Consider the following 72089-nt stretch of genomic DNA (forward strand, 5'->3'; position numbering starts at 1 on the left):
GTAAATGCACATGCACACACATACACACACACTGTAGGGGCCAAGGGAAAACTTCCTCTTCATCCTAAATTCTTTCCCACGTTCAATGATTTGATATGTAAAGATAGCAAATATTTTGAGCCTCTTTGATACAGTGATGTTCTAATGTGAACAAGAATCACATGAAAGTGATAATAAAAAATACGTATTCTTGGGCCCCACCCCTAGAGATTCTGATTCAGTAGGTTTGGGGTGGGGCCTAAGAACACACATTTTAATAGGTATCCCAGGAGATAGGGGTGATATGTGGGCCACATGATGAAAAATGCTACTCTAAGAACCATGGTAAGAAAGTGAGATGTGCTATGCTGGTCAGTTTACTGCCAGTGGCCATTCTGGGCTTGGCATATGCTATTCCACTCCTTTGACCCCTCTTCACTAACACTGGGTTTACTTAATTGTCTAATTCATCACACTGTAAGCACCTTGGCAGCAAGGAAGTTTCGTTAATAAAAATCACTGATGAATTTAGATCAATATGAAGAAAAGGCATAACAAATTTTATTATTTAATGTGCTGGAAAAGGGCAAAGCATGGAGGAATCAAGAGAGAGTAATGTTCCAATTTCCCAGTGGGGTACAGATGTTTATAAATCCCTCTTCATAGGGAAGGGGAGATGGAGAGTATAGGAGTAAATGATTTTTAGAGGAACTCAGTGGCCTGGAGAACATACGATGGACTGGGACAAAGTCTATTTGGCCCACAGAGCAGACAATGACTAGTAAATGATTTTCTTCAAAATATTGAATGGGACAAAAATAAAGACAATGGTCTATGACAAAAGTTTGCCCAAGGTTGTTGACACACTCCAATTTTTCTTCCTGTGGTTTGAATTAAGTTAGTGGAAACTCAAGGAAAGGACCAAGGGTAATTGTCTTCTTCCTTGGTGGGTGTCTCGCTACTGCTTGGGCCTGGAATCCTCACAGTGCCAATTGTCTAGCTCTTGCTAATGTCTGGAACCCTGTCAACATTGCCAATTGTAGAGCTAGGGCTGGGTCTGGAGCTCCCAGACCCCTCAAGCCCATTCACAGACAGGGTCACAAACCCCTTCATATGCCAGGCTGGGTCACCAGACCCCTTCACACAGGTCTGTGAGCTAGGTAACCAGCCAAAAGGTCCTTAGAGCCGTAGGTTGGAAAGCATGGCTGCATCGGGTGGATGCCCGAGGCAGATGCTCACCCGCCTGCTTCACTAAAACTCTCTTTTCTCTCCCTCCCTCCCTCTCTCCCTCCCTCCAAAGAACACAAGACGGGCAACAAAAGCAAAAATATACACTGGCACACATGCGCACTAATTCCACACACATATACACAATTTGCTTACAAGGGATGTGCTAAACCACACCCAACAGGACCCGAGGTGAGGGCCCTGACCAAACTATTCTATTTTCTCAACAGTGGGTTTGGACTGTAGGCAGATAAGTGAACAGCTTTATTCTGTGCTTTGGAGAGTAACAGAGAATTAAGAGACAGGAAGAGGTGGAAAGTCAGAAAGACCTTGAGGCTGTTTCTTTATTCCAGCATGTCAAAGCACCATATTTTGGGGTAACAGCTTTCTATTCCCCAACAACACCCACACATACCAGGCTGGGCATGTTCCAATAGCAACCTGAGCTTACCTCTGTCCCCATGAGGCACTATATTGAGATTATCTATTTCTCTGACTCCAAGGACCGCAGATTATTTATTTTGGTTCCCAGTACTGAGTTCAATGTTTTGTGTATAGTTAGTACTAATTACTACTTGTTAAATAAACTAAACTAGAAGAGATTTGTCTTTACAACAATAATTTTAAAAGGTGGATATTTATTTAAGGCAAAACCTTCAGTATCAGTGTAACTTAACCTCTCTGACCCTCAAGTTTTCTCATCTGCAATATGGAAAAATAAATACTTATCAATGTAGACTGTTGGGAAAATTCAATCGTTTTATGCTTGTAAAGTGCCTGGCATATGGTGAGTGCCCAGTACCGTTCATTTATATTTTTTGTAGCACATTTGAACATCACTGTATCAAAGAGTCTCAAAATATGTGCTATCTTTACATATCAAATCACTAAACGTGGGAAAGAATTTAGGAGAAGGCTTTACTAACCACACTTAAACTATAATTTTTTTTTCAGGACAGTCCACATCCACTGGCAGAAATATAGTTCCTAATAAATGTAATAGACAAAGCCAAAAATCCCCACAAAACTTGACATCAGATCGAGGCGGCATCTGAATGAAAGGGATCTTCAAAAATTGTATGGAAATCATCAAGTCGAAGGTACACCTGTGCCCCAATGTTCATCGCAGCACTCTTTACAATAGCCAAGAGTTGAAACCAGCCCAAATGTCCATCATCGGACGAGTGGATATGGAAAATGTGGTACATCTACACAATGGAATACTACTCAGCTATAAAAACGAATGAAATACTGCCATTTGCAACAACATGGATGGACCTTGAGAGAATTATATTAAGTGAAATGAGTCAGGCACAGAAAGAGAAATACCACATGTTCTCACTTATTGGTGGGAGCTAAAAATTAATATATAAATTCACACACACACACACACACACACACACACACACAAAACTGGGGGGGGGAAGAAGATATAACAACCACAATTACTTGAAGTTGATACGACAAGCAAACAGAAAGGACATTATTGGGGGGGAGCGGGGGAGGGAGAAGGGAGGGCGGTTTTGGTGATGGGGAGCAATAATCAGCCACAATGTATATCGACAAAATAAAACTTAAAAAAAAAAAATAATGTTCCTACAGGTCCATAAGAATGCATCCTAGATTACAGGACTTATGAACATAAATTTAGCATCAGGAGAAAAGAAGGGCTGGGCATAATATATGTGTCTGAGAGTTAGGCTCTTTCTTTTATACTGAACCATCCAAGGAAATTAAACAACTAAAAGCTGCAATAGACTCCTCCAGAAGATTGCCTGGTTCAGTCTTCCCTGGCTTTAGTCAGACGAATATCTAAACCACTCAGAAGAGATATTTTTTTTAAAAAATTCCAGAAACAAATTCCACCAGCTCTATGATGATGTCATTTTTCTCTTTTCCAACCAAAATATTTTCTCTTTTCAATTAATTACATCCATCTTTCCATCTTCCACATTTGTGAGGATGTTTTGATAAACCAGCCTATGAACACAGCCAAGCACCTAAGACTCTGCCCATTTTACAGATAAGGAAGCTGAGGCTTGTAAAGTGTAGTCATTTGCTGGAAGTTAGACCACTGCTAAATGGTGGAAAAAGAATTTGAATTCTTCTTTGTCTTCCCCATCCTCCTCCTGCCCTTTCCCCCTCAATCTTTGCCATCCCATCTCCGACTCTTATGATTGGTGGATATTTTTAATATTATTTCTGATAATGAGTTCCCTAGGGAATGCATATTCTGTTTTCATAACTTCAAACATTTCCTAACATTCAACAGCCCCTAAACTAGTTCCTAACAAAACACAACTCATGCAACTATTAAAATGAGTGCTCACCATCACAAAAGTCCTCACATACTTTTTGGATTCAACCACAAAAATCTCAAAATTTACTATAACTGTATTTAAAATTTATTTGTTCCCACTGTGATTATGCTCTTGCAGAATGTGTGGAAGTTGAATAATATGACTACAAATATCGTGTGATAAAAACCAGGGACACACCTCTTGTTCAACAACCTTAGGTCTCTTAATGTGCTACCATGTGGCATCCTATCAAAAAAAGAAAGAGAAATGTTTTTATAGGATTTTGAGGACTGATGGAGTTCTGGTAAAATTACATGAATTGGTGTTTTGATAGGCTCAAAGCAAAACAGAACTATTTGCAAAATAATTAAAATCAGGAATGGGCAATGAAAGAGACTTGATGGTTCTCTCTCATTGGAAACTACATAGTTAAAATAAATGAGGAATGCTGTGTCTGAAAGTCTCTTGCCTGAAAGTCTGCACCTGGGTTGGGTACTGAGGTTGCTTCTTTTTATCAAAATGACTTAGATCCTGTCCAGGCAAGAGACGTTCCCTTCTTACTCATGTGACTATAAACAGCAAGGTTTCTGACAGTCTATGATTTTAGAACACAGGATTTCTTAATACAGTACTATGTCCTTTTGTTAATTAACAAAAGCAGTGGGTCTACAGACATATTCCTATTTCTAATATTTGTATCTCTGTATATGTTCTAAACCAAAAACAGTATGCTAAACCATAGTTCTATTTCACTAAATAGAATATAATTTTTATTAACTACTGCTACATGTTGTCTTTCTTGAGTGACTAAAACTTTGAAAACACCAAGAGTCACTCACCAGTGTCTATATAGCAACAGAACACCTGTGGTATTGTTAAAGCTTTGCCTCTCCTTTATCTGTATGGCTTTGAGGAAATTATTTCACAAATCTCATCCTCCAAAAACTGTGATGGGCTATGTTGTATCATAAATTCAAAGCCATTCAAGAATCAGGGCTACGGTGGAACAAAGAGTGTATTAAAAATTGCACAAAACAAAGCCTACCTTGGAGACAAATGCCGTCTGAAGGCATCAGCAACTCTTGAATAATACTGTCTTTAACCTTCCAACTTGAAATTTATTTTCTACATACCCATTCTTCTTAGCTGTGGCTGAAAAAGACAAAGCTATTTGGTCAGTAACCAGCTCACTTAATTCCCCTTGTCCTTGTTATAATCCCATCTTTATACCTCATAAGTAATCACAAGCCTCAGCCAACAAACCAAAGCATCTACTCCAGAAAAATCATTGATTTTTTTATAAATATTTTCAATATATTTTAAAGAATTTAATACAAAGTGCGCTTATACAATACCTAGAAAGCAAACAATACACCAATTTCAATTGTATTTCCAAGATCATAATCAGGGAAGGGTATTTTAAAAGGCACTGTATGAATAAAATTCTCATTTAGTTTGACCTTTTTGTCCCATGAAAACTTCTTTAATTGCTTTATCTTCCTTTATTTTGCCTTCCTAAAATTTTTTGTTCCTGCGTGACAAATTCAGAATTTACTTTTTTTTTTCCTTTCCCTCTCCACCCCCAAATAGTAGAGCACCATTTACATTGTAAGTGTATCATAAGTGATTAGGATTTATAGGCCGGCTCAGATTACAAAAAAAAAATAAAATGAAAATGACTCTAGTGGCTTTGGTGATTATTTCCTTATAAACAAAGTGAAGCAATATGTTGTTTTATAGAAGCACTGAGCCATTCTTTCCATAGCAGAATCAATACACATCTCCTTTTATGAGTCATTTTGTTTTTTTAGAAATCCTTGCTTCATCCCAATGCCAACCAGGAACCAGCTCTGTGACTTGTGAACACTAGAGTCTCACACCTGGTTGCAGATGGTGAGCAAGAGGAAAGTGTGATGTAGTAACACTGGATTCTTCAGACTTTCAACTTGTCATATGACATGGTCTGGAAGGATTGGCTGGGCGATGAGCAATTTTTCTGATAATATGAATCATCAAGTATTCATTTCAACAGAAAAAGCAGATAGAAGGGAAAGCATCCCTCAGTGATGTTGGAATTGCTTGCTTCCTCAGCAACTGGACAAAGTTCTCATTTCAATGGGCAACCACAACTCCAGGAAATGATCATGTGTCCCCTGGGGACCAGCACCTGGCCAAGGTATATAAAGGGCCCAGAGGGAGAGGAAGACATCACACCTGAGAACACCCAACTCCTCTCAACAGCCCACTCCAAACCAGCCCCAGACAACACCATGACCGGCTCCTGCTGCGGCTCCACCTGTGGGGACTGCTGCCAGCCCTGCTGCTGCCGTGACCCCTGCTGCTGCCGCCCTGTGTGCTGCCAGACCACCGTGTGCCGCCCCGTGACCTGTGTGCCCCGCTGCACGCGCCCCATCTGTGAGCCCTGCCGCCGCCCCATCTGCTGTGACCCCTGTGGCCTGCAGGAGGGCTGCTGCCGCCCCATCTATTGCTGCCCCACATCCTGCACTGCCGTGGTCTGCCGCCCCTGTTGCTGGGCCACCACCTGCTGCCAGCCTGTCACCGTGCAGTCCCCCTGCTGCCGCCCCCCCTGCTGCCAGCCTGCCCCCTGCCGCACCACCTGCAGGACCTGCTGCTGCTAAGCACCCCAACACAAAACATTCCCAGGTGTTGGGAAAAGTGCGAATTCTTCCTACCCCTGCTGGATCAGATGAGAGACTCCAGCTTTGCAACCCAGCTGTTCTTCAGCAACTAACTCAGCAGTAACTTCTCTTTGCCACATAATTATGCAGCTAATCCTGCTCCTCTGTGGCAATCTTTAGAAAAATTCCAGCTTTCATCATTTGAATTCCTGGCTTGAAGAAAATGAGTAAGCAGAGATCAAAGTTCCTCTTGGATGGAGCTTATCCCACTGACTCATCATTATTTTTCTACTATTTCAAGGTTTTCAGAGGGGATTTTTTTTTCCAGGATAACATTATTTTCAGCACCGCACTCTCCCGAGTGAGCCACGGGCCGGCCCAAGATAACATTATTTTTAAGCTGTGTTTTTACATGGTAAAAAAATAAAATTTTGTATGTGGGGAAGCAAATACGTTTCTTTTTATTGTTTATTAATCTTCAAAAGATCGTTTTTATCTTAAATAACAGTGTGTAGAATCAGAAGAACCAAAGGAAGGAGTTTTGTAAGGACCATTTTTTGAGCTTTAAAATAGGAACAATTCAGATACAAGATCTGTAATTTTAATACCAATTCAAGTAATTCAGATCATCTCATGAGATGCACCTTCATATTTCAAGCCATGGGTTTTGTCGTGGTGCTGAGGAAATAGACTTCAGCAGGTCTCTCTGAATATGAACTTGACTGGTAAATAATCCACATTTATGATAAGCGGGGAGGAAGTCTAAGTTACATCCCCATTTGCTCCTCAGTGCAGAAAGTTATGTAGTGACTGATGTCAAGTAGTACGTGGGAAACCCTAACCACTGAATTCCCTGTACTGGAAGAACCACTGTCCCATCTTCTCCATGGTTCCCATGAGCACCACCACGGCCAAATCAAACTCCAGTACAGTTGCTGCTGCTGAGAAGACAGAGAAATATAGCCTCGGTTGGAAACATCCTAATTTGGAACTCCACACAGTTACCATGAAACAATGCCAATGTGTTCAAAATAGGAATAACATTAATCCCTATTGGATATGTTTTTGGTGTTGTTAAACACTTTTAGGCTGGTCAGGAAGACTAACCACCATTGTTTCCCTGAGAAACACGTTTTGAGTACCCAACATCTGGTCTAAAAGCATTTTTTGGAGTGTGCTGCTTGTATGCTTAGGCATCTTTCCTGCCTGTAGAGAGGAGTCAGGCAAGTAAGCTTCATGAGGGTAGGGACCTTGAATGATTTTGTCCACTAGGGGATTCCCATTGACCCGCACAATATTCAGCATACAGAATATAATCAGAAATTATATGTTAAATAATTGAATGGATAAGTTATAAGAGAATTGGAAGAGAGAAAGACATCACCACCCACCGAGCTCTTAAGTGATGCTAGACATGTACATTCTTACAATAAAACAATAAGCCACCTCATGAAGAAAAAGATTTTTATTGAAAATATGGTACAAGTTTCTCAACAAGAAGCCTATCATATTCAAAACTTCTACATTTCCAGTATGTGCACATTGGAGTTTTCTCTACATTAAGGGTTTGATAGTTTACCAATAAATAGGTTCACAGCTCCAATTTCTTTCTGCATATTCTTGATCACTATTTTTAAAATTTTCTAACTTTCTCTGTATTCCTCCTCTCAGAATTTTCCTTGTTAGCCTTCTAGGGACTTTCTTCTCTTACAGTGATTTTTTGAGATAGAAAATACATTGTTTTCTCCTGAATTCATCATTATTATTGGATCTTGGTTTCCACAGTAACCCCATGCCCTAGTCAGTCACAGTGGCTGGCGCAGGTCTGGGTGAGCCTATCAGGGTCTGTGCAAGCAGTGCGATCAATAAGATGGCTTAAACTTGAGCCTTCAACCACGGATCTAGACAAGACTTATTTGTAACAAAAACAAACAAACAAACAAACATAATGAGACCCAAGCAAATCAAGAGGCAAGGGCTACAAAACGGCTGAGTGACAGAATTTTCCTAGAAGTCCTGACAGTTTGAAACAATTGAAAACCACAATTGTTTCGGAAGCAGGAATGAACTCAAGCATAGTACTTGGGGAGATGTTGGAGACATTCAGGTATGGGCATGATGGGGCCTGAGACCACGTTCAGTTGGGATCACTACCTAGAGCTTTTGTTACGCTAGAAAATTGCAACCTTTTTCTAGATAAGTTCAGGTTTTTTGACTTCCTCACCACATTGGTAGCTTTGTTCTCAGGGTCCCGTGACCACTCAATTATGACCAACTGTGATACTATCTCCTTAGGGTATGTTTTGGAATTTTCAGAAGGCTGAGTGGGATGTAAGTCTTCCAATTCCTGAGGATATTGGTAAGACATAGAGCCCTTTAAGATAACTAAAAATTATCCACGTCACAAATAACCATTGTTTTCAAAGTAAATAGACAAAGTTCCTAAATAAGACAAACATTCCTTAATGGTTGGGAATGTGGTACCCACAATTCGTTCTTCAGCTCTCTGAGCTTACAAACAATATCTCCACAGATGTTTTTGGAATAAGTATTGGCTCCAACGCTTGTTAAATGTTTAACTTATCACTTATCTGGTTCCTTATGCGTATAATGAGGAATATAACAATACCTACTTCAACAATATGAAAGCTATGAAGAATAAATTAATAAATGTATTTCATTTAGTATGGTGCTTGGAATATAGTTAGAACCCAATAAAACTGGCTAATATGAAGATAATAAATAATGAAATTCACCTTTAAGATTATAAATAATAAAATTCCAACAATGGAAATCAATGAATATGTATCTGAGACAAAAATCACCGATGGCGAAGTCCTGATGACTAAGGCTGCTAAGATTACTCCTGTAGCTCCAAAAAATGAACTGGAAAATTCTTTCTTTACCGACAAACTCTGACTTTTAAACTATTCTTGTACTATTACTCTCAACTTGTTTTCTCAGGAAGCTTAGCAGTGGGGAAAGATGCTGACAACTTGAGGAACTTGCTTCCACTGTTAACCCTAAGAAACAAAACAATCATTGAATTATAACTATAAATAGAGACTTTGAACTTTCGGTCATTAAGTCCATATTTGAATCATAAATAGAAAAATATAATGGGTCTCCACTAAATAAGGAAAACAAACAGTCTTTTTCTATTCTTGAGCATCTAAAAAAATGTATAGAAAACTTACTAGCCTGCAGGTGTCATTTCAGAAGACATAAACAAAAACAAGGAAATTATCATGTGCCCTGGGGGTCATCAGCACCTGGCCAGTGTACATAAAAGGCCCAGAAGTGGAGGAACACATTCACACCTGAGAACACCCAACTCCTCTCAACAGCCCACTCCAGACCAGCCCCTGACAACACCATGACCGGCTCCTGCTGCGGCTCCACCTGTGGGGACTGCTGCCAGCCCTGCTGCTGCCGCGACCCCTGCTGCTGCCGCCCCGTGTGCTGCCAGACCACCGTGTGCCGCCCCGTGACCTGTGTGCCCCGCTGCACGCGCCCCATCTGTGAGCCCTGCCGCCGCCCCATCTGCTGCGACCCCTGTGGCCTTCAGGAGGGCTGCTGCCGCCCCATCTATTGCTGCCCCACATCCTGCACTGAAGTGTTCTGCCGCCAACCCATCTGCTGTGACCCCTGCGGCCTGCAGGAGGGCTGCTGCTGCCCCATCGTCTGCTGCCCCACGTCCTGCACTGCCGTGGTCTGCCGCCCCTGCTGCTGGACCACCACCTGCTGCCAGCCCGTCATTGTGCAGTCCCCCTGCTGCAGGCCCCCCTGCTGCCAGCCTGCCCCTTGCCGCACCACCTGCAGGACCTGCTGCAACACCTGCTGCAACTGAGCAGCACATGATCACTAAGGGTCCCCCAGTAGGTGGCCAGGTTCATCCTGCTGCCCCTCAAGGCATCATGGCAGAACAACATTCATTTTCTTGAGAAGCCCATTTCCCATCTCTTCAAACTAGCTCACACTATGCATTGGACACCTTTTCAAACCAACTTCTGAAGAAGATTACTCTGACCTCTTGGGACCCCAGTCTAACTCCTATATCATGTTGTCTGTTTTCTAATAAACTTAATACTCCCAACATAGAAATCATGATCTTTGTGATATTTCCTTTTGGTAGATTTTCTCTTTCTTTAGTCCAGAGATATTCAAAGACAGATGCAAAGTAATAGTCTTAAATTGTTTTCTGAAATAACCTAAGTCTGAGTAGTTTTCTTATTATCATTTTGAATGACATTTATAGAGCACAGTCTGAGTGAGATAGGTATGACTGTATCTTCATCACGTGTACAATTACTCGTGCCCAGAATTCCACACACATGTCAGGCACCCGAGAAATGTCTTGCAACAACGAACACATTTAGGGGCCGCATCTGGGTTGACACTTATACTCCTAGTTTGATGGTTTGTTTAGTGATCTGACGCCTGTTGGCACATCATAAAAAGCCCAGAATGTTACAGCTGGAAGGAAACTCAGGTAAGATCTGGTCTCTGTTTTTGAAGTTGAAGACAAAGGAGTAATGAAAGATTACATAAGTTACTTAGTAATATAGTTTAAATGTAATTATAATCACAGATGTTAAGAAAACACCCTGAAAAATGCAAGTTTCCTGCCATTAGACCAGTAAGTCAAACACTTCCTATATTATAGTATAGTATAGTAAGAAGCATTTTTAAATTAATTTGTTTTTTAATTGACACGTATTAATTGTACATATTTATGGGGTACAGAGTTACATTTCTTTTTTTTTGACCAGCAAGGGGATAGCAATCCTCAGCACAGTGTCAGCCAGCGAGCGCACCGGCCATCCCTATATAGGATCCGAACCCACGGCCTCGGTGCTCCTAGCGCCACACTCTCCCGAGTGAGCCATGGGGCCAGCCCCAGAGTTACATTTCAATACATGTGTACAGTGTGTAATGATCAAATCAGGGTAATTAGCCTATCCACCATTGAAAAAATTTATCATTTCTTTGTGATGAGAGCACTTGAGCTCCTCTCTTCTAGATATAAACATACAATAAGTTATTAATTATAGATGCCTAGCACTACTGTAGACTACTAGAACTTATTTGTTCTATCTAGTTTTAATCTCGTATCCATTAACCAACCTCTCCCTATCCCCCGAACCCTTCTCCTTCCCAGCCTCTAGTGACTACAATTCTACTCTTTATTTTTATACGCTCAGCATTTTTTTTTTTTTGCTCCCACATATGAGTGATATCATGTGGTATTTTATCTTTCTGTGCCTGACTTATTTTCACTTAACATAATGTCTTTCAGGATCACCCATGTTGCCACAAATGACAGAATTTCATTCTCCTTTATGACTGAGTAGTATTTCATCGAGTTTATTCATATATACCATATTTTCTTTATCTATTCATCTGTCGATGGACACCTAGGTTGGTTACATATATTGGCTATTGTGAATAGTGCTGCAATAAACATGGGGGTGCAGCTATCTCTTCAGTATGTTTATTTCCTTTCCTTTACAAATACCCAGTAGTGGGATTGCTGGATCATATGTTAGTTTTATTTTTAATTTTTTGAGGAACCTCCATACTGTTTTCCATAATGGCTGTATTAATTTACATTCCCACCAACAGTGTATAAGACTTCCTTTTTCTCTCTGTCTTTGTCAGTATTTATTATTTTCTGTCTTTTTGATAATAGCCATTCTAAGTGGAATGAGATGATATCTCATTGGGGTTTTGATTTGTGTTTCCCTGATGATTAGTGATGTTGAGCATTTTCTCGTATACCTGTTGACCATTTGTATGTCTTCTTTCGAAAAAATGTCTTTTCAGGTCATTTTCCCATTTCTTAATTGAGTTATCTGGGTTTTTGCTATTGAGTTGTTTAAGTTCCTTGTATATTCTGGATATAAATTCCTTGTCAGATGAACAGTTTGCAAATATTTTTTCCCACTCTGCCAGTTGCCACCTTCACTTTGTTGATTGTTTCCTTGTGCAGAAACTTTTCAGTCTGATATAATTCCATTTGTCTATTTTTCTTTTGTTGCCTGTGCTTTGGAAGACTTGTCCATAAAATTTTTGCCTAGCCCAATGTGTTGGAGTATTTCTTCTATGTTTTCTTCTAGTAGTTTTATAGTTTTGGGTCTCACATTTAAGTCTTAGATACATTTTGAACTGATTTTTCTCTACAGTGAGAGATAGGGGTCTAGTTTTTTCATTCTACATATGGAGACCCAATTTTCCTAACACCATTTATTGAAGAGGCTGTCCTGTTCCCAATGTATGTTCTTTCCATCTTTACCAAAAATCATTTGGCTATAAATATGTAGATTTATTTCTAGGTTTTCTATTTTGTTCCATTGGTCAATGCATCTGTTCTTATGCCAGTACAATGCTGTTCTGGTTACTATAGTTTTGTAGCATATTTTGAAGTCAGGTAGTATAATGCTTCCAGCTGCATTCTTTATGCTCTGGGTTGCTATGGCTATTCAGGGTCTTTTGTGGTTCCACACGAAGTTTAGGAATTTTTTTCTAATTCTGTGAAGACTGCCATTGGTATTTTGATAGGGATTGCATCGACTTGATAGATTACTTTGGGAAATATGGCCATTTTGACAATATTAATTCTTCCAATCCATGAAAATGGTATTACTTTCCATTTTTTGTGTGTGTTTCTTTCATTTGTTTCATCAGTTTTTTGTAGTTTTCATTGTAGAGATATTTCACCTCCTTGGTTAAATTTATTCCTAAGTAATTTTTTTTTTGTAGATATTGTAAATGGCATTGCTTTCTTGACTTCTTTTTCAGCTAGTTCATTGTTGGTGCATAGAGACACTATTGACATTTGTATATTGATTTTGGTTCATTTGTCAGTTCTAAGAGTTTTTTGGTGAAGTCTTTAAGTTTTTCTCTATATAATATCATGTCATCTGCAAACAGGCACAATTTGACATCATCTTTTCCAATTTGGATGCCCTTTATTTCTTTCTCTTGCCTAACTGTTCTAAGTAGGATTTCCAGTACTAGAGTGAATCAAAGTGGTAAAAGAGGACATCCTTGTCTTATTTCTGTTCTTAGAGGTAAAGCTTTCCACGTTTCCCCATTTAGTATGACGTTAGCTGTGAGTTTGTCATATATGACCTTTATTGCATTGAGATACATTCCTTACACCTAATTTTTTGAAATTTTTTATCATCATTTGATTTTATTAAATGCTTTTTCTGCATCTACTGAGATGATCATATAGATTTTGTCCTTCATTTTATTGATGTAATGTATCACATTTACTGATTTCTGTATGTTGAATCATCCTTGCATCCTGGGATAAATCTCACTTGATCATGGTGTACTTTTGTAATCTTTTTGATATGTTGCTGAATTCAGTTTGCTAGTATTTTGTTGACAATTTTTTGCATCTATGTTCATCAGGGATATTAATCTATAGCTTTCATTTTGTTGTGTCCTTGTCTGATTTTGGTAACAGGATGATGCTGGCCCATAGAATGAGTTTGCAAACTGTTGTCTTTTTCTATTTTTTGGAATAGTTTGAGAAGAATTGGTATTAGTTTCTCTTTAAAAGTTTGGTAGAATTCAGCAGTGAAACCATCTGGTCCTGGGATTTTGGTCCAGACTGCTGACTACTGATTCAATCTTATTACTCCTTACTGGTTTTCTCAGGTTTTCTATTTCTTCTTGGTTCAGTCTTAGCAGAAACTATCTATAGAGAAATTTATCCACTCCCTCAAGGTTTCCAATTTGTTGGTGTACAGTCCTTCATAGTAGTCTCTAATGATTCTTTGTATTTCTGTGGTATCATTTGAGATGTCTCTTCTTTCAGTTATGATTTAATTTATTTGAGTCTTCTCTCTTTTTTTCTTCGTCTAGCTAATGGTTTGTCAATATGGCTTATCTTTTCAAAAAAACAACTTTCATTTTGTCAATATCTTGCATCATATTTTTGTTCTCTATTTTATTTAGTTCTATTGTAATCTTTCTTACTTATTTCCATCTGGAAATTTTGGGATTGGATTGTTCTTGCTTTTCTAGTTCCTTGAGGTACAATATTAGGTTATTTACAATTTTTCTACTTTTTTGATGTAAGCACTTAATGTTATAAACTTCCCTCTTAGTACTGCTATTGTAGTATTCCATAGGTTTTGAGATGTTGTATTTCTTTCTTCATTAGTTTCAAGAAATTTTTTTTAATTTCCTTCTTAAATTCTTTGACCTATTGGTTGTTCAGGAGCATGTTATTTAATTTCCATGTATTTGTACTGTTTCTAAAGTTTGTCCTGTGATTGATTTCCAGTTTTTTTTCTGTTGTTGTCTGAAAAAAATACTTCAATTTTTTAAACTTTTTGACACTTATTTTGTGGCCTAACATATGGTCAGTTCTGGAGAATGTTCTAAGCGCTGATGAAAAGAATGTGTATTCTGAAGCTGTCAGATGCAAATGTCTGTAAGACCCATCTGATCTATAGTGAAGTTTAAATCCTATGTTTCTTTGCTAAATTTTCTGTCTAGATCATCAGTCCAATGCTGAGAATAGGATGCTGAAGTCCCAAACTATTATTGTATTGAGGTTATCTCTCCCTTTAATTCTAATAAGACTTGATTTATATTTCTGGGTGCTCCAATGTTGGATGCACATGTTTTATAACTGTTATATCCTCTTGCTGAATTGACCCCTTTAACATTATATAATGACGTTCTTTGTCTCTTTTCACAGTTATTGACTGAAAGTCTGTTTTATCTGATATAAGTATAGCTACTCCTGATTGCTTTTGGTTTCCATATGTATGGAATATCATTTTTCATCCCTTCAGTTCCAATGTATGTGTGTCTTCACAGGTGAAATGACTTTCTGGAGGCAGCATATAGTTTGGTCTTGTCTTTTAAATCCTTTCAGCAAGTATCTTTTAAATGAGGAATTTAATCCATTTACATTCGAGGTTGTTACTGAAAGGTGTGGCCTTACTCCTGACATTTTTTTCATTGTTTTATGGTTGTTTTGTACATCCTTTATTCTTTTATTCCTCTTTTTTTATTTGTCTTTGCAGTTTGGAGATTTTCTGTAGTAATAAGAAACAATTTCTTTCTCTTTCTCGATTTTGCATCTGCTCCACCAGTTAGTTTTATTCTTTTATATGTTTTCATGGTGTTAATTATTGTCCTTTTGCTTCCAGATGTAGGAATCTCTTAAGGATTGCTTGTAGGGCCTGTGTAGTTGTGATGAATCCCATCAGTTTTTGTTTACCTTAGAAAGACACTATTTTTCCTTCATTTATGAAAGACAGCTCTACTGGGTATAGTATTCTTGGGTAGTAGGTTTTGTTGTGGGTTTTTTTTTTTAGCACTTTGTATGTATAATCCTATTCTCTACTGGTCTATAATGTTCCTACTGAGAAAGCTGCTGTTAGTCTTACAGAGAATCCCATATATGTGACTTGACAATTTTCTCTTGCTGATTTTAGAATTCATTTTCTGTCTTTGACTTTTGACAGTTTGACCACAATGTGCCTTGGAGAGGACTTTTTGGGGTTAAATCTATTTGGGGATCTTTGAGCCTCTTGGATCTGGAAGTTCATATGTCTCCCAAAATTTTGCAAATTTTCAGCTATTATTTTGTTAAATAGGTTATCAATGTCTTTTTCTTCTCTTCCCGTACTGAAACACCCATGATATGGATGTTTGTACATTTAAAGTTGTCTCATAAACATCACAGGGTTTCTGTATTCTTTGTTATTGTTTTATTTATTTTTAAAATTTTTGTCTGACTGGGTTATTTCAAAAGACCTTTCTTCAAGTTCAGAAACTCTTTCTTCTGCTTGATCTAGCCTTTTGCTTATGCTATTGCTTGTACTTTCTATTTTTTGTTTAATTAATCCTTCAGTTCCATGATATCTGCTTGGCTCCTTTTTATGATATTTATCTCTTTGTTGAATTTCTCATTCAGATCATGAATTGTTTTTCTGATTTTGTTGAATTGTCTATCTCTATTCTCTTGATTCTCACTGAGTTTCCTTAAGACCATTACTTTAAATTCCTTTTCAGGCATTTCATAGATTTTCTTTTATTTGGGATCTAGTACTGGAGAATTTTTGTATTACTTTGGGAGTGTCACGTGCCCTTGTTTTTTCATATATCTTGTATCCATACATTGACATCTGGGCAACTGGTGGAATAGTTGTTTCTTCTAATTTTCTGGAATATCTTTTGTAAGGAAAAACTTTTTCCTATAGATGTGTTCTATACTGTCAATTAGGTAGGGTATTTCAGGTTTGGTTCTGTGTGAATACATTACTGTAGTCTCCATATGATTTCTTCAACTGTATCCAATGTTAGAGTAGTCTTTGTGTGCCTCAGTGGCCTAAGCTTTGAGTCTTTCTGCAGGCTGTGATGCAGCCTTGCTGGGGGAAAGTACTGCTGCATGGTCCAGTTCTTGAGGCCTGAAGGGGCATGTGCTGGCATGCAGCAATTCATCTGCCCAGAGATGTAAGGTCAATGGAGGATGGGGGGAACAGGCCCTAGGTGGGACAGGCCTCAGTCCCTTGGGACTGGTGCTTGGGATATTGTTCGTTTTCCTCTGGAGTGGATGGGGTTCCTGAAGCCAAATGTGGGTCCTTGGCACTCAATTCCTCAATTCCTCAACTGGAGTGGGCAGAGTCCAGGGCTGCAGGTGGGTTCTTCTGCTCCCAGAAAGAGTGCAGGGGTGCTCAGCAGCTCCTATGCTACATTGTGCAGGGTCACAGAGATTGCAAATTGAACCTCAGCCTCCCAGGAGGGGCACTGCGGTACTCAGCAGTGTTTCTGCCGAAGTGGGCAAGGTTGCTGGGGCCACAGGAGGGAACTCAGGTCCATGGGAGAGGTGCTGGAGCAGTCAGGTGCTGAAGTGGGTAAGGTTGCCTAGAGGGCAGATGAGTTTCCAGGCTCCTAGTTAAGGCACTGGGGCCCTCAACATCTCCTTGCTAGAGTGGGTGACCCTCAGCAAGGTTGCTGGGGCTGTAGGTAGAACCTTGAGCCCCTGGGAGATGCACTGGGGCACTCAGTGACTCCTCTACTGAAGTGGGTGACCCTGGATGTGGTCACTGGGGTCACAGTCAGGACTTCAGCAGAGGTGCTGGGGCAATCAGCTCTTTCTTTGCTGGAGTGGGTGGGGTTGCTGTGGAAATGGGCAGGACTGCAGACCCCTGGGAGAGGTACAGGGGTACTCTGTATCTCCACAGCTAAAGTGGCCCACCCTGGGAGTGGGGTAGGTCACTGGGACTGCAGCCAGGACCTCAAAATCCCATGAAAGGCACTGGGGCATTGTGTAGCTCTTTAACTGAAGTAGGTGACACTGAGTAGGGTCACAGTGGTCATGGGCAAGATCCTGGACCCCCAGGAGAAGAATTGGAGTGCTCTATAGCTCCTCATCTGGAGTCACTGGGGCTGCAGCAGGGACCCCGTACCCTTGGGAGAGGTGCCGGGGAATTCTGCAGCTCCTCAGTTTGAGTGGGAAACCCTGGACAGAGTCACTGGGGCTACGTCCAGGATCTTGCACTCCCAAGAGGTTCTCTGAAGCTCCTAAACTGGAGTGGGTGACTTTGTGTAGGGGCACTAGGGCTATGCGTGGGACCCTGTGCCTCCAAGTGAGTCTCTAGAGTGCTCTGAACCTCCTCAGCTGGAGTGGATGACTCTAGGTGGGGTCCCTGGGACCTTGGGCAAGAACCTCCACCCCCAAGAGAGATCCTGGGGCACTGTGCAGCTCCTCAGATAGAGTGGTTGGCCCTGGGTGAGTTTGCTGGAACCAAGGGTAAGGCTTTGTGACCCTGGCTACATGGGTGCTCCACTGAAGACAGCAGCGCCACTGGTGATGGCAATGGCCCCAATAGGTCAGCTCTCAGACTGCAGGAAGTATGAACACTGGCTCTCTCTGACCTGATGGTGGTCTCCTCACTTTGCTGAACTGCCTGTTGCCTGGGGAGCAGGGTGCTGCATGGGTTCCAGTGCCAGAATCACAGTGTGATGGGATATTGATAGGGCCTTAGGGATATGGAGATAGTGGGGCTATTGGGCCCCAGGGCAGAATTTTCTCTGGTGTTGACTTCGATCTCAAAATGGCTACATGCTGCAGCAGCCTGGGTCCCAGGGGATGGGGAACACAGCATGAATTCCCTCTCTGGAATAATGCAGTTGCATGGGCTCTGAGCAGCACATTTCTCTAAGAACCCACACTGCATTGCACAAGCTGTGTGTTTCTCAATAGGGCTCATGCATGACCCGTGGTCCTGATATATATACCTCCTATTGGATCAAAAACATCCCAATCCCCTGAACAGAGATTGATGCTCAATGACGGGGAGCTTCTCTATCTTTCTTCCAGGTATTTTTATTTTATTTCATGCTATTAATGAAACTCGCCACTGAATAATCGTATTTAATGTGTATTCCGCGGTGGCTGAGCAGAGAACTAGCCATTTGCCATATCAAATATGTTGGTCTTTGTTCTAAGTTCAAAATTTAGAGTTTATAAGGCACCAACATAACATAATTTTAAATAAAATATATTTATTTATTTAACAAATACAAGACACTGTCAGGTACTGTTCTTAGTGCTTGACAAATATTAGCTCACTTAATCCTTACAACAACCCTAATACATGCTATTATTATGGCCTAAAGCCACAGAGCCAGTAAGTGGCAGAGCTTTAAAGGAGTGTTGTCTGGTTTCAGGATAAACAGCATCAGAAAATAGCATATGACTTGCCACTAGTGTCTAACCACAGAGCTGTGCTCTCACAACTCAGCAGTGTGAATAACTGAAGCATGACCCATCTTTTCTCTGCCTGGGAATGAAGTTGGCAATGGGGTGGAGATAAGCATGTAAGAGTGAATAAACACTAAAAGAGTTTACTGATTTGCAGGCTCTCTATCCTTGTGGATCTTTATAAAGGAGACAGAAAAATTTCTTCAGGTCAGAAGTGTTTGCAGTAGAGAAATTAGTCTTGTTAACTTGATGTTTTATGTGCTTTCCAGTAAGACTCTCATTGCACAAAATGTGATCATCATGAAGACTCCACAGAAATGTGAAAATTGATTATGAAATAATGTGCCCTGAAAAGAGTAGAACACACTTTTTATCTAGGCACTGGTTACGGCTTTGAAAAAACTCCTTGTCCATGAACAAAGGAAAGAATGTGAACCGTGAGAGAGTTGAAGAAGAGACTGTGCTTCCTTTTTCTCTGCTCTGTTTCCCTTGTGACTATGTGTCCAGTCAATTTACATTCCTTTTAAAGTTTTGAAATTATGTTTGAAATTCCATTTGGGGAGCTTTAGATCCCAGCGCCCAAGGCACATTTTTTTGGATGATGGAAATAATCTTAAAGTGATTCAAAACCCTGTCTGAGGAGGAATAGGAGGGGTAAAGCTGGAAAGTAATGAGACTGTTTCTTTCATGAAGTTTCTAAAATGACCCTGGCAATACTTCCTGAAGAAAGATGTCCAGCACACCTTTAGCAACGCCACAGCAGAACAGCTGTGTGGTGTCCCAATGTGCCTTCCCCTAAACAATGTATTTTATATCTTTTCAATGGCGGTTGAAAAAAAACGCCACCTTGTCATTTGACAGACACAGTACCCATGTCAATGTATATTAAGAAAAAACTTCCCATTATACAACTTTCTATTACATACACAAGAATGTCAAATAAAAAAAAAAAGTCATGTTTCAGAGACAAAAATTAGTATTCTGTGACCAGAAGGACCAGAGTTGCACACAGCCTGAACTGGAGAAAAGGAAAAAGCTCTTGATAGTCTCAGATGTTTTATTCTAACACTTATTCAGTTTACAAAAATAAACCTTTGCCTTTCCCATACAAGTATACGAGCTTCTGTCCTATTCAAGGCATATACTGTAATTCTACCACATCAAATGATAAACAAATGTATTCCCAAGGTATGCAATGCAATGATGTGTCTAACACCTGCCGGATTCACATGTAGGCTCTTCCAGGGGACCAGTTGGGGATCACAGATAGGCTCGCATCCATGCTCTACACACTCTTTCATGTTTAATTTCTTTTAAAAATTGAAGTTCCTTTAGAACTATTTTGTCCAAGATTAACCAGGTGCTATGTACTCAAAATACACATCAAGAGTTGCTATCAACTCAAAAGGCTATGAGTCTTCATATTTTCAGAATGAGCAGTGTAAATACATTCAGACTTACAGATGCAACAAGAGTTATTTAATGAGATCATGAGTACGTCACTAGCAATCATTAGTCAAAACAAAATTCTACTTAATTGGCCAAAAGATAAACAAAAAGGATCACCAGCACACATCCAGGGTATATAAAGGGCCCAGAGGGAGAGGAAGACATCACACCTGAGAACACCCAACTCCTCTCAACAGCCCACTCCAAACCAGCCCCAGACAACACCATGACCGGCTCCTGCTGCGGCTCCACGTGTGGGGACTGCTGCCAGCCCTGCTGCTGCCGCGACCCCTGCTGCTGCCGCCCCGTGTGCTGCCAGACCACCGTGTGCCGCCCCGTGACCTGTGTGCCCCGCTGCACGCGCCCCATCTGCGAGCCCTGCCGCCGCCCCATCTGCTGCGACCCCTGTGGCCTGCAGGAGGGCTGCTGCCGCCCCATCTTCTGCTGCCCCACATCCTGCACTGCCGTGGTCTGCCGCCCCTGTTGCTGGGCCACCACCTGCTGCCAGCCAGTCACTGTGCAGTCCCCCTGCTGCCGCCCCCCCTGCTGCCAGCCTGCCCCCTGCCGCACCACCTGCAGGACCTGCTGCTATTGAGTCGTCAACTGACTACTTGGAGCAAGCAATTAACCTTCTGAAAAAGCCATACTCTGTACCTAATAAACATCAGGCCCTGAACCATCACAACCCCAAATCAATCAGCCTGTGAATGCAGATCCTGGCTCATCAATTAAGGCTTGGGCTGTTCTCAAGTCTTTGTAACAGAAGTAGCTTACTTCTTCCCATGTTAGATCTTAGGTCTTGTGGCATGTTTATTTTCTAATAAACTTCTCTTCTTTGGCCTTGTAAACACAGCTTTGGTTTTATTTACTCATTCTAATTTTTTGCATTAAATTTAAACACAACCAAAAAAATGTGCTGATTGCCTGCCATCTGCAAGTCACAGACTGTATGCTATCCAACAGAAATTAAAATTGAGTTAACAATGTTGCCCTCTTCCAAAAACCTCTAGGGAAATGAGTCAATTTCACCATAACTCAACTAAAAAATTAAATATGAAAAAATAAAAGTGCAACGCACTGTTTGGTGCCAACAGAGTAGTCCCTATTGATGGGAAGAACAAGAGAAATTGAAAGGAGAAAATAGGATTTTATATAAGTTAAGGTTTCAGTGTCCAGATCAGAGACAAGGTGCCATTCTCAGCATGGAAACGGCATGAGCAAAACAATGGAGGAGGGGACCATAAGGGTTGTTCAGGGGACAATTTGGCTGGAGACACTGGACATATGCAGAGTGATGTGGAAGAAAACTTTGTAAAATTTGTGTGCTTTGAATATATCCAAAGGAGTACGTGCTTTATTCAATAAGAAGCAAGGAGCTGTTGGAAGCTTTGGGCCAGGGGAATGTCATGACAGGAGCTGGACATGAGAATGATTCCTATGGTAGCTCCTTACAAAGACAGAAGGACAAAAGCTAGAGAAATAATAACTCTTTAAAACCAGGAGGGGCCGAGCCCGTGGCGCACTTGGTAGAGTGCTGCGCTGGCAGCGTGGCGACGCTCCCCCCGTGGGTTCGGATCCTATATAGGACTGACCGGTGCACTCACTGGCTGAGTGCCGGTCACGAAAAAAACGACAAAAAAAAAAAAAAAAAAAAAAACCAGGAGGACTTTACCCTGATCCAAGCAAAATACAATAAGAGCTGAACCAAGAGGATGACCGTGGTATAAAGGAGACACAATGAGCACAGCAGGCATAGAAACCCAGAAGGTATATTAACTAAGTTGAACGTGGGAAACAAGAAAAAAGAAGCAAATGTGACTTACTGAAGGTCTGCAGGAAAACGCTTCTGGTTCAGAGACAATTAAAAGAATTTTAACATATTTATCCTTATTTATTGTGTGTTTAAAATCACTCCTCCATAGTGTATTCTGCCTATTCTTGAGCTATTATGAACTATTTTTTTTTTAAAGGAGATAAAGAGTTTTACTCACATTAGTTGATCCTGGAAAGCAGCATGGTATAAAAGAAAAAGAATGGTCTAAGAAAAGAATGAGGGGTAAGAGTTTTATATGCAGCATTCCTGGCTATCTGCTGTGTGAATGGAGCAAGTCACTTAACCTCTCCAAAATGTAGCCATTCCCAGACTCAGTAATATCCTAACATCAATTGACGCTGAGGAAAGATTTTAAACAGTCCGTGTCACATCAGCAATGTTCCAATTCAGAACTTTGAAGCCGGATGTCTCTATATTCAACTCCTTTCCTTGATTAATCCCTCCTCGTGGTATTATACTGATCTGTGCACTAGAGCAAGATATGAGACAGACAGATGGGGTCTTGCTTTCTGTGTAACAATTTAGTGCTCTGTGCATAATAAGATTTGATAAACATGTGCTATTTATAGTGTGAATGATTTCAGTTTCTATGCCTCTAAAATTAAGCAGTGGAACAAGATGATTTACTAAGTTTTTAATCTCAAAAACATGATTAGTACATATAACCATTTTTTAACTTTATACTTACAGTCATGGTTACCACATGACATGAACACCTTTACCGAAATTAGCATGAATCACATTCTAATGGAGTTCTATCACTGTACAAACCAATAACACCTCATAAAAAACTAACTAACCATGTGTGTCTATTCATGATTGCAAGGGAGAAATAAACCTACCACAAGTAGCAACAGTATGGTTTTTTGCCACCACTTTTTAAAAATCTCCCCTCATGTAACCCTAAACTCCCAGTGGAAAATCACATCCTTTCTTTTGGCAATGCCAAGAAATGTTTCAAATTTATTTTGCTGAAATATATCTTAACATCTTTGTATTTATACTGTTAAACCATGTTTAATCATCCACTTCCTAAGCTGCCTTGTAAGTACTGTGATCAGAGCAAAGTAGTTCCCAACTCCTGCTTTTTCTTTTATTGATTCAACTTCCTAAATTCAATCATTATGATCTTTGGCCTAATATCCTTTCATAGGACACATGGCATTGTAACATAAAACGACATAAGCTGAAAGTAAATTCTATGAGAAATACTCTCTAGATAATCCAGTGATGTCATCTTTCATAAAGTGTAAATTTCATTCAAAAATTTTTGTCATTTGTTTCTAATTACTGGATATGAGTTTTAACCCTTCTTTGAAATTAAATTAGAATGGAACTGGTTTTGTTCCATATATCCTCCTGAGTAATAAATGTTTCCTCAAGTATCAACGTCTGAAGTTCAGGAGAGATTCAATTTCTGGAGACATCTATGAATTTCTATGAATATTTAATCATAGTTTCTATCTGGCTGATTATAGAGACTGTCGTCTTGTTAATCTAAAAATTATATAAAGATAGTTTTACATGGAGGACAGTTCGCGGTTAATAATTCTTTTCTGGCGACAAGGATTGGTGAATAGGACCCCCAAATCATATCATTTTATGGGTAAAAGTCACCTTCTCAGAGGATACAATTGCAAACAGAAAACTGAAGCTGAGGCTCCAGTGGAAATTAGAGCATTGTTTGGAAACAAAACAAGGACCAACGTTATTTGGTGAGTACTAGCTGAGCAACAAGGAAAAAACAATTTGGAAACGTATATATTGTGTGTGTGTATATATATATATATAATTTTTAATGCAGCATTTGAACAATCATAGGGCCCTAAAAAAAAAAAAAGCTGGTTTAAAGAGTAACAAGATAAAAATGCTGACCCCCACAAACAGAGCAACTGGCCACAGCTTATAAAAGCCCCAATGTGGAATAAGCAGCCATAACTCAGAAGCTCCTCCAAGTAACCCAGCCCTCAGACCAACTCCTGACACCATGGCCTGCTGCTCCACTGGCTTCTGTGGATTTCCCAGCTGCTCCACTTGTGGGAACTGTGATTCCAGCTGCTGCCAACCGAGCTGCTGCCAACCGAGCTGCTGCCAGCCGAGCTGCTGCCAACCGAGCTGCTGCCAGCCGAGCTGCTGCCAGACCAGCTGCTGCCAACCGAGCTGCTGCCAGCCGAGCTGCTGCCAACCGAGCTGCTGCCAGCCAAGCTGCTGTGGAACCAGCTGTGGCACTGGCGGTGGCATTGGCTGTGGCCAGGAGGGTGGCTGTGGAGCTGTGAGCTGCCGTGTCAGGTGGTGCCGCCCAGACTGCCGTGTGGAGGACACCTGCCTGCCCCCTTGCTGCGTGGTGAGCTGCACACCCCCAACCTGCTGCCAGCTGCACCATGCCCAGGCCTCCTGCTGCCGCCCATCCTACTGTGGACAGTCCTGCTGCCGCCCACTCTGCTGCTGCTACTGCTGCCCACCCACGGGCTGCGAGTCCACCTGTTGCCAGCCCACCTGTTAAAAACCTCCTTCTGATGGAATGGAATCCTGAGAAGATGATACTTTGAACATAAACAATGAAGAATCCCAACGAACTTCTGAACTCCAATACCCATTACCCAGCTTGCAACCTGTCACACAGCTACGTAATCCTTTCCCAGGATATAAGTTCATTTACAAAGAAAGAACAAAAAAATATTCATAGCCCTGGATATCAACAGAAGTCCTACAGTGTGAAAAGGGATGTCTAATATTTTACTACAAATATCATCTACAATATTCAACAGCTCATCGGGATTTGGATTTAATAAAAAGATTTTTATCTCTTCAGTTATGAAATCATTGTTAGAACTTTCTTTTCTTTGAAATTTGTTAATAAAATTTACATACTGGGATTTTTCAAAATCTCAATATGATGTGACATTATGGTTTCTCTCTCTCTCTCTGTCTCTCTCTCTCTCTGTCTCTCTGTCTCTGCCTCTCTCTCTCTCTCTCTCTCTCTCTCTCTCTCTCTCTCTCTCTCTCCCCCTAATGGTCTTTAAAGTGGTTTTTCTTTGTCAAAATATATGATTTTAAAAGCACAACAATACTTAGGAACAATTTCCTAAAGTCCTCACCCATGCAAGGTGGTGGCCTAGGTGCTCCAAAGGATCAATTTTACAAAAAGGAAAAAGGAATTTCATGTCATTCAGCTTCTTGTGGCGTTGCCAAATTCTTTCATTCCTTCATTCATATGAGTTTGTGTACAGTTTCTTTAATTATCAAAGGTATAAAAAACCATAACACAAAACAAGAAAGACAATAAATACAGATTGTAAAATAACAGTTATAGTCCCAGTTTTGTAACTAACAATTTATGGATTCCTGAGTAAGTCCCTTTACTTGCCTGGGCACTCATTTCTAATCTGGAAAGTGAGAGAATTGAGTTTTATTGCTTACAATGTCCCTTCCAGGCATAGGAGAGTAGATCCCTAAACAAGTGGCACACTGACAATTAATCCTTTCTGATGCTTAAAAGGGAAAATGTATTCAATAAAGTTGTATGCATTATCACCATCTTGAAGGTTTATAAAGCACATTATAACATTAAAGAGACTGAGATGCCCTGCAATAAAGAAACTTCTATAACCACCACTCCCAAACTGATTTAGCCAGGAAATTTTCTTTTCTTGTATTAGCTGTTAGCATTCTGTAACACTAATGCTCCTCAAAATATACTCTGGAAAACGACGAAAGGAAATATCAACTGATGTTTTTATAATACCTATACAATCCTCTCCTGCATTTTGAAGCTTAAAATAAACATTCATTACAGGGGTGGATTTAAATAAACATGATATTGATCATACACGATCACCATTCTTATTCTAATCTCGAGAGAGAGGATTCTGGAATAAAACAAGAACAAAATAAAAGATACATAATGGGGCTTCCATTCCAAGAGATAAAATCTTTGGTCATAAAATCAAAGTGGTGAACTAGGGACTGAGAGAAGAGGGGTATGGAAAGTGATTACTTAAAGGTTATGGGATATTCTTCTGGGATAATGAAAAAGTTTTGAAAGTAGAGAGAAGTCATGGTTGTACAGCATTATGAATGTACTAAATCACTCAGTTATGCACTTTAAAATGGTTAATTGTATGCGATGTGAATTTCACCTCAATTTTAAAATGAGCAGGGCCTTTGCTAGCACAACTTCACTAAAAATTTTAAAAGACACCATCTTTGGGTAGACACAGACCCAGGGGTACACAGTTTGTTGCGCCTACAGCATCTTGGTGTGAAGAACAATATGCTCCTTCCTCTGAGTGGAGAGAGCCTCACATCATGGCACGACCTATACGTCTATACTCAAGGGCCCTCCCACGGGGCCAACAGTTTATTCCCCTAGCGTGAAGCTCTCTTGTCTCCCAGCAGGATGAGGAAGTTTAGGCTGGAAGCACATTTTACTTAAAAAGGTTTCAACTCAGAAACTCTAAAAAGAGCCACATTGACATTCAGGAGACAAGAGAGAGATCTTGCTATTTGGTTTAGGGTAAAAGTTGGAGGTGAGAGGAGGTCCCCGATGTTTATGTGTTGTTCAGTCTAGGTCACTAGGATGGAAGCCCAGAAGAGAAGCACAGAAGTCCTGGGCAGGAATGGTGTGTTCATTTGACTGTTGTATCAACCATGGTTTATATCTCAGGAATCTAAATAAGGCAGTTGGAACCAGATGAGAGAACTAGTAAAATGAAAGTGAAAGAACTGGGAGATCCCCAAAAACTTGTAACTGGAAAATCAAAACCCTGACATCTTAAAGGAAAATAATTCAAAACATTAGTGTCTGTGTTAAACAGAAGTCAAATATTCAAGAACAACAGACAGACATTCTTTCTTCTTATGGTACTGGAATTGTCTGGGCCCCAAAACTTAAATGAAGTAATGAAAACCAAAGAGAATAAAGTGGTGGTTACCAGGGGCTGGGGAAGGGGAGTTAGGAGATATGGGTCAAAGGATAAAAATTTCAATTAGGAGGAATATGTTCAAGGGATCTCTTACAGAACATAATGACCGTAGTTAGTAACGTATAGTATCCTTGAAAATTGCTAGGAGAGTAGATTTTAAGAGTTCTCACCTCAAAAAAAAAAGTATGTGAAATAAGGTATATATTAATAAGCTCAATTTAGCATTCTACAATGGATACATATTCAAAACAACATGTGGTACACAATAAATACGTACACTTTTATTTGTCAATTAAAAATAAATAAATAAAATTTAAATATAAAGATACTGTGTTTCTTCCTCAAAGAAGACCACAGAAAGTGGTGCCCAGCATTTAAACATCATATCTCCACAGAGAAATATCACAGATGATTTTGGCTTGTTACTCATATTCCATGGAAACCAATCAAGAAGACATGGGTTTATGTGATAGGAGAAAAGATTCTGGTTAAATTTTATTTTCTTGATTTACTTAGGAGAGGTAAGGGAATGTTCAGATTAGTCTTTATTCTGTGGCAGAGGATTAGTATTCTCAAATTTCAAGTATCAGATCCTATTCTTAATAATTCTCTAAGGGCAACTAAAGAGCAGAAACATGAATACTGAATTAAATTCTGCACTGAGGGAAATGTTAAAAACAGTGCCACGGTAGAAAAGCACATAAATGAACACCCAATATGTAATAGTACTCTCTCCAGTGCCCTTGTTAATAATTTACTTCAACTCTTCAAATAGCTAAATATTTTGCATAGGGAGATAAATCTTTTAATACCAAAGATTCTGCTGAATTTAGATATAAATTAAATAGATCCTGAGATTGTAATCATAACAAATCCACATATTTCAAGCATCCCAAGTAAAAAATTAGCTAATCCAAGAATCTGTGATGTACCTTTGCTTTAGAAGAAGCACAAGCTTCACAAAGAATCACACCTTTTAATTCAAATTCGATATGGGATTTGAAAAATATATCTTAGTTCTGACTTGGGAAAAGTTATGACCTAAACTTATGAACTAACACTTGATGTTCTGGTTCAAAGCTTGTGTCATTTTAAATTCCATTTCTCTATAATCAAGCCCACACTCCTCGCAGGTCAGGTCACCTTCCATTGCACTTCAACAAAACCCTCACCTTGACCTTCATCAGTTGCCTCATTCAAATGATATAAACTTTCCATCTGACTGGACTGGTTTTTAAAACCTACAGTAAACTGCATGCTGCAGATCTAACACACTACAGTATATCACATACTCCAGGGTCATGTTGAATGTGACTATTATTCAGTTAACATTTAAATCTATACAACATACCAAGATAAAAGATTAGACTAAGCTACAAGTCAGGTAAGTTAACATTTTTAGCACTTGAGATTTTCTTGAAGTATGCTTACTATGCTGTTAAAAAAATAAATAAGTAAAATCTCTAGGGAAGTCTCCAATAAACAGTGTTATTACTTACCCTGAGCTCTGCCTTCCTTTCCTTTACTCTCAAAAGAGTCTGTAATGAAGTGAGCAAATTTTCATACCTTTGATTTTCCTTAGGACAATCGCCTACATCAAAAAAAAAAAAAAAAAAGAGGGAATTGACTATAGTGGATAAAAGAGTTTAGTTTGGAGTTAGGTGCTATGGGTTCAAATCTCAGATTCACCACTTCTTAATGTGAACTTGGGCAAGTTACTTAAAATCATGTTTTCCTCACATGAATCATGCGGTAGCAATGGAACATACACCACAGGATTGCTGTGAAAATTAAGTGAATTGATACAGGCAAAGTATCAAAACCATTTAGGCACATGACAAGTGCTCCAAAAATGTTATCCATAACAATTCACCCACATTTTCCAGGCCTGAAGAAAGCATCCCTTCTGGCCAACTGCATCTAGCCTCGCTTCACAGTCAAAGCGAAGATGAAAAAGTTAGAGAAGGAGCAGCAGTCAAAATTAGAGGCCACGTTGCTGGAAATTAAACTGTCACGTGAGACCCAACAGCCCAATTTTAAGGATCAACGTTGAGTAATATTGACACTCCTTATAGGTGAGGCATCAGTCTATTATTCTTTGGGCAATGAGAAAATTTTAACAAATGCGGGGATTAGGGGTTATGCTCCCAATGAATACTAATGACTATGTGACCATGGTAAAAAACCTTAATTGAAGACCAAATATAATCAACTTTTAAAGGCTTTCAGAAGGTTGAACAAATAACTCCAGGGCAGGCCAATTATCATTCAGGGGCAAATTCTTTAAACACAAACAAGGAAGAGACTTTGGGAATTATGTAAATAGTAGCTGGCCAGGGCTTATAAAAGGCCCAGTGTGGAAGTCACCACCAAAACTCAAAATCTTTTCCAAGCAACCCACACCTCAGACCAACTCCTGACACCATGGCCTGCTGTACCACTAGCTTCTGTGGATTTCCCAGCTGCTCCACTTGTGGGAACTGTGGCTCCGGCTGCTGCCAACCGAGCTGCTGCCAACCGAGCTGCTGCCAGCCAAGCTGCTGCCAACCGAGCTGCTGCCAGCCAAGCTGCTGCCAGACCAGCTGCTGCCAACCGAGCTGCTGCCAGACCAGCTGCTGCCAGCCAAGCTGCTGTGGAACCAGCTGTGGCACTGGTGGTGGCATTGGCTGTGGCCAGGAGGGTGGCTGTGGAGCTGTGAGCTGCCGCGTCAGATGGTGCCGCCCAGACTGCCGCGTGGAGGACACCTGCCTGCCCCCTTGCTGCGTGGTGAGCTGCACACCCCCAACCTGCTGCCAGCTGCACCATGCCCAGGCCTCCTGCTGCCGCCCATCCTACTGTGGACAGTCCTGCTGCCGCCCACTCTGCTGCTGCTACTGCTGCCCACCCACGGGCTGTGAGTCCACCTGTTGCCAGCCCACCTGTTAAAAGTTAGGTTGATGACTTTCAACTTCAAGTTTCAAGTTTCAACTCAACTCAGTAACTAATTGTCTCTTCAACCATTCCTGGGTCAATAACAAATTCTTGAACTTTTATTTGGCTTTTGTCATGGGAGTTACCAAATATTTGGACCTCACGGACCTATCTGATTCCATTGAACAATGGAAAGAACTTGACCTCCTCTCAAAGAATGCCAAAGTACAAATTTGACCCAAGAGATCCAAAAGCCAATCTACCTTGGGATTGACCCTCAGCAAGCATTTAATTAACCCCACGCTCCGAAGCTCAGGGCTGCTATGGAAGAACCATCCGTCCTCAGATACATTCACCTCTTCTGTTCCATCGCCCTGCAATTGCACTTCCAATGAAGGGAGAATAATATACCAAGATCTAATAAATTATATTTATTGGTGCAGCTAACATATCTCTTTTTGTTTTCATTGAGTGTACTTATAATATGCATTTCATAAAAAGTCATAGAAAAGATTTTGACCGGATTTTGATATCCCACATTGCTGTTCTAATACCATGATTAGGTCCAGTGGAGGTTAATCCGCATAAAAGATACAATAAAAGCAGGTATTTAGGGCCTCAGAAACAGCACAAGTTCTGTTACCATATCTTGACCTCGCACAGTGCTTCCGCAGCCAGAGAGTTATAGAAGCCGGATCTCTAAATGAAGAGACAGAAAATTACTTATTTTTTCTGCCGGCTAAAGAAATGCATTAAGGCAATCTTTAAATAATGGAAATGTATGCTAATAAATCACACTCTTCCATTCACATGTAGTCTTGCAAGGTAGAATAAGAGAAGTATAAGATGGGGAAACCTCTCTCAGGAAAGATGTTCTCAATTAGAAGGAGTTTTTTACTACAAAAAACTTACCCCTAGTTTCTAAACAAGAACTGAGGACAACAAAGGTTTTGCTCTATTTTTAGAATCACTATATCTACTTTCATTTATATGTTCACTTAACAAAAATACACACATATTTATTACATATAAAAGTGCATTTATATATAATAAACATACACCACAAATTTATACACACTTAAACACAAGTATCAGGAAATGCTTCATACATTTGGCTGGTATTTCACACAAGGATCAGGATTAATTCATGTTTCCTTGGACTTAGAACTGGAGGGGGGTACTGAGGTATTTTTTATATAAAATATTATTTTGTTTAAAATTACAATACTTGATGAATTCAAGGGTTAATGAAAATCAGGAAATTAGAAGGCATCAATAAACGCTAACATACATAAGCAAAGAATTGATTTCCATGGCCCAAATCAGGTCTCTATCATCTAGACCTGATTCAATCCAGGAAACACCCTTGGATGCTAGGGCGGAAATGGAAACATGTCCTGTCCTCTTGTCCCTTTGATTGTAACTACTGACCACTTTCAGGTATTACTACCTAAACAGTTCCTGCTGTAAGGGAAAAATAAAATGACAATTAACTTAGGTAAAATACCAATTTCGCTTTTCATCATTACTATGCACTGAAAATCATTCATTCCCTCTTTTATTCAACGAGCATTTACTGAGTATCAGCATGCAAGATGGTGCAGAAGGCACTATCTAGGATACCAAAGTGAATCATACATGGTCAGATTATGTCCTTAAGGAACGAACTATCTAGTAGAGCAATTACACAATTTTAGCCCTGGAAGGTGTCTGAGAGATTATCTCATTTTACAGATGAATAAAACAATATTCTGAGGAATTAAGTGACTTTTCTGTGGTTGCACAGTCACTTTGTGGTAGGACCAGTTTGAGATGCTTAATTAACTTAATTTAATTCTCACTTAAAAGCTTGGTCCCCTACATCATGTGACCATCCCTAACTACCTAAAGCTGAGCCCATTTAAATTCCCTTTCAGCTTAAAATTTCATGGTTGTTTTTAAATTCAAAAGGACAGACTAAAAGTAATTGAGGTTTTTATCAATAGGGAGATGATTGAAGAAAACTACAGACCAATATCCCTGATAAATATTTATTAGAAATCCTCAAAAAAACACTACCAAACAGAATTCATCAGCACATTAAAAGGATTCAACACCATGACCAAGTGGTATTTTTATACTGGAATGCAAGGACGGTTTAACATATAAAAATCAATCAACGGAACACACTACATTAAGAGAATGAAGGAAAAAGAAACACATGGTCACCTCAATTCACACATAAGATGTATTTTATAGAAATCAAAACCATTTCATGATAAAGAAAAAGAAAATCACTCAACAAACTGGGAATAGAAGGAAACTACCTCAACATAATAAAAGCCATTTATGAAAAGCTCAAGCTAACATTATAATCAACAGTGAAAGTCTAAAAGCTTTAAGAACAAGACAAATATGTCCACTTCTGCCCATTCTATTTATCATAGAACTGGAAGTCCTAGCCAGAGCAATCAGGCAAAAATACCCAAAGCCAGCCAAATTGGAAAGGAAAACTTTAATTATTTTTGTTCATAGACAATACAATCTAATATGTAGGGAACCCTAAAGATTTCACAGAAAAAAACTTGTTAGAACTAATAAAGAAACTCAGCAAAGTTGCAGATACAAAACCAACACACAAAAATCAGTTTCATTTATATACGTATACTAACAATGAACCATCTGAAAAGAAAATTTTAAAAGCAATTACATTTATAATAGCATCAAAAAGGATGAAATACTTAGGAATAAACATAACCAAGAAGGGGAAAGAAACTAGAAACTAGAAAATGTTGCTGAAAGAAATTTAAAAAGATGAAAATAAATGGAATGACATTCCAGATTCATGGATTGGAAGACTTAATATTGCTAAGAGGCTAATACTACCCAAAGAATCTAATGCAATTCTTGTCCAAATCCCTATGGCATTTTTTTTACAGAAATAAAAAAATTTATCCTAAAATTCGTATGGAATCAGAGGAGTCCCAATGGCCAAAACAATCCTGAAAAAAAAGCAAAGTTGGTCTCACACCAACTTTTAGTCACACCTGATTTTAAAATTTATTACAAAGCTTCAGTAATCATAACAATGTGATATGGCATAAGACAGTAATATAGATAAGTGGAATAGAATAGAGAGCTCAGAAATAAATCCTAACCTATATGGTCAAGTTTCTTATTATTGATTTATTCATTCATTTATTTATTTATTTAAATTGACAAAGAAAAATTATATATATTTATTGTGTAAAAATGTTGTTTTGAAATACACATAGATTGTAGAATGGCTAAATTAAGCTGATTAATATATGTGTTATCTCACATTTTTTTTTTTTTGTAGTGTGAACACTTGAAATCTACTCTCAGCAATTTTCAAGTATACAATACACTGTTATTAACTATAGTCACCATGTTGTACAACAGATCTTTTGAATTTATTTCTTTTATCTAAACCGAAATTTTGTTTCCTTTGACCAACATCTCCCCACCCACCACCCACCAATCAGCCCCTGGTAACCACCATCCTACTCTCCGCTTCCTAGGAGTTCAACTTTTTTAGATTCCACGTATAAGTGAGATCATGCAGCATTTGTCTTTCCACGTCTGGCTTGTTTCACTTAACATCATGTCGTCCAAGTTCATTCACATTGTAGTATGTGACAGGATTTCCCACTTTGTTAAGGCTCAGTAGAGTTCCATTGTGTATATTTACCACATTTTCTCTATCCGTTCATCCACTGATGGACACTTAGGTTGATTCCATATTTTGGCTATTGTAAACAAAGCTGCAGTGAACACGGGAGTGCAGATATCTCTTCAACATCCTGATTTAATTTCATTTTGATATATACCTAGTAGTGGGATTGCTGATCATATGGTAATTTACTTTTAATGTTTTGAAGATCCTTTTTATTGTTGTCAATAATAGCTGTACTAATTTACATTTCCACCAACAGTGTATCCTGGTTCCCTTTTCTGTGCATCCTCTCCAACATTTGTTATCTTCCACCTTTTTGATTATGCCATTCTTCCAAGTTTGAGGTGTTTTCTCATTGTGATGTTAATTTGTATCTCTCTGATGATCAGGGATTTTCAGCACTTTTTTCGTATACCTGTTGGCCATTTGCATGTCTTTTAAAAAATGCCTATTCAGATACTTTTCCCATTTTTTAATCTGGTTATTTGTTTCCTTACTATTGATTTGAGTTTCTTATATATTTTGTGTAATAACTCCTAATCAGATATATCATTTACAAATATTTTCTCCCATTCTGTAGCTTTTCTCTTCACTCTGTTGATTGTTTCCTTTGCTGTGCAGAATTTTTTTTTGTTTGCTGTAATCCCATCTGTCTAATTTTGCTCTTGTTACCTACACTTTTAGTTTTATATCTAAAAAAAAAATCATTGCCCAGACCAAGGTTATAGAGCTTTTCTTCTATGTTTTCTTCTAGTAGTTTTAAAGTTTCAGGTCTTACATTTAAGTATTTAATCCATTTTGAATTGGTTTTTGCTTATGGTGAGAGATAAGAGTTTCATTTCAGGTTCCAGTCAAGATGGCAGAATAAATGGTCCCCAGCATCACTCTCTCGCACAAATCAACCAATTTACAACTATAAAAATATAACAAAAGCCACACTGTGGCCGCTGGAACTCAGGAGAAGAGGAGGAGAGACCTACAGAGTTCATGAGCGGGGAGAAGCCACGATGAGAGAAAGAAAAAACTGCTCTGAGTGTTTCGGGCTGTGGCCGCTTTAAGGCTGGAACTGCTGAGCACATGGAGCAGGAGCAGGCAGAAGCCTCAGCTGTGCCCTTGGGATGGAGTCACTTGCAGGCGGCAGGGTAGAAAAGAGCCTTGGTGGCCCCCAGGACAGCAAGACCACGAATAGGGTACCCATGGACCCATGCAGCAGTGAGGAGCCAGAACAGCTGAAAAAGGGGAGCCATTCAGAGGCCAGAGAGTCATCACAAGGGGCCGGCACAGGGCCCGTCCCATGGGAATTGTATGGAGCACCAGCAGTGGGGGAGACATGCCCACCAGAAGAACGCTGGGACACAGCAAGGACAGCTGATCCACCCCTCAGTCAACACAGGACCACTCAGAGGAGACTGGTTGGGAATGCAGAATTGCATGGAGTGCAGTTTGATGAAAAGATTCAGGCCCAGATCAGAGTTTCTACAGAACCCAGGTGCACCCAGTCTCTGGAGAGCTGAAAGTACCTATAAGGTCAACCATTAAACCCTGAGCTGCACAAAAAGCCTTCCCTAGGGAAACAGCAGCAAAGCAGCAATTTAGCTCAACCACACAGCTCAAGTACCGGTTCCCACAGGAAGTTTCCCCATTTTAGAAGTAAGCAAAGGACAAAAAATTAGTTCTGGCCCAGGCACACTGCCAGCACCTCGGCCAACCCTGGGACATGTGGCTTGGAGCCAGGGACTGGACCCCCCGCCCACACCCAAGCACACCACCAGCACCAAGGAACATACCAAAAACATCACCTCTGTGTGGGTGGCCGACCACAGCTACCACAGTAACCATGGCTACTGCAAAAGTGGCTAGATGTCACAACCACCACACAGATGGTCCACCAGCCACTGGAGTGCATTGACACAAGGAGAGTCACCAGCAGAGACCAAAGAAAAGAATAGGATGTCTCTCTCCACAAGGCCAATCCAGAGTGACAGAAGAAGCATCTGCTCTACGATAATATGGGGGACCTGAACACACTTTTCAGCATTGGACAGATCATTTAGGCAACATATCAACAGAGTAACCACTACTCTTTCACAGGGAGAGAAGAAATCTAGGGTTATCAGTGATGGGAAGGGGAGGGGAAAGGGGGATATGGAGAGATTGGACAAGGGGCATAAGGAATAAGTACAATTTGTAACAATAGACATACCAGTAATAGTGATTTGATCAAGAGGTCAACACAATATTGAATCCAAAAAATATGTATGATCAATTAGGATTCAACAAAATAAATATATAAAAAAAGAAGAGTTTCATTTCATTCTTCTGCATGTGAATATGGTCAAATGATATTCAACAAGGGTGACAAGACCATTAATAAATCGTTAAGATGGTTAACATAAATGATTAAAATGGTTAACAGAAATTTTATGTTATGTATATTTTACCATAATTAAATTTTTTTAAATGTGTGTATGTGTGTGTATAGGAGACACAAACTTCACTGAAATAGGAGATATATGTCAATATATATTCTTGTTTATATTTTCAGAATCAGGGAAAAAGTGTCAAAGAACATGCAGCAAACTCTTAATATTGATTATCTCTATAATACTAGTTTTAACTGGGATGTATGTGTGTTCAGGGAGGGAAAAGAATATTAATTTTTCTTTATATGCCTCTGTACTGTTTGATTTGTTACAATGTGTATCCATTACTGGCATATAGTTTTAATTCCGTAGAGTCAGAAAAAAACCTACAGGCAAAAGCCATTAAAGATTTCAGCTGATAATATGTACATTGACAACCAAAGGCAAGAATAGTAGTTAAAGCTCTAAAGGTCCCATAACTTGTCCAACTAATCATAGAAAGGCATACTTGGTTTGAGCATTGATGATGCTAACATTAGTCTCTCCGAGTCTGGACAAACTGTTTGTAAAATTATGATTATGACTGAGTGACCACTTAGGAAGAAAATGTTCAGTTTAGATTAATTCCGTCTAAAGGTGATTAAAGGACAAGTATACAAACTGAGCCAGAGTAATGCGCTTGGCTCAAGTCTAGTCTGTCATGTGACTCACATAGAGAGACATCGCTGTGCTAGGCTCCCAGGATGAGCCTTCACCTAGTCCAGAGGGCAAAGAAGAAACATAATGGCACTTAATTGAATAATGACCACAGCAGGCTATTGAAATGCTATTTATAACTTTCTAAACAACTCAGGCATTAGCCAATCAGAGACTGACTTTGCAATTGGCATCAAGGAAAAATGCTAAATATTAGGTAAATATGCAGCTATAGGAAATATATAAAGGGCCAGATGTAGGAGGTGCAGCCAAAACTCAGAAACTTCTCTTAAAAATACAACTCTCTACTTAACTCCTGACACCATGGCCTGTTGCTCCACTGGCTTCTGTGGATTCCCCAGCTGCTCCACTTGTGGGAACTGTGATTCCAGCTGCTGCCAGCCAAGCTGCTGCCAACCGAGCTGCTGCCAGCCGAGCTGCTGCCAACCGAGCTGCTGCCAGCCGAGCTGCTGCCAGACCAGCTGCTGCCAACCGAGCTGCTGCCAGCCGAGCTGCTGCCAGACCAGCTGCTGCCAACCGAGCTGCTGCCAGCCAAGCTGCTGCCAGACCAGCTGCTGCCAGCCAAGCTGCTGTGGAACCAGCTGTGGCACTGGCGGTGGCATTGGCTGTGGCCAGGAGGGTGGCTGTGGAGCTGTGAGCTGCCGTGTCAGATGGTGCCGCCCAGACTGCCGTGTGGAGGACACCTGCCTGCCCCCTTGCTGCGTGGTGAGCTGCACACCCCCAACCTGCTGCCAGCTGCACCATGCCCAGGCCTCCTGCTGCCGCCCATCCTACTGTGGACAGTCCTGCTGCCGCCCACTCTGCTGCTGCTACTGCTGCCCACCCACGGGCTGCGAGTCCACCTGTTGCCAGCCCACCTGTTAAAAGCCAGGTTGCTGACTACTTAGGAATGAAAGGGGAATCACAGCAAACTACGCTGACCTCTGAAGAAGTGTTCAATTTTACTTGAATACTAAGTGTCATGGTGTTGCTAAGCCACTCTGAGATCACGAAACTCTTAGTCCCGACCCCTGTGGATATGCTGAATTAGCTCTCACTCAAAACATGTATCAACCAGTGTTCTGGATGTCCTGCCTGAGCGGTGTGTCAGGATAGAGTAGTTCGTGATTTCAGTGACATCTCTGCTCTCCTCCCTATCTCTTGATCCCCACACATCTTCAGACCTCCTTTCTCCTTGAATATTCCCTGTTAATTTCTAATAAAATGGCTTAATGTGCAAAGCAAACTGAGTTATGTCCTCCTTCTACCTTTAAGTGGGCCTACCTACAGCCAAAATTCAAGAAGAGTGGACTTGCGTTTTGATAATAACCTTTCTTTTTGTTATTGTGATAAAATATATACAACATAATGTTTGCTGTTGTAAGCATTTTTAAACATAAAATTGTGTGGAATTAATTACATTCACAATGCACTTTTACCACTACCTCTATCGATTTCCAAATCTTTTTCATTATCCTAAGCATAAACTCTTACCCATTAAGCAATACTTTTTCGTTATTCCTTCCCCCCTTTTTCTCATAGCCTCCAGTCTACTTCTGTCTCTGAAATAATCTTAATTCATTAATTATAAGGTCTCAACCAGAAATATTAAATACAAATTATGCTTGAATCCATTAACTTATTAATAAAATGCTCCACACATTAAATAATCTTTATAGTTATTCAAACACTTTCATGCTCTAATCCATTATGATTATGTTCAGATTAATAAAGCCACTATTTGCTAAAATTTTCAGGTGATCCAAGGCTATGGATTTCTACCTAGATGTCCTTCTACCATCTTTAATCTCTTTCCATTTAATATACTAGATGTTCTCCCCCGTTCAATCCCAAAAGCTAAAGAAACTGTATTATCTACTAAATGCTAGAAGGAATGGAGATAACATTTATTTAAAATGTGCAAAATAAAGAAACAAATAAAAAAAACTGTCAACCAATCTATATCTAGAATCTACTTTTCAAAAATGAAGATGTTGTAAAAACTTTTCAAGATAAACAGACCTGAGATAATTTGTTGCTAGTCAATCTGTAAATGAAGAAATGCTAACAGACATTCTCCGGGCTAAAAAAATAAATGAATAAATAAGTAATAAACCTACCAGAAACTATCTATTTTCCCAGAGCACTTAGGTTTAATTCCCATGCCTTAGGCCATCACGTTCTTCCCACTGACTCCCAAATTGTTCTGTAAGCTTCTGCTCTCAATGTTTACCTCCATCCACTGTAAGAATGTGTAAGGTGAGTCTCTGGGCTAAAGAAGAGCAGAACAAACAGCTAGGGGAGTACCCAGTGAGTTCTATCATCACCTTGCGTCAGGCAGATGCATTAGAAATCTGAAACTGCTCTACTGTATTTCGTGCTTTGCAACTCAGCTTGAAAGATGTTCTCTTAAAAAGTAAACACAACCCTATAACAACAACAAAAAAATAGCTTTTACCATTTAATTTTTTAATCCTTCATCAAGCCTTTGAGTGCAATATACAAAATACAACAGGACACAAATATACTTTAAGAAACATGTTTTCAAAGTTATTTACAGGCTCCCAGAACTTACCTCTATTGTTTAATTGGTAGTAATGATGGATCACACCCAAGATTATGCATTTCAGAAAGGAATAAAGTTGATGGAAGTACATTGTTCAAAATGTCATAACTCCTAGATGTTTTTCTGTGAGCCTTGGTTCAACCATTAAATTAAAAAAAAATAATCAGCATTTCCTAGTCTCTAACATGGCTCCTTCAAGAGAAGTACTACAGCTTGAAAGTTCTATTTAATCATTTATTAGTGGTACAGGCATCCATGAATCATGTCTTTTACTCCACCCATTCAATAAACATTTATTTATTTTTTTTTTTAAGTTTTATTTTGTCGATATACATTGTGGCTGATTATTGCTCCCCATCACCAAAACCTCCCTCCCTTCTCCCTCCCCCCCACCCCCCCAACAATGTCCTTTCTGTTTGCTTGTCGTATCAACTTCAAGTAGTTGTGGTTGTTATATCTTCTTTCCCCCCCCCCCCGGTTTGTGTGTGTGTGTGTGTGTGTGTGTGTGTGTGTGTGTGTGTGTGTGTGTGTGTGTGAATTTATATATTAATTTTTAGCTCCCACCAATAAGTGAGAACATGTGGCATTTCAGAAAGACAAAGATTGCCAGCCAAGAATACTCTACCCTGCAAGGCTATCCTTCCGAAATAAAATAAACATTTATTGAATCAGATTTAATGAATATTTATTAAGGTTCTACCAGAAGCACAGCACTCTGCTGGAAATCCTCCTATATACTATGTCATTTGGTTCATAAGAAAATATTTCTGGCCTGGAATACAGATAATATTTACAGATTTAAGTTGGTTTAACTCAAAAGAACTATAATGGTAATTTGATATGATGTTGGAGCAAATGATACGGAATCTCCAAATTGTACTCTTTAAGTTCAGTGGATATCCTGATGTCCTAAGGTCAGTAGAATTCAGTCTATATATTCCAGAGGAAAAATAATAGGTAAAAATAGCAGCACAATTACCCTTAGCCTTGCAGGTCTGGATAAATTGTCGCATGGAATTAGTACTATACAAAATGAGGGTGTTGACTTCAACCAAAACAGGAGGACTCTTTGAACATGAGAAACCACAAACATATTCCAAAGAGCAAAGGACTGATATGAGGAGTCCCACTGAAACTATAAAACAAAGTAATTTCTAAACTGCTGCTCATAATGTGTCATAAGTACTTCAACGTAAGCCAATCAGAGGACCACTGAGGAACAAATTTAAACAAAAACAAGGAAAATATGTTAAGAATTTGATAAACAGTAGCTAGCTCAGATATATAAAAGGCCCAGCATGGAAGTCACCACCAAAGCTCAGTAACTTCTCTAAGCAACACAACTCTCAACCTAACTCCTGACACCATGGCCTGCTGTACCACTAGCTTCTGTGGATTTCCCAGCTGCTCCAGTTGTGGGAACTGTGGCTCCAGCTGCTGCCAACCGAGCTGCTGCCAGCCGAGCTGCTGCCAACCAAGCTGCTGCCAGCCGAGCTGCTGCCAACCGAGCTGCTGCCAGCCAAGCTGCTGCCAGCCGAGCTGCTGCCAACCGAGCTGCTGCCAGACCAGCTGCTGCCAGCCAAGCTGCTGTGGAACCAGCTGTGGCACTGGTGGTGGCATTGGCTGTGGCCAGGAGGGTGGCTGTGGAGCTGTGAGCTGCCGCGTCAGATGGTGCCGCCCAGACTGCCGCGTGGAGGACACCTGCCTGCCCCCTTGCTGCGTGGTGAGCTGCACACCCCCAACCTGCTGCCAGCTGCACCATGCCCAGGCCTCCTGCTGCCGCCCATCCTACTGTGGACAGTCCTGCTGCCGCCCACTCTGCTGCTGCTACTGCTGCCCACCCACGGGCTGTGAGTCTACCTGCTGCCAGCCTACCTGTTAAAAGCAAGTTGATGATTTTTAATCGCCCAAGACTCAGTATCTCTAAACTGTTCATCTCTTGACCAACCTGGACCACTATCACATTCTTAGACTTGTTGCATTTTCTCTTATGAGGGCTACCAAGTTCATGAGCCTCACAGGTCTACCTGATTCCATTCTACAAGGAATACCTTTCTGCTCCACCGTGGACACCAAAGTGCTGCAAACCCATTTGATGACCATCTGATTTCTTTGGATATACTATTTTTGCTATTCTTGCAGGATTGAAAATTACTGACATATTGTGGAATTTATCTGTGAGAACTGTCCACAAGTCTAAAATTTCCCAGCTTTATGATCCATTTTTATCTTCTGTTTTCTGAATTTTTTTCCAACATCAAAGGCATGAGAGTATAGCCAAGTGACATTCGTCAGATGCCACCAGAGAATATGGAAGCTCTTCACACAACATTCCACTTCTGAAGGAGGCTGGACCTTTCCACATTGCAACAGATGATCCAAGCCTTGTTTTTTGGATTATAATGATCTTGTCTTCTGGCTCTTTCAGTTATACCTGAGATATAATGTCTTCTGTCATTTCTAAATAAATATTATATCCTGGGCAATTAAACCATGCTCTTTGTTTCCACTTACATATCAAGTGGTTTAAATACTTATAATTCAAGAATGTCTACTTGAAATAAGTTCACTTATTTCTTTTTTAAAAAGAGTAATGCCATATATGGTGCATTCATTCACTCATTCATTTCATAAAAATGTATTGACTACCAGTTCTACAGAAGGGGTTATGTAGATCAGAAAGAGGCAGAGTTAATTCTTATTCCTAAGGACCTTACTATCCAGAAGGAAAAAAATAGATGTATGAAAATAGCCACATAAAATGCCATAAGATAAATTGTATTCTCTCAGCAGTTGGTAGAAGAATTCCTCTTGAGGGATAGATGCTTTGTGGCCAATATGCCTTGAGAGGTTTACCTGCAATAGTATCCCCAGGGGACATGCATGTTGGCACCTCCATAAACCTAAAAGAAGGATGTGAAACAATTACACATGAGAAAATACTATGTTTACTATGTATTTCACTATGAAACCCAGTGAAGGGGCTGAGTCTCATGTCTGGGTTGATTCACAGGAAGGTGAAAGACAGCCCAGGAGCCAGACAGAGCAAGGGGACCACAAGAAAGAAATGCCTCAGGAACTTGCAGAAATCATGGATTGTCACCACTGTGGAAAGTAGTGTCTTGGTTATGTGAACTGCAAAGAAGACAGAAGAACCAGAAACAGGATTTCAAAAAAGGAAGCGATCACTCGGAATCAGCAGAGGCTGGGGGTGAGGAGGGGCGCACATACAGCATGAGGGAAGCTTCATTAGAGAGATGATATTTGAAGTGGTCCTTGAAGGTCATTCCAAATGGAAAGAAAACAATGAACCAAAAAGAGCCCAACACCTACCAGAATGGATAAATTCAAGCAATCACAACGCCAAATTCTGGTGAAGATGTGAAGCAACAGGAACTCTCTCATTCATTGCTGGTGGGAATGCAAAATGGTACAGCCACTTTGGAAGACAGTTTGGCACTTTTTTACAAAGCTAAGCAGAGGCTTACTGTACAATCCAGCGATTTTGCTCCTGAGTATTTACCTAAATGAGCTGAAAACATGTCCACACAAAACCTACACATAAATGTTTATAACAGCTTTATTAGTAATTGCCAAAAATTGGAAGCAACCTAGATGTCCTTCACTAAGGTGACTGGATAAACAAATGATGGCACATCTATACAATGGAATGCTATTCGGTGATAAAAACAAATCATCTATTAAACTATAAACACAGCAGGGGGGGATCTTAAATTCATACTGCTGAGTTAAAGAAGCCAGTCTGAAAAGGCTACCTACTCTGTGATTCCAACTATATAACATTCTGTAAAAGGCAAAAATACAGAGACAGTAAAAAGGTGCCAGAGTGCCCTGCCTGGCTATGCTCTGTGAATCCCTGTGGTCCAACACTAGAATACAAGATTATAAATTAAAAATAAATAAATAAATAAAGTTCCAGAAATAGAGAGACATAGAACTGTCCAATGAAACCCAAATTGCAGTCAGCTATGGGCTTCTAAGAAAACTTTCCTTTCTTAATAAAAGGGACATGCATTTCTGGTACTCCCATTTCCTCCTCACCCAACCCTTCTTACTTCAAACACAGGTATGATGCCTGGAGCTACAAAATCCCAAAAGAATGGAATAGACGCTGATCCCGACATAGATGTGCATCTGAACCAATGTTCGCAGCTGTCTACCTATAAGAATAAGCCCTAATTAACCAAGCCAATACTTGTTGTCTTTTTCAAAACTTGAAAACTAGAATATTTCTGCCTACTACACTACACAATAGACTGCACTAAGCTCTCAAAATTGCAGCTTCCTATATACGACATCTAAGAAGACTTGGGTTGCATAAACAGTTCACTGATGGTAAAAGGACATACATTTCAAATTCCAAAGCAAAAGTGAGAGCATTTCTTTTATTGAGGATCATTGATCATGTGAAGATAACAACAACAGGGATGATGGTGGATCGAGGTATGAAAGGAAGAGTGTTGGGGAAGACACACAAGAAGGGGAAAGATGGAAACCAGTGTGGTCTCATTAGTATTGATGCGGATTAGTGCTGATTAGTACTGATGCCACATGCTACGTATACTTCATGTGAACTTTATTTCTTGTACCACTTACACAAATCCTGTACATACCTATTGTCATCCTGGCTGGTAAGTGGGGAAAACAAGTCTAGAAGAGGTTAAATAGCTTGCTTACAGTCACATAGCTCATAAGATTTTTTAAAAATTAAAAATTAAAAAAAAACCTGAAATCTGAACCCAACTCTGCCTCCAAAATTCATAACGAGAGAATGAAATTAAGGAACTAGAAGTAAAGAAAGGTGTGGGGAAGTTCATAGGATTTAAAGATGGCTGTTTTGGAAGTGGATAGCTTCAGCACAAGTTTCTCTGTGCTACTTGTTAAGTGACAGCCTCACAGCTCCCCACCCTCCCTTCAGTATCCGGCTCTGCGATGCTGACGATGCCGCTCTGCAAACCACATTGCTGCTGCACCAGCTGCTCCATGTCAGGCAGCACCCCATCCTCAGAGTTCTCAGCCCCAGGTCCCCTGGGACTACCCTCCAAGTTCAGAGGCACAAGAACACGCCGAGAAGAAATATGACTATCAGCTCTGCAGGACCCCTCTTCTAAATTTATTAGCTAATAATTTTATTTATTTATTTATTTATTTTAATAACTCCTAACTCTTCCCTTTGCTCCTTCAACCCTACAGTCAGTAGCTGCTTCTTGTAGTTGCTACTTCCGTGATAACTTAGAGTCGTCCTTTTACCCTATTACCTCGTAAGTAAATTTCATACCTAGTTAATAATCCTTTGTATTAAATTCTCTCTGTTCAAATAACTGGCATGGTTGGTTCTCCTCACTAGACCCTGACATATAAAAGTTGGTATCAGGAGTGGTCCCAGAAAGGAGAACTTCAAAGAATGGATTTAGGGATTGCTTTGGTAGAGTCCCTGAGCTTGAACATAGGATTAAACTCCTTCTCAATGCAAATAGAATGCATTACATGCAATAGCATCACAATCATTACTTTGATTGATTTTAATAAAGTACCTACTAAAGCAAATGGCTTGGGGGCTCAAGAGCTGATGCTCTTCAATCTTATGACAGTTATCATGATTATAAGGGCTGTTGTGGGAGGATGCCTTCTTTTTTTATTTTTTATTTTTATTTTTTTGATGTCTTCTTTTGATTGTATTGCAGTGCTTTCAAAAAGAAAATAACCAATTCAAGACCTTAGTATATCAGGTCAAGCCTTAATAAGAGATCCAGAAAAGATTTAATGGCATCCCTAAAAGAACCACTTATTTCTTGAAGCTACAGGACTGATATTGTCCAAAAGTGAACACTCAACGTTACCGTGTAGGTTGCATAACTGAAAAGTCAGTTGAATTCATAGCTTCATCAAGTCTCTCGGGTAAAAGTTAGGGAACTGATAAGAAAGAAATGAAACCCTGAAAGTTGGAATATGGATATCTTGGTTGGACTCCAAAAAGGCTCAGAATCTTGAAGGTTCAACTTACTCTGAGCTTCCCTTACCGGTGAAATATATTTTTTTCTCCTGTGTCTGATGATAATAGCTGCCCATTGCCAGAAAATCCTGTAATAACCTCACTTGGAGAAGTTGCTTGTAAGAAATGCCCATTATCCTCAAGAGCTATTATAACTACCCCTTTTTGGTACTAGTCTTATGTCTAGAATTGAGTCTCAGATGCTCCACAGGGCAAGAACAAAGTATGGCCCAGGAAGAAATAGCTCATACATGAAAAAACATGTAATAAACCAAAATCCAGAACACTGACAACACCAAATGCAGACAAGGACATGGAGTAACAGGAACTCTAACTCATTGCTGGTGGGGATGCAAAATGGTACAGCCACTTTGGGAGACATTTTGGTGGTTTCCTACAAAACCAAACATACTTTTGCCATAAGACTCAGGAAGCATGCTCCTTGGTATTTACCTAAAGGAATTGAAAAGTTATGGACACACAAGTTTATAGAAGCTTTATTCTTAACTGCCAAAACTTAGAAGCAACCAAGATGTTCTTCTCATGAATAAATAAACTATGACACATCTATAAAATGAAATATTAGTTAGTGCTGAAAATAAATGAGCTGTCAAGCAATGAAAAGACATGAAGGAAACTGAAATGTTTATTACTAAGTGAAAGAAGCCAATCTGAAAAGGCTGCATACTGAAGATTCCAATTATACAGCATTCTGGAAAAAGCAACACTATAGAGAATAGTAGAAAGATCAGTGGTTGCCAGGGGTTGGGGAATGAGAGGAAAGGATAGGCAGAGGATAGAGAAGGTTTAGGGCAGTGAAACTACTCTGTGACAGTTATATGATAATATCATAATATAATGGTGGATACAGGTCATGACGCATTTGTCCAAATCCACAGAAGATACAACACCAAGAAAAAACCCAAATACAAACTATGGACTCTGGGTGATAATGATGTGTCAGTGTAGGTTCATCAATTGTAACGAATGTACCCTCTTGGGGGGAATGTTGATAACCAGGGAAACTACCTCTGAGAGGGAACAGAGTGTATATAGGAAATCTCTATACCTTCTGCTCAATTTTGCTCTGAACCTAAAACTGCTGTAAAAATAGTCTGAAAACATGCAATGCTGTCTTACTATACATTAGCAGAAACCTGGGGAATGTGTGTAAGAGTGTATTCTCAGGCATTAAACCGAGGAAGATGGAATATAACACTGCCTTAATTTATTGATATGATTAAACCTAACAAAGATTCTGGATGTAGAATTCTTATACAAAGAATTACTTGGTTTGCCAACTAAAGTTTGGATTCAACAGTGGCCTATGTTTATTGATGTTCAGATGTCAGAATTCCTCTGGCATGATGTAAAGGAAAAACTCCAAACACTTTGGGGGACAGGAATTTTGAAGAGTTATCATATGACACTGCACACATGCCCAAACCCAAGTAATTCCCCAAAGGTCCTAGAGAAAACTACCGCCACCCAAGGCTTTTATAAATGTAGAGAATCTTGATGGTAGGGTAGGTGCTCTACAATGGTAATCACTATTTCTTTGACCCCCAGGGATCTTTGTTGGTGGTTAATTTATCATGATATCTGTGGAATGAAATAAACGGGAAGCCTATTAAAATGTTGATTGATGTTTATATTCAGAACTTCTGGGGGATTTTATTAGTTTCCAATTGCTGCTATAACAAATTACCATAAACTTAGAGGCTTATAATGACACAAATTTATTATCTCCCAGATTTTGTAAGTCCAGAGTGCAGCAGGGCATGGTGGGATTCTTTGCTCAAGTTCTCACTGGAGTACAATTGAGGTATCAGCTGGTTTTCATCAGGAGCTTGGGTCTTCTTCCAAGATCATTACTCACTGTCAGGATTCATTTCCTTCTCATGTTGTCACATAGCCCCCTCCATCTTTAAACCAGCAATGGCAGGTCAAGTCCTTTTTACGCTTTGAATCTTTCTGATTTACCCCTCTGCTGCATCTCTCTGATTTTCTCTTCTGCTCACTGCTGGGAAACATGTGCTGCCTTTAGGGCCTCATGTGATTATACTGGGCTCACCTGGGTAATCCAGGGTACTCTCCCTGTATTAGCCCATTTCCGTTGCTTACAAAAAAATACTTGGAACTGGATGATTTATAAAGAAAATGAAAATTATTGCTTACAGTTTCTGAGGCTGAGAAGTCCAAAGTCTATCTGGTGGTGGCAACAGTGACCCAGGGGTCTCACATTGCAAGATGGTGGGAGCAGAGAGCGCAGAGAGACTCTCTTCTTTTAAAGCCCTCAGAACCACGCCCCTGACTGCCATTTTTAATCCATTCACTACTGCACTGTCCTACAACCCAATCACCTCTTTAAGGCCCCCACCTTACAATTACCATGATAGGATTTCCCACACTCTTAACAGTCCCAGTGGGGGCTAAGTTTCTAATACATAAAATGTGGGGGATACAATTCAAGTTTCAATGAGTTTTGGGGGGACATATTTCAATCCACTACACTCTCTATCTTAAAGTCAACTAATTAGTAATCTTAATTACATCTAAAATGTCCCTTTTATCATCTAGCATAACATACTTCATAGATGTGACACCAGAGCTTAGAGGCCATGGGGCTGAAATTCTGCTTGCCACAGGAATTATTAGACGCTGAGTTGACACTAATTCCTAGAGACCCAAGATTCCACTGGTCCACCAATGAAAGTGGTGGCTTATGGTATCCAGGTGATTGTTGGAATCTTAGTCCACATTTGAGTCACAGTGGATCCATTAGGTCTGCAGACCAGTTTTCCAGTTTGTGAATGTATAATTGGAATAATCGTGCTTGACCACAGGCAGAATCCCCACACTGGAACTCTAACCTGAGGAATAAAGCTCATATGGTAAGAAGGGATGAATAGAAGCCCCCAGAAGCTCCCCTCAATACAAGGATAGTAAGCCAAAAATAACACTATATTCATAGGGATAATTTTGAAGAGGAGTACCATTACCAGAGACTTGAGCACAGCCAGAGTGGAGATACCTTCTGTATTAGTCTGTTTCTGTTGCTTATAACAAAATACTTGGAGCTTGTTAATTTATAAGAAAATGAAATTCATTGTTTACAGTTTCTGAGGCTGGGAAGTCCAAAGTCCATCTGGCAGTGGTGACAGTGATTCAGGGGTCTCACACTACAAAATGGTGGAAGCAGAGAGAGAGACAGCGCAGACAGACAGACTCTCCTCTTCTTTCAAAGCCCTCAGAACCACACTCCTGACCACCATTTTTGATCCATTCACTGCAGCACGGTCCTACAATCCAATCACCTCTCCAAAGCTCCACCTTTCAATTACCATAACAGGATTTCCCACCCTCTTAACAGTCACAATGGGGGTTAGGTGTCTAATACATAAAACTTGGGGGACACAAATCAAGCTTCAGTGAGTTTGGAGGGGACATAATTCAACCCACTACACCTTCCATCTCCCCATTTAACTCACTTGTTTGTCCTGTGGAGAAAGCAGACAAATCTTGGAGTACAGCAAAATGATTATGTATCATTATTTTAAACTAATTTAGGTGGTGACCCTAATTGATGCTGATGTTCCAAATGTAGTATCTTTTTTAAAAAACTTTTTCTTATTGAAACATGATTGATTGTACATATCTGTGGGGTACAGTGTTGAATATCAATACTTGTGTGCTATGCATAATGCTCAAATCAGGATAATTACTATATTTATCATTACACAATGTAATCATTTTTTTGTTTCCCTTACTAATTTCTCAATAACCTCCTCCTCATCCCCCTTTCCCACCTCTGGTGGCCTCAGTTCCATTCTCTCCTTTTCAAAGTTCAATGAATTATTGTGATTGTTGTATCTTTCTTTCTTCTTATTTTATTTATTCATTGTTTGCTTGTTTGTTTAGCTCCCATTTATGAGTGAAGACATGTGGTATTTCTCTTTCTGTGCCTGGCTTATTTCACTTCATAATTTTCTCTAAGTTCTTTCATGTTGCTGTGAATGGCAGAATTTCATTTCTTTTTATGGCAGGGTAGTATTCCATTGTGTATATATACCACTTTTCCTTATCCAGTCATCCCTAGATGGACATTTAGGTTGGTTCCAATTCTTAGTTATTGTAAATGGAGCTGCAATAAATACGGGAATGCAGGTATCCTTCAACATGGTGATTTACATTTCTTTGGGCATATACCCAGCAGTGAGATTGCTGCATTGTATCACAGTTCGATCTGTAGTTGTTTGAGGACCCTCCATACTGTTTTCCATAATGGCTGCACCAATTTACAATCCCACCAACAGTGTAGAAGTGTTCCCCTTTCTCCACATCCTTGCCAGCATTTGTTATTCTCTGTCTTTTTGGTAATAGCCATTCTAACTGTGGTGAGATAAATGTCTTGGTATGGTTTTGATTTGCATTTCCCTGATACTTAGTGATGTTGAGCACTTTTTCACATGTCTGTTGGTCCTTTGAGAAATGCCTTTTTAGCTCCTTTGCCCATTTTTTAATCAGGTGACTAGTTTGGTTTTTTTACTGTTAAGTTGTTTGAGTTCCATGTATATTCTGGATATCGATCCCTTGCTGGATACATAGTTTGCAAACATTTTCTCCCTACGTGTAGGATCTTTAATAAAGCAAATTAACACAGCCCCCAGCACCTGGTATGCAGCTATTGACATTTTTTTTTAAATGCCCTTTTCTCTACGTATGAACAACTAGAAGTAGTTTGTTTTGACCTGGTCTGACCAACAGTAACCTTCCAAGTATTGCATCAGGGCTATGTCAGCTTTCCTGCTCTCTATCATAATATACTCAGGACAGATCTTAACCATCTTGATTTTCCACACAACATCATATGAGCCCCCTACATTGATGACATCATGCTGATTACATCTGATGAGCCGGCAGTAGCAAGTAATTTAGATGTCTTAGTGAAATATATATGAACTCTTGGGTGAGAGATAAACTTCATAGAAATTAAAAGCTCATCACTTCAGTGAAGTTTCTTGGAGTCCAATTGTCTGGAACATGTTGAGATATCCTTTCCAAGGTGAAAGAAAAATGGCTGCACCTTGAACTAACTTCAGCTAAAAAAGAGCAACTCTTGGTGGGCTTTTTTTTTTGTATTTCGGAATCAACATACTCATTTAACCCATTCAATGAATAATTCAAAATGCTGCCAGTTGTTAGTGGGGGGTCAAGAATAAGACAAGGATCTGAAGAAAAGTCCCAGCTACAGTACAAGCTACATTTTCAGTAGAGCCTTTATAAGCCAGAAGATCCAGTGATGCCTGCAGTGTCTATGGAAAATATGGTCACCATATGTAGCCTATACAAGCAATATGGTCACTGTGCAAGCACCAGCAGAAAAATTACAGGAAAGACCTTTATGGCTTTGGAGAAAATCCATGCCCTCTTCTGAAAATAACTACTCTCCTTTTTGATAATCTACTTCTGGCTTTCTACTGGGCAAGAATTCCTAGAAGAGACTGAATGACCATGCCACCTGAGCTGCTCATGGTGAACTGTGTGTTATTTGACCCACCACACCACAAGGTCAGGCGTGCACAGGAGCATCTATAAGAGTGGAAATGGTACATAAAAGATGAGATTCAAGCATATCCAAATGGTACAAGTAAGTTTTGTAAGCAGCAGCTCCAATTCTTTGATACCATCCCCTGCTGCACCATCTCCTCTTCCTCAATCCACATACTTAGCTTTATGGATAATTCTTTATGAGCAGTTTGCTGAGAAGGAAAAATATCTGGTTCATATATCTGAATGATATACTGGCACCAGCTGAAAATGGATAGTCTCATCATTACTACCTCACTCAAGAGTGCCCTGAAGAACAGTGGTGAAGGGAAATGCTCTCAGTGGGCAGAACTTTGAGTGGCACTTTGGTTGTTCACATTGCCTGGACTAAAAAAACGCACAGGAGTACAGATCCACAGGGACTCATAGGCACTTGCTAATGGTTTGGCTGGACAGTCAGAGATTTGGGAAAAACAGGTTTAAAATATTGGTAATAAGGAGGTCTAGGGAAGAGGTTTGAAATTGAACCTCTTTCACAATGTCACAGAGTACAAAGATATATGTGTCCCAACTGAGTGTTTACCAAAAGACAGCCATGGCAGAGGAGACTGTCAACCATCAGGTGGAAAAATGGCATGCTCTGTGTATGTCATTCAACCCATTTCCCCAGCCATATCAGTACTTGGGCCCATGTACAAAGAGGCTATGGTGGCAGTGACCGAGGTTATGCATAGGCTCAGCAACAAAGACTCCCCTTCCCCAACACTGACCTGAATACCTCTGTTAATGGGAACTTAACCTGCCAAAATCAGACTTAAATAATGAGTGCCTGATTTGGCACCATCCCCTGGGGGACCAACTCTACACAGCTGGTGGTAAATTGATTACATTTGATCCCTTCCATTGTCGAGGGGGCAGAGATTTGATTTACCTGGAAGAGGCATTCTGGCTATGGATATGCATTGCCTGCACCACCATCCCTGATTTTAAGGAGTGATTTATTTGCCATGATGGTATTCTACATAACATTGATTCTGATCAACATAGCAAAAGAAATGCAGCAATAGGTCCATGTCTGTGGGATTAACCTGCATTACCACATGTCATCGCCCAAAAGCAGCTGGCCTAATGAAAATGTTGAATGGCTTCCCAAAGACTATTATGGCCCCAGTTGGGAAATGACACACTGAAAGGATGTGGCTCTTTAAAGGATGCACAATGTGTTTTGAATTCAAGACCAACATATGATACTGTGTCTCCCATAGCCAGAACCAAAGTGTGGAAGCGAGAGTAATTTATCTCACTGTTAAACCTGACAATCCAGTTGTAGATTTTTTTTTATTGCCTTTTGTCTCTACAACTTTGACCTCTGCTGATTTAGAGGTCTAGGTTCCTAAGAAAAAAATGCTTCCCCCAGGAGGTAAAACAGTGAAGTGGAAGTTGAGGCCAACATTTAGCTATTTGGGGCTCCTCATGACACTGAACCACAGGTAAAGAAAAGGACTTGCTCTATTTCCTTTTGTCATTGATCCTGACTTCCAAAAGGAAATTTGGGTTGCTGCCACACAATGCAGGGAGAAAGGATCATATCTGGAATCCAGGGTATTACCTTGGTACATGGTAAAAGTTAATGGAAAACCGCTAAACCAAAAAAAGACAGGAGCATTGTGGATTCAGATCCTTCAGGTATAAAGGTTTAAATCACCCCATGAGGTAAAGAACCCCAACCAGTTGAAGTCCTGGCTGAGCGCCAAGGCATCATGAAATGGCTATTGGAACTGTAATGGCTACTCAACTATAGCCTCATGACTAATTACAGAAACAAGGACTGTAGAAACTGTATATCTCCTTGCTTGCTATTTTCCCCCACTTCTGTTCTCAGTTCTCCTTTCTTTGCTTAGTACCATATGCTATACCACAGGCTAACAGCCTAAGTAAACATCACATGAACCTAATTTCATTTAACATTTACATCAATTCTGTGAAATAGGTATTGTTATCTTGGTTTTGGAGGTGAGTAAATTAAACCTAAAAGAGCTTAAATAGTTTGTAAAAACTAAAATATACATCCAACTCCGACCTCAAAACTCATGAAGAGAGAGTGAAATCAAGGAACTAGAAGTAAAGAATGGTGTGCGAGGGCTGAGCCCGTGGCGCACTTGGGAGAGTGCGGCGCTGGGAGCGCGGGACGCTCCCGCCGCGGGTTGGGATCCTATATAGGAATGACCGGTGCACTCACTGGCTGAGTGCTGGTCACAAAAAAAAAAAAAAAAAAAAAGAATGGTGTGTGAGATTCAGCAGATCTAAAGATGGCTATTTTGTAAGATGTGGGCTTCAGAATAAGTTACACTCTATGCTAGTTAAGGTATTTTCTCAGCTCCGTGCCCTACCCTCTGTACTCACCTTTGTGATGCTGGTGATGATGCGCTGCAGATCTGTTAGGCTTTGCCGCTAGGGGGCGATAGAGGAAAACTGCAGAGCTGGAGGAGAAAGGGACTTGATCCTTTCCTTCTGCTTAGCTAGGACTTCCTGTATGCTTGTAGATCCCAGGGTTAACATGCCCCTAACACATCTGTGCAGATCCTCACCATGGCAGCACCTGAATTCAGTTTGCGGTTTTCTCAACACTTGTAAAAACAGCTTCATCTTGCCTCCCTCAGTCACCAGCACCAGCCAGCCAGTCTTCTAAAACATGAGTTTCAGCTCTACAGGGCAACCCCCTGTCTAAGTTACTAAGTTTAAATTTTTTCCCTCTTCCCTTTAAAATTATGGGTTTCTGCAGTTTCTACATTTGTGCTATCTTAGGATCCTCTTTTAACCCTTCAAGTTACCTAGCTAACAACTTAGTTAAAAATTATTCATAAAAAATTCATTCAATTCAAATAATGGGTGTGATTTTGTCTCCTGGACCCTAACTATTATACTCTTATTACCTTTAGATTTAGATTAATTAAAAATTTAGATTATTTAGTGAACCATTTGTTCAGACTTTTCACTTACTCCCTTTAGTTAATCTTGCAGCTGATTGTGGAAAATAATTTGTTTGTGGGCTTTAGAGTGGCAGTCAGAGAATTACAACATTTTAGGCCTGATGGAATCCAGCTGAGAAACCAGAAAGATTTCTCATCACCGTTTAGATCTGTAATTAAGTAAGTTCCATTTCTATCAAAAGCCTTCCATGCAAAGTAGGCTGTGCTAGAGACCAGACAGTAGATGACCCAGTGTTAATTACTGACTTATCCCCAACCTGCTTTCTGTCATGATTATTCTATTAAATGCCATAGGCAAAATTACTTTTAAAAGCCCAAGGATGCAAAAGGATTTTGAGAAACTTAAAGGGAGAAAATCTTGAATCGTTATATCAACTAAAGCATGAGGGCCTTGGAATTTGAAAGTTAAGTAAAATGGTTTTGGGGAGGTTGAGAGAGACAAATGCAAAGCACCAAGCATTAGTCCATATTGGGCCTACTCATTTCTTTATTTTTTTTTAACATTAAAAACTTGTATTATTAAATATTTCTAGCATACTGAAAAGTGCAGGAACTAATATAACTGGCACCCATATACATGCAGCCCACTTTTGCTACAGATTTTTTTTTTTAGTTGATACATGGTGATGTATGTATTTATTTATTTATTTGTTTGTTTATTTATTTATTTATTTATTTATTTATTTATTTTTAATTTTATTTTGTCGATATACATTGTGGTTGATTATTGTTGCCCCTTACCAAAACCTCCCTCCCTTCTCCCTCTCCTCCCTCCCCCCCAACAATGTCCTTTCTGTTTGCTTGTCGTATCAACTTCAAGTAATTGTGGTTGTTATATCTTCTTCCCCCCACCCCCCGGGTTTTTTTTTTTTTTTGTGTGTGTGTGTGTGTGTGTGTGTGTGTGTGTGTGTGTGTGTGTGAATTTATACATTAATTTTTAGCTCCCACCAATGAATGAGAACATGTGGTATTTCTCTTTCTGTGCCTGACTTGTTTCACTTAATATAATTCTCTCAAGGTTCATCCATATTGTTGCAAATGGCAGTATTTCATTTGTTTTTATAGCAGACATCATCGGATGAGTGGATACGGGCCTACTCATTTCTAAGCAGATTTTTTCTTCTTCGTTTCTGCATTACAAATACAAAACAGAGAAACAGGATAGATACACTGCATGACCCTAAAATCAAATTTTCCGTCTTTTAATGGGCAAATATTTAAATTACAAAATTTCAGGACTTTTGCTTTCTCACATTTTTAACATAGTATTTATTTAAGTTGGATGGGACAAATCAAATATTTCCCCAAAAGGATCAGAGGAATCTTGGTATGAATCGGGCCAGAGTAAAGAACTGTAATTACGTTATCCGTAAGATTGTATTCACTTGTTCAAAACATGAGACCTGGAAACCTAGTGGGCTGATAATGTTGTGAGATAAAGAAGTGAAAAAAATCAGGAGAGTTAGAAATGACAGAGTTTGGCTACAAAGAGCTGAAAGTAGAAAGAATTCCAGGTTTTCCACTACGGGAAGGTCAAGGGAGACAAAGTAATAGAACCCTAACAATGGAATTCTGGAAGCTCTGAGTTTAATATTTTTAAACTTTATGTCAACACTTATTGTTTTAGTGATGAGAAGAGACAAAAATGAAAGAGAACTGCACAAAGGTTGGGAATAAAAATCAGAGTGAACAAGGAGCTGGGACTGGAAGTAATACTAAACACTTGTTTTATAATTTAACACAAACTGAGTTTCAAAACGAATAGATTGTTATGTTGTATTGAGTATAGTTTATACACTTTGACCACTCTAAAGATGTTTTAACTATAGGGAGGGACAGAGAATGAAGAAGACCCGAGTTTAAAATCTCAAATCTACTCACTGACTGACCATGACCTTAGACAAGTCTTGCAGCTGCTCAGAAGTTTAGTTTTAATCTTGTATATCAAATGGGGATTCTAATATCTCAAAGTGTTGCTATATCAAATAAGGTTATTAATAGTAATATGCCTGGCACATAGTAGGTGCTCAATAAATAATGTTTTCTATTCCTGCTCTCCAGTCAAGTGTATCTTTAGGAGCAGAAAACCCTTTTGGCTACTGAGAGGATCACAGTAGCCAGATAATAGCTGAGAAAACTAGGAAGAGGATTGCTCAGGATCATATTCTTCCCTATTTGAGTGGTTGTTTTTGCTTTATTCAACTAATCTACACTCTTAAAAATCAAAACACTCTTAATATTTTTTTTTTTTTGTCTTTTTCGTGACCGGTACTCAGCCAGTGAGTGCACTGGCCAGTCCTATATAGGATCCGAACCCGCGGAAGGAGCGTCGCTGCGCTCCCAGCGCCGCACTCTCCCGAGTGCGCCACGGGCTCGGCCCCACTCTTAATATTTTTGAGAATTTTATTCTCATGTTATAGTCCTTCCTTTATGCTCTTTTTTTTTTCTTCACACACTTCTTCCCAACGGACCAAGAAGCCAAAATTTCACTCAGGAACACTGACCAACTATGATTACAAGGTGTCCCAGTACATCTTATTCTCCTTCTAAAAATTCTAACTGTATTCAAATTTAAATGTTGTCACTTCATATAAATCACAGCTATCAACGAGAAATATGTAATGGGGAAGAATTCAATGCTCCAGCTGATAGAGAATTGCTCAGGCCTCTCTGAGTAAGAAATCCTCCCAGGGATTTGTGATGACGGCCTCCACAAGAATGCAACGTGGCAGAAGATACCTGAGAAGCAGACGCTGCTTCCTAATGGTCTCTCGGGGTTCCAGCAAAGAGATGCTGAGGGGCATTAGTCCTTCCCTTTTGTGAAGGTGCGGCCTCCACTGGTTACAGAAGTTATGATGAAGACTATGATCAGGCAGAAGACTTTCCAGGCATGAGAGACTAGAAAACTAAACTCCCAAATTTACCCCTAGATCACCCCGTTGTTGAAAAGAAACATATAAATGACAGAAAAAAAGCCCCAGTTTCCTTCAGCTTATTTCATAATAGATATCGCAACTTTTAGGATTATTTATTGAGAATGTGCTATGTTCCAGACACTGCATTAAACATTTTAATGCATTATTTAATTTATTCTTTAAATATCCTACCAATGCGATAGTAACATTAGCCATATTTACAAGTGAGGGGACTAATGAGGTAACTTCCCTGCTTTAGAAAAACTAAAGCACTGGCCAACAGACATATGAAAAAATGCTCAACATCACTCAGCATCCGGGAAATGCAAATCAAAACCACATTGAGATACCATCTAACCCCAGTTAGGATGGCTAAAATCCAAAAGACTATGAACGATAAATGCTGGCGAGGCTGTGGAGAAAAAGGAACTCTCATCCATTGTTGGTGGGACTGCAAAATGGTGCAACCTCTATGGAAAATGGTATAGAGATTCCTCAAACAATTGCAGATAGATCTACCATACGACCCAGCTATCCCACTGTTGGGAATATACCCAGAGGAATGGAAATTATCAAGTCGAAGGTATACCTGTTCCCCAATGTTTATCGCAGCACTCTTTACAATAGCCAAGAGTTGGAACCAGCCCAAATGCCCATCATCAGATGAGTGGATACGGAAAATGTGGTACATCTATGCAATGGAATACTACTCAGCTATAAAAACGAATGAAATACTGCCATTTGCAACAACATGGATGCACCTTGAGAGAGTTATATGAAGTGAAACAAGTCAGGCACAGAAAGAGAAATACCACATGTTCTCACTTATTGGTGGGAGCTAAAAATTAATATATAAATTCACACACACACACACGCACACACAAACCGGGGGGGGGGGGAAGAAGACATAACAATCACAATTACTTGAAGTTGATACGACAAGCAAACAGAAAGGACATTGTTGGGGGGGAGGGGGGGAGGGAGAAGGGAGGGAGGTTTTGGGTTTTGGTGATGGGGAGCAATAATCAACTACAATGTATATCGACAAAATAAAAAAAATAAATAAAAAGAAAAAGAAAAACTAAAGCACTAGTGGCTCTTAACACTAGTGGCTCTTAATGGTCTATCGAATTAATTTCAGACTTCTCATCCTGGGAGTCAAGACTCTCTACATCTAGCTTGTATCTCATGTGATTGTCCTCTAGACAGTGCTTTCTAACAGCGATTTGTCCTTTCCCACTCATATGCATTTATTGCTGCTGTTCCCTATGGCTAAGATTCCTTTCCTACTCCTTTGCCTTGTATTTGAGTCCTTTGTATCCTGTAAACCCCAGCAGATTCTAAGATACTTGAGAGTACACCTGTGTCCTGCTTGTCTTTGAATGCACAGTATAAGGTAAATAGTAGGTGCTTAACAATGATTTGTCTTAAATTAACCAAGTTACATACTTTCTTTTGAAAAATATAATAATGGAAAATATATTAATGGAGAAATTACAGATTAATGTATAGTGATTAAGAACACAGACTCTGAAGCCAGTTGACTTTGGTGCAGACTCCAATTCCACCATTTGTCAGATATCGACCTTGAGCAACTTAGTTAACAGCCCTTTGCCTCAGTTTCCCTTATCTATAAAACAGAGGATAACTTTAATAACAACCTTATCTGGTTATTGTAAGAATAAATGTCATAATATACGTAAAGCACCTAGAACCGTATCTGTTACATAGAAAAATTTTGTATGAGTTTGCTGCTGTTGTGTAGCCAGCTGTATATTTAATGAACTAAGCTAACAACTCATAGTATATTTTAAAGTCAAATATCAGCTAATATTTAAATACATAACATTTAAGTCTTTTAATTTCAAAAAAAAATTCAAGTACTACAGGAGCTCTTTGCAACACCAGTAGTTGTTTAATTCAATCCAGTAGTCAGATTTATCTAACATCTCTGATCCAAAATAAAACATTATAAGATACAGCTACTGTTAGCAAATAATCTCAAGGATGAAAAAACCAAAGTTTATTATAGAATAATTATAAGCTTAAATACCTCAATATTAGATTTCACATAGTAAATAGCTGAAAAGTTTATTTTCCCAGTGCTTGACATATAGCAGGCACTCAAATTTTATTGAACGCCCATTTCCTCAACCAGATTTATTTTAGTTAACACATAGGTTTATACATTACTTACCTGTATTTAAGTCTGTTACTATCTGTATACTCTGTAGCCTACATTAAACATGAAAATTAAACTGGAAGCCTGGAATTCCCAAGAAAAATAGGCAACAGTTCCAGCCAACAGAAGCTAGCTAAGCAACAACTTGCAAGAATGTTGCATGTGCCATGTGACTGAATGTCACAAGAACGTTGTCTCTTTCATGTTGCAATGGGACCATACATGCCCAGGTGAGACAAAGTAGAAGAGTCACCCCCTTTAGGTCAGAGTAGAAGAGTCACCTACACAACTATAGCCAATATCAGCTGTCCTCAATGGCAAAATAACACTACTTCCACTTAAAAGGAATCCAATTGAGAGTAATTTTCAGTTCTAGCTAATAAGCTGGCAAAAGTTATATCAGAGTTATATAAGACTTGACTATAACTACAAACTGGAAAAAAAATCTTATGCAACTGGAAAAGACCCCCAAAGTTCACCATTTAACCCAAGCCCAGAATCCTTTGCCTGAATGCTCATCAAAGAGCAAGGAGGACATTCTGCAATGCATGGGCTGATGTCAATAGAAGCCCTGATACCAACCATTCTTTCTTATAATCTATATCATAAAGGAATTCACCCTCAATTTAAAAGATCATGCAATTCAGGAAATAAGGACTGAGTGTTTTTACTTACAGGCATTTTTATTGGGATGACAAACCTAAAAGGTTCCCATGTCCTGCTGATGTGAAGGATGAAGCACTGCAACAGCCTTCAAGAAAATTGAGTGTCCTGGAGTGTGAAGCCTCCTGTCACTGCTGCTGACTCAGGAGGTGCCACTGTGGGAGGGTTTCCCCAACAGCAACCCAGAAATTCACTGAGTTGTTGGGAGACGGACATTGGTAATGCACAAAGAGGCTTACAACAAACTGTGACTAATGCACTTAAAAGTGGTCATGTCATTCTTAGTCCAGGCACTTCATAATAAGCAAAATCTCTGTCTGCATATTGGTGCCTCCCAAATCTTCACTTCTCGGCCTGCTTCCTCTCGTGGGCTTCTCTGCAGGTCCCAAACAGATCTCATCATCGACCCCTTCCCTACGACCCCAGACAACAGCTTTTTTGCTCAGGTCCCCTCTCACCTATAAGTAAATCTGAGACCTAGATGTGATCCTTGGCCCCTCTGACCGCGCATTGTCTCAGGCAGGGTGACCCAGCATCACTACTGTCAAAAATGTCTCCCAGACTCCACCTCCTCTTACCGTTTATCAACCACTAGTATCGCTGTTGATCCTCTTGCCTGGACCACTTACTAGTTGTGCCTGTTTCCACTTTGGCTTGGCTACCGTTCATGTTCCTTAGAACATAAATTACATCTTATCATTCCTTGCTTTAAATTATCCAGTGGGTTCTCAATGCCCTTAGAATAAAACCTGAACTCTGTAGAACAACCTAGAACATCCTCTGTAGTCTATCTGCCTCTTTGTTTTAACTCCTCTCCTATTACACTCCTTCTCTTCACTATACTCCAGCCACTCTGGCAAAGGCCCGTCTTGACCACCCAGTCCAGCGCAGGCACAGTCCCCCACTACCTCCCCATCACTCTCTGACACATTACCCCGTTTTATTTTCTTCCGGCCCTTGCCTCTGTCTGAAGTTCTTATGTATTTATCTGTTTATTTTCTTATTGTCTGTCTCCCTGGCTAGAATGAACACCTTGACAACAAGACCTTATCTTACCTGTTTATTGCTATATACCTAGAACCTATCATGGTGCTGAGCATTTTGTTAAATAAGTTAATAAATGAAAAAAATGAATGAACATAATCTACAATTATATAAAATTTAATTTTACAAAAGTATTGATTTCATTATTTTTTTAATTAATTAATTTATTTCAAATATTCATGAGATACAAAGCTGATTGTCCCCCCTCCTACCCATGATGTGGGGGCCAGATTCATATTGGGGGCATACCCATTACCAGAAATTGTTTTTGCACACTTTGTATCCTTCCAATTATCCCCCAATCTCCCTCCCCTTCCCCCTCTCCCCTCAACTTCAATTTGTAACCCTAGGAATGTTCCCTCCCTCTGTTGGATCACGGCACTACTGTGGTCTTTCTTTCCTGCCTTCCTTTCTCTCTTAGCGCCCACATATGTGTGAGCACATGCGGTATTTATCCCTCTGTGCTTTGCTTGTTTCACTCAACATAAGTTTCTCCAGGTTCATCCATGTTGTTGCAAATGGCAGTATTTCATTCTTTTTTATGGCAGAGTAGTATTCCATAGTGTATATATACCACAGTTTCCTTATCCAATCGTCTATTAATGGACATTTAGGTTGGTTCCATATCTTGGCTATTATAAACAGAGCTGCAATAAACATGGGAGTGCAGGTATCTCTTCGACCTGATGATTTCCATTCCTCTGGATATATACCCAGAAGAGGAAATGCTCGATCATATGGAAGATCTATCTGTAGTTGTTTGAGAAACTTACAAATTGTTTTCCAAAGTGGTTGCACTAATTTACATTCCTGCCAATAGTGCGGTCATGTTCCCTTCTCTCCACACCCTCGCCAGCATTTGTTATTCCCCATCTTTCTGATCATAGCCAGTCTAACTGGAGTGAGGTGGTATCTCAATGTGGTTTTAATTTGCATTTCCCTGATGACTAGTGATGTTGAGCATTTTTTCATGTATCTGTTGGCCATTTGTATGTCTTCCTTTGAAAAATGTCTATTCAGCTCCTTTGCCCATTTTTTAATTGGGTCATTTATTTTTTTTACTGTATAATTGCTTGATGTATTCTGGATATTAGTCCCTTGTCGGATGCATAGTTGGCAAAAATTTTCTCCCACTCTGTAGGTTGTCTTTTCACTCTGTTGATTGTTTCTTTTTGTGTTTGATATAGTCCCATTTGTTTATTTTTTCTTTTGCTGCTTGTGCTTTTGGGCTTATGTTCATAAAGCGTAGGCCCTGACCTAACTGCTGAAGTTTTCCTTAGTAATTTTACAGTTTCAGGTCTTATACCTAGGTCTTTAATCCATTTTGAGTTGATTTTAGTGTATGGTGAGAGATGCATATCTAGTTTCATTCTTCTGCATATGTATATCCAGTTTTCCCAGCACCACTTGTTCAAGAGGCAATCTTTTCCCCAATGTAGAGTTTTGTTGCCTTTGTCTAATATCAGATGGCTGTAAGCCTGAGGAATGATTTCTGGGTTCTCTATTCTACTCCACTGGTCTGAATGTCTATTTTTATACCAGTACCATGCTGTTTTGGTTACAACAGCTTTGTAGTATAAATTGAAGTCAGGCAGAGTTCTGCCTCCAGCTTTGTGTTTTTTGCTCAGGATTGCTTTGACTATACTATATATAGAAAAACCTAAAGATTCTATCAAAAAACTCCTAGAGCTGGTTAATAACTCCAGTAATGTTTCAGGATACAAAACAAATGCCCAGAAATCAGTAGCATTTATATGCTCAAATAATGAATTAACAGAAAGAGAAATAAAGAAAGTAAGCCCATTTACAATTGTCACCAAAAAAATACGATACCTAGGGATCAATTTAACCAAGGAAGTTAAAGACTTCTACAATGAGAATTACAAGCCACTTACGAAAGAAATTAAAGAAGACACAGAAAGATGGAAAGATATTCCATGCTCTTGGATTGGAAGAATTATCATTGTGCAAATGTCTATACTAACCAAGGCAATCTACAGATTCAATGCAATCCCCATCAAAATACTAATGACATTCTTCACAGAAATGGAAGAAACAATCTTACCTTTCATATGGAAAAACAAAAGACCCCAAATAGCTAAAGCAATCCTGATTTTATTTTTAATTGTGAGCTATTGCTGTTAGATAAGCCATCGTGCACGAGATGCGTGACATTAGAACGATTACTTAACATCCTTACTCTCAGTTTTATCACCTGGGAAATGGACATAGTAATAGTCCTGATCTTATTGGGTTGTAAAACATAAGGGAAAAGATGTGCATAAAGTACTTAGCACTATGCCTGGCACATGGTATACATTCAATAAATGCTAAGTATTAGTGGAGGATTAGTGTTCCAATTATCTTAAAAACAAGAATATTAGCTTTATTGCAGAAACGGTTGTACTGCCCAGATTGAGGTCCCCCAAAACTGAGTGACGTGATAACAAATCCCAGATAAGTTCCTCTTCTCCATTTCCACCTAACTATGATGCCCTCTAAGCTAGAAATCATGTCCTACTCCCCATGTCCCTAGAACACCCAAATACCCTCCCAACCATTGTTTCTGTCTTCAGATTATCTCCTTTCTACAGCACAGTATTTGTTTTAAGAAAATAGGCTCTAAAGTCAACTCCCCTCGTGGTCTCGAGACCTTAAAAATCTGGTTCCATCTTTCCTACCAATCTTACACTCATCTAATCATGAGGGTCTTCTTCACTCTAGTCAGAACAACACCCCCATAGCAAGAGGGGATATTGTACAGCGGTTAAGAGCATGGACTCTGGAGCCACACTGCTTGGCTTCAAATGCCACTGCTCACTAACTAGTGACTTGAGCTCTCTATGGCTCAGGTTCCTTGTCTGTGGAAGGGTGAGGATAATAGCATTGCCTACACCATAGGCCTGTTGTAGGAATTGTATGAGATAATACACGTAAAGCACTCAACACAATACCTAATACTTAGTAAGTGACAATGATGACAATGATGATGAGCCTTCACCTAAAACTACAGTATCCTTCTAAACTACAAACCCAGCCATATCACATATCTGTTCAAAAACCTTTAATTAATGTCCACTGCCTGTAAGATAAAGTCCAAAATCCTCAGTGTAGAATATTAAGCACAGTACATGTTCTTTACACAGTGCCACTAATCCACCTTCCCAACTTCGTTTCCCATCATTCCCCTCCAAAATCTCCCTGCAATCAGATCCAGAATCTATGCTTCAACCAATCCACACTTTTTACCATCTCATGAGCACACCACGGGCGTTTTGTTTCTCTAATTATTTCACTTGCTGAAAGTCCCTTCCTATTCGTTTCTACTTGCTAAGCTCCCGTTCACCCTTCAAGACCGAAACAAATGTCCCGTTTTTGTGAAGCGCTCCTTAAATTTTCCAGGTAAAGTCAATGGCTCCTACCTCTAAACTTCCACATTGTAACCTAGAAAACTTGAATGTAGAATCCTGTGTTGTCATTTGCCAGTTTATTTCTCTATCTCCTCTTCCCTATGACCCCCTCCAGGGCAGCAACCAATTTGCTTCTTTCTGCATAATGCCTGACATACAACAGGTGTTCATTTGACAAAAGTGTTTGACTAAACTAAGAGATATGTAAATTCTAGCATTACTGACCCAAAACCTCAAAATCATTTCAGTAAGAAGATGGCTAAATTAAAAGCAGTTTTATGCTAAGCATTTTTTTTTTCTGATCTTGTTAATTTGCATCTCTTTTGGCTTCTGGCTTCCATATGTGTGCAAGTTTCTACCTGTCTTTAGAGCTTGAACCATTTTATCTGAAGATGGGTCAAGAAAAAAAAAATATATACACACACACACACACACACACACACACACACGTGTGTGTTTTTAAGCCTTTCAAAGTAAACTATTTCTAAATGTTTTACCAATTTAATATTCTCACTACTCTGAAGCAATACTAAAACATCAGAGAAATTTTACACCTTTTTTATTTTTAAAAATTATTATTGGGGATTTAGTGGTTTAGATGTCATTTGGAAATGTCTCCTTTTTCCTGGACAACAGGGCCTGTGAAATATTGGTAAACCCTCCCAAGCATGCTCCATGGAACATTGATCTATGAAAACCAACAAATAAAAAGGAGTTCATGATCAAGTAAATTTGGGGAAAAATACATGTTGTGTCTGTTTATTGAAAAGTCACAGAGCACTTTAGCATGTTAAAGGCTCTGAGAGGCTCACCAATAAAGAACTCAGTATTTCCCAAACTTATTTGTTGGAGTACCCTTTCGTGTCCCTTAGGACAGGCATTCATGAAACTCACTTTGGGAAATACTGCAACATTTAGCCTCTCAATGGCCCAATACTAGTCTTTGGGTCATAAGTAATCTTAATTCATAATATGGCTGGATGGAGTTTGTTTTTGTTTTCATTTTGGTGGCTGGCCAATACGTGGATCCAAACCCATCCCATGACCTTGGTGTTACAAGGCTGTTCTCTAAACAACTGAGGTCAGCAACCAGCCCCTGGAGGGAGTTTTAAAGGGCATTGGCACCATTACCCACACAGGTCTTGACTCTCATCTGCATGTCCCTGCCAAGCTATTTTTCCAAACATGTATGAAAGGGATGGAAAGCAAGTTATTTGTTGCAGCGATATTAGAAAGAGTTTCTTTACACAGAATCAAAATCTGTTTCTTTATAGATTCCATCCATTCATCTTAATTCAACTTCTTGGAGCCACAAAAAGTAAGTCTAAACATTTTATCACTTTTTCAGCCCAAAGGGTCTAAATTATCACATAGAATCTTTGGTTTCTGGTAGAATAGCAATCAAAATGCCTATTTATCTCTTTATCTGAAAAGTAGACCAAAAAACATCGAGAAGATTTGCAGATACCTGGCATACCAAGCCATTAGTGATGTGTAATGATTAGAAGATAATGACTTGATGCCTTTGAAGACAGAAATGAAGCTTTCCATATGCAATGACACACGGCCAATGTGAAGAGTCCTAGTTTGACAACAAAACAACCTGAATTTCTTTTATGAGGTGAGCAGTGTGTCTTAAGTAATAAACACTTAAGTAATTAGATGAGTTTATGGAAATAGCTATAAACTGAAACATGGGGGAAAAACTTTTGGTAATAGGCTGACGCTCAGGGAGGTGTGTATATAAGAGCCAGAGCAGAGAAGAGAAGCACTGAGACACCAACAGACTTCTCCTCTCAACCCAACAAAAAACCCAACTCATCACACCATGGCTTGTTGTGTTCCCCGCTGCTGCAGTGTCCCCACCGGCCCTGCCACCACCATCTGCTCCTCTGACAAATGCTGCCGATGTGGAGTCTGCCTGCCCAGCACCTGCCCACATGAGATCAGCCTCCTTCAGCCTACCTGCTGCGACACCTGCCCCCCACCCTGCTGTGAGCCTGATACCTATGTGCCAACTTGCTGGCTGCTCAACTCTTGCTACCCAACTCCTGGACTGAGCGGGATCAACCTGATGACCTATGTCCAGTCTGGCTGTGAAAGTCCCTGTGAGCCCTGTTAACCAGCCAAGTCATTGCAAAGGTTCAGTGATGTCCTCTGCAACATCTGGCCTTCGACACTCACTACTGCCTGCATCAAGGCTAAATCAATCCCAATTCCCTGGGCCATGTTTTCATGAACTTTCTCAACTTCTTATTTCTTTGCTCATTTTGAGTACAGTTGGAGACCTCCTTTCTATCTTTTAGACTATTTCACTACTCTTTGAGATATAACCATTTTGACTATCCATTAATAAACTCCATTCTGACTTAGCAAATATGGCCATGTGGTTATTTATTTCCATGTTTCCTCTTAGGGAAAGCAGAATGCCTACCTAAACCTGAACAGCTGTCATATTTCCCAAGACTAACCCAGCAGAATGAGAGCTCTTATGGTAAAACTTATTTAAAAATTAGATAATAGTTCTTTGTGATAAGTTAAAAAGTGAAAATTTCAGTAGGTCACTTTGTAGGATCTTTTTATTCAATAGATGTTTTTTAAGACATCTAACTGTGCCAAGCACTATGCTAAAGTCTAGAGATTAATACAATGTTTTAAAAATATTTGATTTAATTTTAGTTTTCATAGATTCTGACATTGATTTTTCTTTCTTCTTTAATTGGCTAAACAAATTGATCATTGTGCTGGTGTGTAGAAATAATTTTGACTCACTTAGTCATAGTCATCAATAAAATTCCAAGCTCAAAATGCAAGGCAATTTTGGAAAGTATATACATCCATTTACTGATAAATGCTGTCTTCTGGAAAAATCAGCTTTGAATGAATGTTAGCATTTATTGAGTATTCCTTCCTCCCTCAAATGAAGCTTACATTGCCTTACATTAGTTATAATTATGCTTAGATGTCTACTCATCCAAGTGACACATAATATCATGTCATTGAAACATACTTGAAATATCAGACCACAGTGCAATGCTCCCTATATATGAGAAATAGTCACATAATTCTGAGAGCAAAAGCACAGTTCCTCTTAGAATAAAACTTTTATGATAACCACTAATTCATCTTCTTAGCTGTCCTGGAAAAAATCCAAGTGCAAGAAGGTCTTCACAGGAAGTTCCCAGAGTACAGTCTAGTTGTATATTTGCTTGGACTTGCCTTGGGACTTTGGGCCAACTGCTTCCTCTCAGTCTCAATTTCCTCATTATTACAGTGGTTTCCTACAGTTTCAGTTTCCCTGTTGTTACTCTCTGCTCTGCTTATATCTCAAGACTATTGTGAGGGTCAAATGACCCAAAAATGTAGAAAGTACTGTGTCCACAGCATTGACCTGTCACATGCGAGAGACACTATTACTGCCTACAATGGTTCACAGTTTTCTCAACAAAAGGCATCTTTTTATTTTTTGAAACATGTGTTTCCCAAATGTCTTTCTTAAACAAAAATGTGTTAATTTCCTCATTTCTGTTCATAAATACATGTATAAATATCAGTGAAAATTTTAGGATTAATATAAGATAATCATAGTTACCATGCCAAGTTACTTCTTTTCTAGTCAAAAGCAAAGAAGTTTTATGTATTTATACATGCTTGTAAGAAATAAATATTTAGACTTTATTTTTAATAGTGAAAATAAACTTAAATGTATGATTATTATCACTGGACCTTTAGCATAAAGGGCCCTTGGGTAGTTTAAAAGCTCTAACTGGAATCCAGGAGATGTGTATTTAGTTCTTGGCTCCGTCTCTGGCAGACTCTGAGAAAATCACGTAAGTTCTCTCTAGGTCTCAAGCCTTAAATCAGTAAAAATAGGTTCGTTGACAAGATTATCTCTAAAGTCACTTTTAGTTTTAACATTCTCTGGTTCTAGATCATCCAGAAGCATTGTAAGTAACAAGTACTCCATGCCACTAACCAACCTCATTCAACCTTATTATTTCCACTGCTTTTATCAGTAATAGCTAATATTTGGTGAATATCGACTAGGTGCTCTAATATGTGCTTTATGTACAGTATCTAATTTATTTCTAACAAAAATGCTAAGAGAAGGAATTAAAGCTGAAACTGCCTGGACCCAAAGTCCCTCTCTTTCCACTACACCAAAGCACTTACCTCCTCTGCAGACAATTTGTCAAAGAGGAATAAGATTATATGTGGCTCTGTTTACCCAGAAGAAAGTATATGCCACTTGAAAATACATTCTCTACTAATCCCTCTAAATTGTTTATTTGCTTGTACATAGTAACTCAGATTTCTCTGGGGTGATTATAGTGTAAGATAAAAATGGGTATATACAGTGAGTACAGAAAAAACTATTTATGCTTCTTTTTTATCTTAACTTACACATTGTAATTGTATATGATTATGGGGTATAATATGACATTTTGATACATATATGTTACAAAATAATTAGGTAAGTGTCTTTAATGTATCCATCACCTCATGCATTTATCATTTCCTTGTGGTGAAAATATTCAAAAGCTTCTCCTCTAGCTATTACGTAATATACAAAACATAAGTGTTAACCATAGTCACCCTACTTATTTATGTTTCTAAGGTGAGGACAAATTATCTTTTCTTTTTAAGTCAGACTTTAAATATTGACTAGCAATGTCAGTACAGGAACGATATCGGCTGGATCATTAACCTTAATTTGAAATGCACAATGTCTGGCAACTCAAATTCATTTCCAGTATTTTGATGAGCTTCAATAACCCTGATCAAGGTAAAACAAACTACCCTTAAAGTCAATCATTGTTTAGCCCTAGTAACAGAATGGAAAACCAAGGTATTTGATTTTTCCTTCAAATTATTCCTGGCATCCAGTTCTTTCTTTCCATCCTTACTGGTTCTAGACTAATTTAGTCCCTGATCACAGCCACAGTCTCTCAGCTGACCTTGAGTTAAATATTTCGTGCCCCTCCCTCCACCCAAACTATACCTCTGTCAGACCAACTTTCCGGCCCTTTATAAATATTGGTTAAATTAAATTGTTCAAACACTAGCATGACTCAGAATTTTTGTTTTTACTAAATCAAGGTTAAACTCTTCAGAGTGGCTCTCAAAACCTTCATTAACCTGATACAGTCATTCCCACCAAATTTTATTTGCTACTAATCTGGGGGCAACGTATAGCTTACACTCTAATCATAACAATGCCTCCTAAACAGTGGTCTCTGAAGGACTGTTTTGCTTTAAATCATACCTCTATCACTTATTAGTTATGTGGCCAACTGTTAAATTAGATTAAAAACAGTATGTACCTCATAAAACTGTATTGAAGACTAAATTAATTGAAATATTTACAGCACTTAGAACAATGTGTGCTGACTCTACATTGTGTGAGGACTCTACATTGTTTCTTTAGCTGCTTTTCTGCAAGGTTTCACCAATAGAGGCACTAGAAGGAGACTCTTCTAAGTCCTAAGGAAGACAGAAGGGTGGTGTCGCCCCAGCAACAGTCCTTTATCTGGCAGCAGCAGTTAGGTTCTAGTCTCCATCTTCAGGCACTCAAAACAAAATAAAACAAGACAACCTTATTGCACCTTCTAGAAATACCACTATCCACAGAGTAGTGATGCCTCTCTGCAGAAATTCAACCCCTGGTTCCACAGAGCTTCTCCTCTGAGATTTTGAAATAAGAGCACCAGCTGGCAGTATCCAGAGGTCTGAGCCCAGCTCTGCAGGCCCAGTCTTCCAAGCTTCTAGTTTCAAAGAACCCCAACTTCTCTCTGTTTTCCAGCCCTTGAGCTGGTAGCTGCTTCTTGTGTTACCTCCGTTTTCCTTTTCACTGTTTCAGTTCTCGAATATCGGTTTAGCAAATTCCCTATATTAAAATTCTCTCTGTTAAAATACCTTGAGTGAGGTTTGTCTTGTTTGTTTGTTTTTTCCTGAGTAAACTTGATATAATATCAGGCAATAAATGTTGTTTACTATTATTTTCCAGTCTTCCTTCCTTAAATATTTATTCCATGTATCCCAGCCTCCAGACTCCATCCTATAATCCAGGCACTGGAGATACCAAGATGGATAAGGCCATGTTCCTGCTTTGAAGGGGATTGCAATCTAGCAAACAGAACCAATATGTATACAAAAAAAAAATGCAACAAAGTGTTATGGGTGGATATGGGGTTCAATAAAGGCACAAAGATGGGAGTGGCCAGTTCATATAGGGGTAGGGGATGAGAGTGAGAGCAGGACAGCGCCACAGAGGAAGTCACTGTTTCTCTTGCCTGAAATGTACTTACCTCTTTTCTAAGCATTTCTGATCAAAAACAACTTAATCTAAGTCTTCCATGAAGTGTTCTTTGGTCATTTCAGCCTTCTTTCACAGTATTTCCTTTTATGGAAATTCTCAAAGTACCTACACACAAACTTGCCATTTATTGAATAACTCTATTGTGCCACACAAAATGCTGAATAATTTATATAAGTAATTCTGCTTTAATATTTATTCAACTCTTGCAATAAGACTATAATAGGTAATTATTATTTTTCTCAAATTTGTAATTGAGAAAACTGAAGCCCAAAAAAGGTTAAACAACTTGATCTAGGTCTTACAACTTGTAAGCTATAATCAGGATTTAAACCTAGATCTGAAACTCCTTCCCTTACCTTACCAAATACTTATATGTTGTTTGAATCATATGCAAAGGGATTTCTAGCCTCTTCCATCAGACTGTGTACTCCTAGAGGAGTCTTCTATCTTTGTCTTTACCACACTCTTCAGAATATGTTAGAGATTCAATAAATACTTGACTTATAATGAATGGATTTGCTAATCAGTTTCCTTTACTGAAGTCACACACTAGCTTCAGTCATGACATCCTAAGATTATAACTGAATTAAAGTGGAAGGAGTTTTCAAAGGGTAACAGTCTGTTTACAGAAGGTAATTATTAGCTTTGGCAGTGGTTTTTAAAAATGGAACAGGTGGGTCAGCACCTGTTTTTCTTTCCTCTGAAAAGAAAAAATTTCCATGTTTTTCAAAGAGATACAAGCTCATTTTCAGTCCATATATAGTCTCATGAACCTATGTGTCTTAAGCCATCCCAACTTGCAGTTAAAACAACCAGTCCTTTGTAAGACTGACAACTTATTTATGTTTATATATAATGCAAATCTAGATAAAGTAATGAATCAATATAGAAAATCAGCTATCAGGCTATGCTCTTCCCAAATAAGATCGTACTGCATATCTGCAATATTTATTCATTCCCTCAAATCCATGAAAAAATACTAAGGTGAAGCTGGCAAGAAAAAGCTCCACATGGGCACACAATTTGAGAAGGATCATTTCTTAGTTCTCAGGAAAATCACTCTTGATTCTTTACACTCAGCAGTGATAACTCACAGAAAGAAATTCTGGTTGATAGAAAAGAGGAAGAAAGCCAGAGTAGATTTGGATGTGTTTACATGTGCTTGGGTAAGTAAGGAACTACACTGACACCATTCTGAAACTGCAACAGGAAGCAAGTAGCAATGTAGCAACACAACCAAATAAAACTAGAGGAGTGCTCACCCTGTGGCTGATGCATAACAAGTTAGTAAATTATTTGTGTAGGATGATGCAAACAACAGGGAAGCATTCGGATGGACAGAAGCCATGTTCCCCAAGAAAGGTGGATATCAAAGACCCACAAAGGACAATTTTGTAGAAGAAAGCCTTCCTCTGCAACAAAACGTCTACCTGATCAACTATCACAGTGTCTTCTTATGATTCCTGTCTCCAAGGATGTTGTCTCCTCCCTACTGGCCCGGCTACCACCATCTTCTCCTCTGACATACAGTCAGTGCAGAGTCTGCCTGCTCAGCACCTGCCCCCCACCCTGCTGCGTGCCTGACTCTTATGTGCCATCCTGCTGGCTGCTCAACCACTGCCACCCTACAGCAAATCAAGGCCACCTGAGGTGAAGAATGTTGTATACTTGTATCCAGCATTCCTCAAAGGAATTTA

The 72089-nt window shown here is 39.5% G+C and overlaps 8 protein-coding genes across 8 annotated transcripts; all 8 read left to right on the plus strand.

Annotated features, from left to right (window-relative positions):
• Positions 1–5776: 5776 nt before the first annotated feature.
• Positions 5777–6145, plus strand: LOC134389448 (keratin-associated protein 2-3). Its single transcript, XM_063113015.1, has one exon. The coding sequence runs from the start codon at positions 5777–5779 to the stop codon at positions 6143–6145; it is 369 nt and encodes a 122-aa protein (XP_062969085.1).
• A 3376-nt stretch (positions 6146–9521) lies between these two features.
• LOC134389687 (keratin-associated protein 2-3-like) lies at positions 9522–9995 on the plus strand. The gene is made up of 2 exons (XM_063113263.1): positions 9522–9748; positions 9842–9995. Exons 1-2 carry the CDS (start codon positions 9522–9524, stop codon positions 9993–9995), a joined length of 381 nt encoding a protein of 126 aa, XP_062969333.1.
• Positions 9996–20562: 10567 nt separating this feature from the next.
• Positions 20563–20931, plus strand: LOC134389690 (keratin-associated protein 2-3-like). Its single transcript, XM_063113265.1, has one exon. It carries the CDS (start codon positions 20563–20565, stop codon positions 20929–20931), a length of 369 nt encoding a protein of 122 aa, XP_062969335.1.
• A 3226-nt stretch (positions 20932–24157) lies between these two features.
• On the plus strand, positions 24158–24673 carry LOC134388255 (keratin-associated protein 1-3-like). The gene has a single exon (XM_063111153.1). It carries the CDS (start codon positions 24158–24160, stop codon positions 24671–24673), a length of 516 nt encoding a protein of 171 aa, XP_062967223.1.
• A 4846-nt stretch (positions 24674–29519) lies between these two features.
• On the plus strand, positions 29520–30020 carry LOC134388256 (keratin-associated protein 1-3-like). The gene has a single exon (XM_063111154.1). It carries the CDS (start codon positions 29520–29522, stop codon positions 30018–30020), a length of 501 nt encoding a protein of 166 aa, XP_062967224.1.
• A 7044-nt stretch (positions 30021–37064) lies between these two features.
• On the plus strand, positions 37065–37625 carry LOC134389339 (keratin-associated protein 1-1-like). The gene has a single exon (XM_063112883.1). It carries the CDS (start codon positions 37065–37067, stop codon positions 37623–37625), a length of 561 nt encoding a protein of 186 aa, XP_062968953.1.
• Positions 37626–40672: 3047 nt separating this feature from the next.
• Positions 40673–41188, plus strand: LOC134389293 (keratin-associated protein 1-3-like). The gene has a single exon (XM_063112829.1). It carries the CDS (start codon positions 40673–40675, stop codon positions 41186–41188), a length of 516 nt encoding a protein of 171 aa, XP_062968899.1.
• Positions 41189–65901: 24713 nt separating this feature from the next.
• On the plus strand, positions 65902–66195 carry LOC134389391 (keratin-associated protein 3-1). The gene has a single exon (XM_063112945.1). It carries the CDS (start codon positions 65902–65904, stop codon positions 66193–66195), a length of 294 nt encoding a protein of 97 aa, XP_062969015.1.
• The last annotated feature ends 5894 nt before the right edge of the window (positions 66196–72089 follow it).

Source organism: Cynocephalus volans, chromosome 10, assembly GCF_027409185.1.
Source record: "Cynocephalus volans isolate mCynVol1 chromosome 10, mCynVol1.pri, whole genome shotgun sequence".
Classification (NCBI taxonomy): Eukaryota; Metazoa; Chordata; class Mammalia; order Dermoptera; family Cynocephalidae; genus Cynocephalus; species Cynocephalus volans.

Excerpts from the sequence above, each read along its gene's own strand:
- LOC134389448 (XM_063113015.1), top strand. The coding sequence starts at position 5,777 with ATGACCGGCTCCTGCTGCGGCTCCACCTGTGGGGACTGCTGCCAGCCC.
- LOC134389687 (XM_063113263.1), top strand. The coding sequence starts at position 9,522 with ATGACCGGCTCCTGCTGCGGCTCCACCTGTGGGGACTGCTGCCAGCCC. Across the intron at positions 9,749-9,841 it reads CCCATCTATTGCTGCCCCAC|GTCCTGCACTGCCGTGGTCT; the intron begins ATCCTGCACTGA and ends CTGCTGCCCCAC.
- LOC134389690 (XM_063113265.1), top strand. The coding sequence starts at position 20,563 with ATGACCGGCTCCTGCTGCGGCTCCACGTGTGGGGACTGCTGCCAGCCC.
- LOC134388255 (XM_063111153.1), top strand. The coding sequence starts at position 24,158 with ATGGCCTGCTGCTCCACTGGCTTCTGTGGATTTCCCAGCTGCTCCACT.
- LOC134388256 (XM_063111154.1), top strand. The coding sequence starts at position 29,520 with ATGGCCTGCTGTACCACTAGCTTCTGTGGATTTCCCAGCTGCTCCACT.
- LOC134389339 (XM_063112883.1), top strand. The coding sequence starts at position 37,065 with ATGGCCTGTTGCTCCACTGGCTTCTGTGGATTCCCCAGCTGCTCCACT.
- LOC134389293 (XM_063112829.1), top strand. The coding sequence starts at position 40,673 with ATGGCCTGCTGTACCACTAGCTTCTGTGGATTTCCCAGCTGCTCCAGT.
- LOC134389391 (XM_063112945.1), top strand. The coding sequence starts at position 65,902 with ATGGCTTGTTGTGTTCCCCGCTGCTGCAGTGTCCCCACCGGCCCTGCC.